Source organism: Salvelinus namaycush, chromosome 30, assembly GCF_016432855.1.
Source record: "Salvelinus namaycush isolate Seneca chromosome 30, SaNama_1.0, whole genome shotgun sequence".
Taxonomy (NCBI): domain Eukaryota; kingdom Metazoa; phylum Chordata; class Actinopteri; order Salmoniformes; family Salmonidae; genus Salvelinus; species Salvelinus namaycush.
In genome coordinates, this window is record NC_052336.1 from 437,601 (window position 1) to 508,601 (window position 71,001).

At 44.3% G+C, this 71,001-nt stretch overlaps 6 protein-coding genes and 1 long non-coding RNA gene across 7 annotated transcripts; 3 read left to right on the forward strand and 4 right to left on the reverse strand.

Moving 5' to 3' along the window:
• Positions 1-5,827: 5,827 nt before the first annotated feature.
• LOC120025324 (uncharacterized protein KIAA0895-like) lies at positions 5,828-17,317 on the reverse strand. The gene is made up of 6 exons (XM_038969846.1): positions 16,247-17,317; positions 15,014-15,157; positions 8,521-8,653; positions 7,372-7,677; positions 6,998-7,095; positions 5,828-6,745 (listed from the first exon to the last, which is right to left on the reverse strand). The coding sequence occupies exons 1-6, from the start codon at positions 16,775-16,777 to the stop codon at positions 6,584-6,586; spliced, it is 1,374 nt and encodes a 457-aa protein (XP_038825774.1). The 5' UTR covers positions 16,778-17,317; the 3' UTR covers positions 5,828-6,583.
• Positions 17,318-26,559: 9,242 nt separating this feature from the next.
• Positions 26,560-28,509, reverse strand: LOC120024931 (C-C motif chemokine 7-like). Its single transcript, XM_038969302.1, has 3 exons — positions 28,364-28,509; positions 28,016-28,142; positions 26,560-26,701 (listed from the first exon to the last, which is right to left on the reverse strand). The coding sequence occupies exons 1-3, from the start codon at positions 28,425-28,427 to the stop codon at positions 26,590-26,592; spliced, it is 303 nt and encodes a 100-aa protein (XP_038825230.1). The 5' UTR covers positions 28,428-28,509; the 3' UTR covers positions 26,560-26,589.
• Positions 28,510-36,263: 7,754 nt separating this feature from the next.
• On the reverse strand, positions 36,264-36,998 carry LOC120024744 (S-antigen protein-like). The gene has a single exon (XM_038969024.1). The coding sequence runs from the start codon at positions 36,996-36,998 to the stop codon at positions 36,264-36,266; it is 735 nt and encodes a 244-aa protein (XP_038824952.1).
• A 789-nt stretch (positions 36,999-37,787) lies between these two features.
• LOC120025018 (C-C motif chemokine 13-like) lies at positions 37,788-39,041 on the forward strand. The gene is made up of 3 exons (XM_038969447.1): positions 37,788-37,981; positions 38,181-38,298; positions 38,542-39,041. The coding sequence occupies exons 1-3, from the start codon at positions 37,918-37,920 to the stop codon at positions 38,675-38,677; spliced, it is 318 nt and encodes a 105-aa protein (XP_038825375.1). The 5' UTR covers positions 37,788-37,917; the 3' UTR covers positions 38,678-39,041.
• Positions 39,042-43,420: 4,379 nt separating this feature from the next.
• On the reverse strand, positions 43,421-44,283 carry LOC120025020. The gene is made up of 2 exons (XR_005472963.1): positions 44,163-44,283; positions 43,421-43,900 (listed from the first exon to the last, which is right to left on the reverse strand). It is a non-coding gene; the product is annotated as an uncharacterized LOC120025020 (long non-coding RNA).
• Positions 44,284-50,038: 5,755 nt separating this feature from the next.
• LOC120024745 (C-C motif chemokine 13-like) lies at positions 50,039-50,887 on the forward strand. The gene is made up of 3 exons (XM_038969025.1): positions 50,039-50,169; positions 50,391-50,508; positions 50,752-50,887. The coding sequence occupies exons 1-3, from the start codon at positions 50,106-50,108 to the stop codon at positions 50,885-50,887; spliced, it is 318 nt and encodes a 105-aa protein (XP_038824953.1). The 5' UTR covers positions 50,039-50,105.
• Positions 50,888-66,938: 16,051 nt separating this feature from the next.
• On the forward strand, positions 66,939-68,009 carry LOC120025019 (C-C motif chemokine 13-like). Its single transcript, XM_038969449.1, has 3 exons — positions 66,939-67,110; positions 67,310-67,427; positions 67,671-68,009. The coding sequence occupies exons 1-3, from the start codon at positions 67,047-67,049 to the stop codon at positions 67,762-67,764; spliced, it is 276 nt and encodes a 91-aa protein (XP_038825377.1). The 5' UTR covers positions 66,939-67,046; the 3' UTR covers positions 67,765-68,009.
• The last annotated feature ends 2,992 nt before the right edge of the window (positions 68,010-71,001 follow it).

Consider the following 71,001-nt stretch of genomic DNA (forward strand, 5'->3'; position numbering starts at 1 on the left):
GATGCTGCCACCACCATGCTTCACCGTAGGGATGGTGCCTGGTTTTTTCCCCAATGTGACGCCTGGCATTCAGGCAAAAGAGTTCAATCTTGGTTTCATCAGACCTTGTATCCCATGGTCTGACAGTCTTTAGGGACCTTTTGGCAAACTCCAAGTGCACTGTCGTGTGCCTTTTACTGAAGTCTGGCCACTATCATAAAGGACTGATTGGTGGAGTGCTGCAGAGATGGGAGAACCTTCCAGAAGGACAACCATCTCCACAGATGGTCTGTCAGAGTGACCATTGGGTTCTTGGTCACCTCCCTGACCAAGGCCCTTCTCCCCCGATTGCTCAGTTTGGCAGGGCGGCCATCTCTAGGAAGAGTCTTGGTGGTTCCAAACTTCTTCCATTTAAGAATGATGGAGGCCACTGTGTTCTTGGGGAACTTCAATGCTGCATACATTTTTTTGGTACCTTTCCCCAGATCTGTGCCTCGATACAATCCTGTCTCTGAGCTTTATGGACAATTCCTTTGACCTCATGGCTTGGTTTTTGCTCTGACATGCACTGTCAACTGTGGGACCTTTTTATATAGACAGGTGTGTGCCTTTCATGTCCAATCAATTGAATTTACCACAGGTGGACTCCAAGTTGTAGAAACATCTCAAGGATGATCATGAGCTCAATTTTGAGTCTCATTGCAAAGAGTCTGAATACTTGGGTAAATAAGGTAATTCTGTTTTTATTTTAAATAAATTAATGAAAATGTCACTGTTTTTGTTGTTATTGTCTGTATATTGAGGATTTTATTTATTTATTTAATCAGTTTTAGAATAAGGCTAACGTAATAAAATGTGGGGGGAAATCAAGGGGTCTGAATACTTTCTGAATGCACTCTACCTCAGTCAAAATATGAACACTTCTCAGATCAGTATCTAATACATTCCAAAATGTAAATTATAGAAAGTTATAGACGACGTCAGTTTTAATGTGTTGTTTTAATAAATAATCTGTGAATCCCAGATTATTTCCAGAACATAAAATGTGCAACATTCATGCAATACAAATGACAAAAGAGTGATGATTAAAATGCAGTCTACAGAAGTCTAACTTCAGCAGGGCTGCGTTCAGCAGGTTGTAATACACTGAACACTGCAGATAGAAATGCTATGAATAGAGCTGACACAATTCTACAACGTAGTGCCCTACTGAACGCAGCCCAGGTGAGTTCTAATCGAAACCCATCTAAGGCACGCCCACAACACCACCTTTCTCCTCTACAGCCAATCACGCATATGCCTTGTCAAACCCAGGAAATTAGGAAGCTGCTGTGATTGGTCAGTTTTGGCTGCCTGACAGTATGAATTAAGGTTGCCATGGTAGCGTATCTCAGTGGCCTGTCGTTTTATTTAAGGGTGTGTTCCTCTGGCCAGATGTTGCTGATCTTATAACGCCTGGGTAGGTGTTTAACCGATCAGCCAACCACATCATGTTATAGCAGTCTGGTGCCCGACGGCACAGTCAATGAAGTGGCACGCAACCATTGGTTGAGTCAAGTAACGTCTGAGCAGGGGAACCTGGAATAGAAGGCAAAGGATCCCACGTGAGGCGGAGGCAAGGGAAGCTCAGGCCTTCAGCTCAGTCACATCACATTAATACAGTAGCGCTGATACCAAGGGAGGTTGAAGCCCACCAAGGGAGTTTGAAGCCCACCAAGGGAGCTCTCTCTCAACACAACAAAATAACAATCATAACTGGGTCTGATTTAACCACACAATAAGATACATGTGTTGTAAAATAGTGGTAAAAACTAATCCCAGGGAAGATTTATTTTAACAGTGAACATCCAGACCAGTCAGAATGAGTCTATTGGCAGTCAATAGTTTTAGTCTTCTTTACCTGGTTTCTGGAAAATAATTCCTTGGTGTTCTTTACCTGGGTTCTGGAATAGAACTGAGTGCTCCTTGGTGTTCTTTACCCGGGTTCTGGAATAGAACAGTGCTCCTTGGTGTTCTTTACCTGGGTTCTGGAATAGAACTGAGTGCTCCTTGGTGTTCTTTACCTGGGTTCTGGAATAGAACTGAGTGCTCCTTGGTGATCTTTTTAGCAAAGCTAAAGGATTAAAACAATCAGCTCCACAAAAAGGAGATACAAAACTAATACCATAGACATTCATTGTTTTTGTCCTGAAAATAAAAACAGACAAATGAAATAACTTACAAATCCATGACATGACCCTGTGGTTGTTTCCAGAGGTATAAGAAGCAGAAGCACAGTCTTCCAGACATGGGCTGCGGTGGTATAATGTAGGCTGCAGTGGTATAATGTAGGCTATGTACGTGAGAAGAATGTTCCCACTGGGCACAGACGTCAGTTCAACGTCAAGTTTTGATTTACATTTGGTTGAGTTGTCAACTAACATGAATCCAATGTGAAATTAACTAAAAAATGTCACGATGACATTGGATTTAGGTTAAAAGATGGGTGTAAAATAGACCAAATTCCCATACGTTGATAACTTTCTAATCCAATCAGTTTTCCCACATTGATTCAATTTCATCACAGATAAAAAAAAAAATGGTTGAAATGATGTAACAATGTTGATTCAAGCAGTTTTTGGCCAGTGGGTATTTATATGATACAGCCAGACAGGGTTGGGCTCAATTCCATTTCAATTCCAGTCAATAGAGGAAGTAAACCAAAATTCCAAATGTTACTTATTGAAGAGAATTGGAATTTCAGTGTACTTCCTGAATTGAAATGGAACTGAGCTCAACCTTGTAGCCAGGTTAGCTAGTGGTTAAGGCAGGGAACATCCACTAGATACAGCCACAGGACCATGTTTATATTCTTCAGCAGATGTTCAGGGGTTTGGAAACATAATTAGAAATGATTTATAGACTGCAAATTTGACCACAAGAAGCCACAACAGATATATTTGACTAAAACATAAAATAATTTCAAACCTTACATTTGTATACGATCACATATATATCTCTGTTATGTGTGGGAATACTTTGGAACAGATTTCCAAAATTAAAATCACTTGCAGCTGATTTGCTGGTGGGTTTACAGTATATTATGTCCAACAATATGTTAAAAAAAATTGCAGGCCCCTGGGTTCCAATATTGAGGTAACTTGAATATGAGTAAAGGCAAAGGGATGGGAACTGCAGCAGCAGTAACCTAATGGGCAGGTGAAAATGCCTCAAAGACATGCATTGGATATATGTGACGTTCACTGGAAATGTAGTTCTGTGACGTACAGTATATGGTCCATACAGACGGACATATGATCCAGAGGGTTGAATATGAACCCAAGGTAGACATCATCCAGGGGGTTGAATATGAACCCAAGGTAGACATCATCCAGGGGGTTGAATATGAACCCAAGGTAGACATCATCCAGGGGGTTGAATCATCCAGGGGGTTGAATATGAACCCAAGGTAGACATCATCCAGGGGGTTGAATATGAACCCAAGGTAGACATCATCCAGGGGGTTGAATATGAACCCAAGGTAAACATCATCCAGGGGGTTGAATCATCCAGGGGGTTGAATATGAACCCCAAGGTAGACATCATCCAGGGGGTTGAATATGAACCCAAGGTAGACATCATCCAGGGGGTTGAATATGAACCCAAGGTAGACATCATCCAGGGGTTTGAATATGAACCCCAAGGTAGACATCATCCAGGGGTTTGAATATGAACCCAAGGTAGACATCATCCAGGGGGTTGAATATGAACCCAAGGTAGACATCATCCAGGGGGTTGAATATGAACCCCAAGGTAGACATCATCCAGGGGTTTGAATATGAACCCAAGGGAGACATCATCCAGGGGGTTGAATATGAACCCAAGGTAGACATCATCCAGGGGGTTGAATATGAACCCAAGGGAGACATCATCCAGGGGGTTGAATATGAACCCAAGGTAGACATCATCCAGGGGGTTGAATATGAACCCAAGGTAGACATCATCCAGGGGGTTGAATATGAACACAATGTAGACATCATCCAGGGGGTTGAATATGAACCCAAGGGAGACATCATCCAGGGGGTTGAATATGAACCCAAGGTAGACATCATCCAGGGGGTTGAATATGAACCCAAGGGAGACATCATCCAGGGGGTTGAATATGAACCCCAAGGTAGACATCATCCAGGGGGTTGAATATGAACCCAAGGGAGACATCATCCAGGGGTTTGAATATGAACCCAAGGTAGACATTCCAGGGGGTTGACTATGAACCCCAAGGTAGACATCATCCAGGGGTTTGAATATGAACCCAAGGTAGACATCATCCAGGGGTTTGAATATGAACCCAAGGTAGACATCATCCAGGGGGTTGAATATGAACCCAAGGGAGACATCATCCAGGGGTTTGAATATGAACCCAAGGTAGACATCATCCAGGGGTTTGAATATGAACCCAAGGTAGACATTCCAGGGGGTTGAATATGAACCCAAGGGAGACATCATCCAGGGAGTTGAATATGAACCCAAGGTAAACATCATCCAGGGGTTTGAATATGAACCCAAGGTAAACATCATCCAGGGGTTTGAATATGAACCCCAAGGTAGACATCATCCAGGGGGTTGAATATGAACCCAAGGTAGACATCATCCAGGGGGTTGAATATGAACCCAAGGTAGACATCATCCAGGGGTTTGAATATGAACCCAAGGTAGACATCATCCAGGGGTTTGAATATGAACCCAAGGTAGACATCATCCAGGGGTTTGAATATGAACCCAAGGGAGACATCATCCAGGGGGTTGAATATGAACCCAAGGTAGACATCATCCAGGGGGTTGAATATGAACCCAAGGTAGACATCATCCAGGGGGTTGAATATGAACCCAAGGTAGACATCATCCAGGGGGTTGAATATGAACCCAAGGTAGACATCATCCAGGGGGTTGAATATGAACACAAGGGAGACATCATCCAAGTATCAGAAGAAGCGTTCTGTTTCCCTGCAGGACTGCTGTCATCACAACAACCCACTGACCTGTTGGACTGTTTGACCATGATATAGTATGTATCCCACATGGCAGCCTGTTCCCTTTATAGTGCACTACTTTTGACCTGGGTCCATAGGGTAGTGCACTACTTTTGACCTGGGTCCATAGGGTAGTGCACTACTTTTGACCTGGGTCCATAGGGTAGTGCACTACTTTTGACCTGGGTCCATAGGGTAGTGCACTACTTTTGACCAGGGTCCATAGAGTAGTGCACTACTTTTGACCAGGGTCCATAGGGTAGTGCACTACTTTTGACCAGGGTCCATAGGGTAGTGCACTACTTTTGACCTGGGTCCATAGGGTAGTGCACTACTTTTGACCAGGGTCCATACGGTAGTGCACTACTTTTGACCTGGGTCCATACGGTAGTGCACTACCTTTGACCTGGGTCCATAGGGTAGTGCACTACTTTTGACCAGGGTCCATAGGGTAGTGCACTACTTTTGACCAGGGTCCATAGGGTAGTGCACTACTTTTGACCTGGATCCATAGGGTAGTGCACTACTTTTGACCAGGGTCCATAGGGTAGTGCACTACTTTTGACCTGGGTCCATAGGGTAGTGCACTACTTTTGACCAGGGTCCATAGGGTAGTGCACTACTTTTGACCTGGGTCCATAGGGTAGTGCACTACTTTTGACCAGGGTCCATAGGGTAGTGCACTACTTTTGACCTGGGTCCATAGGGTAGTGCACTACTGTTGACCTGGTTCCATAGGGTAGTGCACTACTTTTGACCAGGGTCCATAGGGTAGTGCACTACTGTTGACCTGGTTCCATAGGGTAGTGCACTACTTTTGACCTGGGTCCATAGGGCTCTATATAGAGAATAGGGTGCCGTTTAGGACTCAGACAGAGTGAATATGATCCAAGCGTAGTAGATATGATCTGAATGTTGATCTGTTCGTTCCACACACTCTGTCTGTCGGACACTAGCCTTCATTTCCAGGGCTTTCCAACAGCAGAGTGATGAATGACACTTGGGAGGATTAGGGTTAGTCTAGACGAGAGGCAGTCAGTCAAGGATGGGAAGCCCAGTCTAGACCAGAGGGAGTCAGTCAGTCAAAGATGGGATGGCCAGTCTAGACCAGAGGGAGTCAGTCAGTCAAGGATGGGATGGCCAGTCTAGACCAGAGGGAGTCAGTCAAGGATGGGATGGCCAGTCTAGACCAGAGGGAGTCAGTCAAGGATGGGATGGCCAGTCTAGACCAGAGAGTCAGTCAGTCAAGGATGGGATGGCCAGTCGAGACCAGAGGGAGTCAGTCAAGGATGGGATGGCCAGTCTAGACCAGAGAGTCAGTCAGTCAAGGATGGGATGGCCAGTCTAGACGAGAGGGAGTCAGTCAGTCAAGGATGGGATGGCCAGTCTAGACCAGAGAGTCAGTCAAGGGAAAAACAGACCACGCTGACCAGAGGTAATTAGCAGCAGGTGACCATTCTTAACGCCTCTGACCACCGAACATCATCCGCCATTTTCTATTCATTTCCCGACCATTCTACATGTTGAATCGCCACCTTTGTTGACGCCCAGCAGGTGATCTAGCGCGCTCAGCTGAAGGTCGGTCGGTCGGTCGGTCAGGGAAGGAGTTCTCTAAGCTGAGCGTCGCTCAGTTCGTTGACCGTGACGATGTGGTCCAGATGCTGAAGGTATTTCTCCTGGTCCTGCATGAAGTGAGGGATTCTGGTCCGGCGGAGGACAGCGATGTGCCGTAGCCTTTCCACGTCCTCAAACGACACCTGGAGGGCCAGAAGAAGGATGGGTTAACGTCATCATCACATCGGTGGCAAATTTACAGACTCTTTCCAACTCTTTCCAATCCGATCTGATATTACAACAGCCCTGTCTGTGCTCTACTTATGAGGTATGTATAAACTACAATTCAGCTTTTGTACTGAAAATGTGTCCACCATGAAAGAACCAAACTATATGTCATCACCGTGGGGGGAAATAAACATGAAGCGATCCTGTACGGGAGGTTGACGACTGACCTTGCCTAGCGAGGTCAGCATCTTGAAGTCGATGTTCCTCCGATGTCGTAGAATCCTGAGGATTCCGTCCAGGTACACTTGGTCTTTACTGAAACAGCCTGATTCACAACCACACAAACAATCAAGTCAACATAGAGACCACCAATCCTTAAAAAAAAATATTAAATGTCATATTTTTGGGGTGCATAGATCTATCACTGGTACATGTACAATGGTTAGTGTATTCACACACACACACACACACACACACACACACACACACACACACACACACACACACACACACACACACACACACACACACACACACACACACACACACACACACACACACACACACACACACACACACACACACACACACACACACTCACCAGGCTGCGAGGTGTCCGTCTGTCCCCTCTTGGCTCTGAGGCAGTACTCCCAGCGCACCACCGGATCCTGGACGAACTGAGCGATGTGGCTGAAGAGCTGGCTGAAGCCCATCCTGGTGGCGTGATACACCGTATAGTAGAGCAGAGCGGCACGCCACAGGTAGGGCTGTTTCCGTAGCAACACACTGTGCAGGCTGGCCAGGCCTTCCTCCGTGGGATTGGCCGGTTTGAGGCCATACTGCTTCCTGCCTGCGGAAGTAGACCAGGGCTGGAGGCTGTTGTTTACACCTCGAAGGTAGTGGGTTCCTGGGAGGGACAGAGATGGAATAACATGGGGATGTGTTGAGGCACTGTGTACCTGGTAGAACACGCAAATTATAACTCACAACTCATGTATGATGCTGTGTGGATGAAAAACACATCACACATCCCCCATCCCACATCACACACCCCACATCCCACAACCCCCATCCCACATCCCCCATCCCCCATCACAGATCCCCCATCCCCCATCACAGATCCCCACACAGTGAAAACATGCTGTATGGTGCACTCATGCCCTCCAGCCAGTGTTGTCAGTCAGCGTACTGTACCTATCTCATGCCCTCCAGCCAGTGTTGTCAGTCAGCGTACTGTACCTATCTCATGCCCTCCAGCCAGTGTTGTCAGTCAGCGTACTGTACCTATCTCATGCCCTCCAGCCAGTGTTGCCAGTCAGCGTACTGTACCTATCTCATGCCCTCCAGCCAGTGTTGTCAGTCAGCGTACTGTACCTATCTCATGCCCTCCAGCCAGTGTTGTCAGTCAGCGTACTGTACCTATCTCATGCCCTCCAGCCAGTGTTGTCAGTCAGCGTACTGTACCTATCTCATGCCCTCCAGCCAGTGTTGTCAGTCAGCGTACTGTACCTATCTCATGCCCTCCAGCCAGTGTTGTCAGTCAGCGTACTGTACCTATCTCATGCCCTCCAGCCAGTGTTGTCAGTCAGCGTACTGTACCTATCTCATGCCCTCCAGCCCTCTAGCCAGTGTTGTCAGTCAGCGTACTGTACCTATCTCATGCCCTCCAGCCCTCCAGCCAGTGTTGTCAGTCAGCGTACTGTACCTATCTCATGCCCTCCAGCCAGTGTTGTCAGTCAGCGTACTGTACCTATCTCATGTCTGAGCATGCCCTCCAGCCAGTGTTGTCGTGCTCCAGACAGGTTGATAGTCAGAGTGGGACGACAACTCTCCACCATCATCACCGCCTGGGACAGCAGCTCCTCAGACAGACACACCACCACCTAGACAAAGTTAACACCCTACTCTTCATCATCAGACACAGACATCAGACATCAGACACAGGGTCTAGTAGAGGTCGACCGATTAATCGGAATGGCCGATTTCAATCGGTAATCGGCATTTTTGGACACCGATCATGGCCGATTACATTGCACTCCACGAGGAGACTGCGTGGCAGGCTGACTACCTGTTATGCGAGTGCAGCAAGGAGCCAAAGTAAGTTGCTAGCTAGCATTAAACGTATCTTATAAAAAACAATCAATCTTAACATAATCACTAGTTAACTACACATGGTTGATGATATTACTAGTTTATCTAGCGTGTCCTGCGTTGCATATAATCAACGCGGTGCCTGTTAATTTATCATTGAATCACAGCCTACTTCGCCAAACGGGTGATGATTTAACAAAAGCGCATTCGCGAAAAAAGCACTGTTGCACCAATGTACCTAACCATAAACATCAACGCCTTTCTTTAAAATCAATACACAAGTATACATTTTTAAACCTGTATATTTAGATAATATTGCCTGCTAACATGAATTTATTTTAACTAGGGAAACTGTGTCACTTCTCCTGCGTTCTGTGCAAGCAGAGTCAGGGTATATGCAGCAGTTTGGGCCGCCTGGCTCGTTGCGAACTGTGTGAAGACCATTTCTTCCTAACAAAGACCGTAATTAATTTGCCAGAATTGTACATAATTACGACATAACATTGAAGGTTGTACAATGTAACAGCAATATTTAGACTTAGGGATGCCACCCGTTAGATAAAATACGGAACGGTTCCGTATTTCACTGAAAGAATAAACGCTGTTTTCAAAATGATAGTTGTAACGGCAGCCTTCCCTCTCTTCACTATAAGAGAGGGTGAAACAGGGATCGGACCAACACGCAGCGTAGCCAGTGCTCAACATGTTTAATTAAACAAAAACAGTGAACACTTACAACGAACAAAATAACAAAATGTAGCAAACCGAAACAGTCCTATCTGGTGCAGAATACAAACACAGAGACAGGAAACAATCACCCACAAACAAACAGTGAGAACAGCCTACCTTAATATGGTTCTCAATCAGAGGAAACGTCAAACACCTGCCTCTAATTGAGAACCATATCAGGCAACACATTTAACCCAACATAGAAACACATAACATAGAATGCCCACCCCAACTCACGCCCTGACCAACTAAACACATACAAAAACAACAGAAAACAGGTCAGGAACGTGACAGAACCCCCCCCTCAAGGTGCGAACTCCGGGCGCACCCCTAAAACTCAAGGGGAGGGTCTGGGTGGGCATCTGTCCGCGGTGGCGGCTCCGGCGCAGGACGAGGACACCACTCCACCATTGTCTTTGTCCCCCTCCTTAGCGTCCCTTGAGTGGCGACCCTCGCCCCCGACCCTGGTCCAGGAACCTTCACCAAGGCCCCTCCTAAATAGAGGAGACAACTCAGAACAGAGAGGTAGCTCAGCACAGAGAGGTAGCTCAGGACAGAGAGGTAGCTCAGGACAGAGAGGTAGCTCAGGACAGAGGGGTAGCTCAGGACAGAGGGGCAGCTCAGGACAGAGGGGCAGCTCAGGACTGAAGGGCAGCTCCGGACAGAGAGGCAGCTCTGGACTGAATGGTTGCTTCGGACTAGATGCAGCTCCGGACTATATGGTAGCTCATGACTGGAGGGCAGCTCATGACTGGAGGGCAGCTCATGACTGGAAGGCAGCTCATGACTGGCAGGCAGCTCATGACTGGAAGGCAGCTCATGACTGGAGGGCAGCTCATGACTGGAGGGCAGCTCATGACTGGAAGGCAGCTCATGACTGGAGGGCAGCTCATGACTGGAAGGCAGCTCATGACTGGCAGGCAGCTCATGACTGGAGGGCAGCTCATGACTGGAGGGCAGCTCATGACTGGAGGGCAGCTCATGACTGGAAGGCAGCTCATGACTGGCGGGCAGCTCATGACTGGAGGGCAGCTCATGACTGGAGGGCAGCTCATGACTGGAGGGCAGCTCATGACTGGAAGGCAGCTCATGACTGGAGGGCAGCTCATGACTGAAGGGCAGCTCATGACTGAAGGGCAGCTCATGACTGGAGGGCAGCTCATGACTGAAGGGCAGCTCATGACTGCAGGGCAGCTCATGACTGGAGGGCGGCTCTGGCAGCTCCTGACTGGCTGGCGGCTCCTGACTGGCTGGCGGCTCTGGCGGCTCCTGACTGGCTGGCGGCTCTGGCAGCTCCTGACTGACGGACGGCTCTAGCGGCTCCTGACTGACGAACGGCTCTGACGGCTCGGGACAGACGGGCGGCTCTAATGGCTCGGGACAGACGAATGGCTCAGACGGCGCTGGGCAGGCAGATGGCTCAGATGGCGCTGGGCAGACGGATGGCTCAGATGGCGCTGGGCAGACGGATGGCTCAGATGGCGCTGGGCAGACGGATGGCTCAGATGGCGCTGGGCAGACGGATGGCTCAGATGGCGCTGGGCAGACGGATGGCTCAGATGGCGCTGGACAGACGGATGGCTCAGACGGCGCTGGACAGACGAGCAGTGCAGGCGGCGTTGAGCAGACGAGCAGTGCAGGCGGCGTTGGGCAGACGAGCAGTGCAGGCGGCGTTGAGCAGACGGCCGACTCTGACCTGCTGAGGCGCACAGTAGGCCTGGTGCGTGGTGCCGGAACTGGTGGTACCGGACTGGAGACACGCACCTCAAGGCTAGTGCGGGGAGCAGGAACAGGGCACACTGGTTTCTCAAAGCGCACTATAGGCCTGGTGCGTGGTGCCGGAACTGGTGGTACCGGACTGAGGGCACGCACCTTAGGGCGAGTGCGGGGAGAAGGAACAGTGCGCACAGGGCTCTGGAGACGCACAGGAGGCTTGGTGCGTGGTGTCGGCACTGATGGTACTGGACTGGAGACACGCACCTCAAGGCTAGTGTGTGGAGGAGGAACAGGGCTCTGGAGACGTACTGGAGGTCTTGAGAGCAGGGCTGGCACCATCCGCCCTGGCTGGATCTTCACCCTAGCCCGGCAGATGTGGGGAGCTGAGATGGTGCGCACCGGGCTAAGCACACGCACCGGGGACACCGTGCGCTCCACCGCATAACACGGTGCCTGCCCGGGACGACGCCCTCTCTCTCCACTGGAAGCATGGCTGGGAGAGCTGTAGCGGCGAGCTGGCAGAGGACGTGCAGGGCTAGGAAGGCGCACAGGAGGCCTGGTGCGTGAGGCTGGCACAGTCTTAACCAGACAGCTAGCACGCACCTCAGGACGAGTATGGAGAGCTGTTCCCGGTGACATCAACTCCCCGACACGTTCAGTCGGGCGGATGTCGTGCCTCATGCACCAAACCAGCACCTCCCTCATAACTCTCTCCTCCAATTTCCCCATTAACTCCTTCACTGTCTCTGCGTCGCTCACCTCCAATTCCGCCCTGACCGGCTCCTTACGGTAAGCAAGGGGAGTTGGCTCAAGTCTCCTACTTGACCCAGCTACACTCCCTTTTAGCCACCCCCGAAGAATTTTTTGGGTGAGCCTCTCGGGCTTCCAGCCGCTCAGCCTTGCTAGCGCCTCATAATGCCGCCTCTCCGCTTTCGCTGCCTCCAGCTCCGCTTTGGGGCGGCGACACTCCTCTGGCTCTGCCCAGGGTCCTTCTCCGTCTAGGATTTCCTCCCATGTCCATTCCTCCTTGTACCGCTGCTGCTGTCGCTGCTGCCCGTTACCCCGCTGCTTGATCCTTTGTTGGTGGGTGATTCTGTAACGGCAGCCTTCCCTCTCTTCACTATAAGAGAGGGTGAAACAGGGATCGGACCAACACGCAGCGTAGCCAGTGCTCAACATGTTTAATTAAACAAAAACAGTGAACACTTACAACGAACAAAATAACAAAATGTAGCAAACCGAAACAGTCCTATCTGGTGCAGAATACAAACACAGAGACAGGAAACAATCACCCACAAACAAACAGTGAGAACAGCCTACCTTAATATGGTTCTCAATCAGAGGAAACGTCAAACACCTGCCTCTAATTGAGAACCATATCAGGCAACACATTTAACCCAACATAGAAACACATAACATAGAATGCCCACCCCAACTCACGCCCTGACCAACTAAACACATACAAAAACAACAGAAAACAGGTCAGGAACGTGACAATAGTTTCCGGATTTGACCATATTAATGACCTAAGGCCTGTATTTCTGTGTGTTATTATATTATAATTAAGTCTATGATTTGATAGAGCAGTCTGACTGAGCGGTGGTAGGCAGCAGCAGGCTCGTAAGCATTCATTCAAACAGCACTTTCGTGCGTTTGCCAGCAGCTCTTCGCTGTGCTTCAAGCATTGCGCTGTTTATGACTTCAAGCCTATCACCTCCCAAGAATAGGCTGGCAATACTAAAGTACCTATTAGAACATCCAATAGTCAAAGGTATATGAAATACAAATGGTATAGAGAGAAATAGTCCTATAATAACTACAACCTAAAACTTCTTACCTGGGAATATTGAAGACTCATGTTAAAAGGAACCACCAGCTTTCATATGTTCTGAGCAATGAACTTAAACGTTTTTTACATGGCACATATTGCACTTTTACTTTCTTCTCCAACACTTTGTTTTTGCATTATTTAAACCAAATTGAACATGTTTCATTATTTATTTGAGACTAAAAATATTTTATTGATGTATTATATTAAGTTAAAACCTCTTAGCGGGATCATTTTCGTCAACATCCGCTGAATTGCAGAGCGCCAAATTCAAATTAAATTACAAAAAATATTTAATTTCATGAAATCACAAGTGCAATAAACCAAAACACAGCTTAGCTTGTTGTTAATCCACCTGTCGTGTCAGATTTTGAAAAGATCCTTTACAGCGAAAGCAAACGAAGCGTTTGTGTGAGGACATCGATCAGTAGACAAAACATTACAAACAGTTAGCAGCAAAGTAGCTTGGTCACAAAAGTCAGAAAAGCAATCAAATGAATCGCTTACCTTTGATGATCTTTGGATGTTTGCACTCACGAGACTCCCAGTTACACAATAAATGTTTGTTTTGTTCAATAAAGATTATTTTTATATCCAAAAACCTCCATTTGGTTGGCGCGTTTTGTTGAGTAATCCACAGGCAGGTCATGACGGGCAGACGAAAATTCCAAATAGTATCCGTAAAGTTCGTAGAAACATGTCAAACGTTTTTTATAATCAATCCTCAGGTTATTTTTATATAATATTTCAACCGGACGGTAAACTATTCAATACAAGAGAGAAAGAAAATGTCGAGCTACCATTTTCGCGCGCATGAACTAATTGAAGGACATCTGGCAGTCCACAGACGCGATTTGATAAATCTCGCTCCTTTTTCAGAATAAAAGCTTGAAACTATGTCTAAAGACTGTTCACACCCCGTGGAAGCCATAAGAAAAGGAATCTGGTTGATATCCCTTTAAATGGAGGATAGGCAGGCAATGGAACAGGGATTTTTGAAAATAAGAGGCACTTCCGGGTTGGATTTCCTCAGGTCTCACCTGCAAAATCAGTTCTGTTATACTCACAGACAATATTTTGACAGTTTTGGAAACTTTAGAGTGTTTTCTATCCTAATCTGCCAATTATATGCATATTCTAGCATCTGGGCCTGAGAAATAGGCAGGTTACTTTGGGAACGTTATTTTCCCAAACATAGAAATACTGCCCCCTAGCTTCAAGAGGTTCATTCAGTATTGTTGTAATTGTCATTATTACAAATATATATATAAAAATTGCCTGATTAATCGGTATCGTTTCTTTTGGTCGGTATCGGTATCGGCGTTTAAAAATCATAATCGGTCGACCTCTACCCCCTAGACAAGGTTATCATCATTACCTTCATCATCATCATTACCTTCATCATCATCATTAGACACACCACCACCTAGACAAGGTTATCATCATTACCTTCATCATCATCATTACCTTCATCATCATCATTACCTTCATCATCATCATTACCTTCATCATCATCATTACCTTCATCATCATCATCATTGCACAAAGACATCTTGTTAACACACCAACCCTTAAACACACTACACGTAACACACCAACCCTTAAACACACTACACGTAACATACCAACCCTCAAACACACTACCCATAACACACCAACCCTCAAACATACTACCCGTAACACACCAACCCTCAAACACACTACCCGTAACACACCAACCCTCAAACACACTACCCATAACACACCAACCCTCCAACACACTACCCGTAACACACCAACCCTCCAACACACTACCCGTAACACACCAACCCTCAAACACACTACCCATAACACACCAACCCTCCAACACACCACACGTAACATGTGAAACCTCACTCACCTCTCCTACACAGTTCTCCTTCTGCAGGTACTTGCGTGCAGCAGCCCAGACTCGACTCTTTGGTAAAATACTTCCTCCCGTCACTTCCTCAAAGTTCTCATAGTTACCAAACTTCCTCAGAATACACTCCATAATCCCAACAGCCTGTAGAGAGAGAGAGAGGAGAGAGAGAGGTGAGAGAGAGAGAGAGAGAGAAACACCCAGAGAGAGAGAAACACCCAGAGAGAGAGAGAGAGAGAGAGAGAGAGAGAGAGAGAGAGACACCCAGAGAGAGAGAGAGAGAGAGAGAGAGAGTTTTGTTCACAAACAGACCCCACAGAGCCCCAGGACAGCAATACAATTAGACCCAATCAAATCATGAGAAAACAAAAAGATAATTACTTGACACAACCCATATTTATTTTCCCTTTTGTACTTTAACTATTTGCACATCATTACAACACTGTATATAGACATAATATGACATTTGAAATGTCTTTATTCTTTTGGAACTTCTGTGAGTGTAATGTTTACTGTTAATTTTTATTGTTTATTTCACTTTTGTATATTAAATACAACCCATATTTATGCTTATTTATATTCCCTTCTGTACTTCAACCATTTGTACATCGTTACAACACTGTATATAGACATAATATGACATTTGAAATGTCTTTATTATTTTGGAACTTCTGTAAGTGTAATGTTTACTGTGGCATTTGCTTTGGCAATGTAAACATATGTTTCCCATGCCAATAAATTAAAATTGAGAGACAGAGAGAGAAACACCCAGAGAGAGAGAGAGAGAGAGAGAGAGAGAGAGAGAGAGAGAGAGAGAGAGAGAGAGAGAGAGAGAGAGAGAGAGAGAGACAGAGACAGAGAGAGAGAGAGAGAGAGAGAGAGAGAGAGAGAGACAGAGAGAGAGAGAGAGAGAGAGACAGAGAGACAGAGAGAGACAGAGAGAGAGAGAGAGACAGAGACAGAGAGAGAGAGAGAGAGAGAGAGAGAGAGAGAGAGAGAGAGAGAGAGAGAGAGAGAGAGAGACAGAGAGACAGAGAGAGAGAGAGAGAGACAGAGAGAGAGAGAGAGAGGGAAACATCCAGAGAGAGAGAGTTTATTAAGATACAATATGTCAGGAGGAAGACATTTCAAGTTAATTTGCCACAAAACAAACATAATAACTAAAAATGCAGAAATCCCCAGAGTGGGTAATCTTCCTATCATCTAATATCTTTGCCAGACAGAGAGGCCTACCTGTGCGAGGAAGAGGTCAGATCCATCTCTGTATTTCTCCAGCACAGTGCTGGGCTCCGGGGTCGAGTACTCAAACTGGGGGTCGTATTTATAGTCAGACTGGAAGAAGGCCTGCCTCTCCTGGTCTAGGTTAATGGGTCTTAGGGCCACAAGGAGACAGGGGCCTCGCGGTGTGGAGGGCAAGGGCAGCGGGGAGGCCCCTCCAAACCCCCGGGCAATGTGGGGAAGGGAGGTGGCTGGACGCATACGCCCCCTGGTGGCCCGGAGGCCCATTGAGGAGTTGTTGACGGTACAGGTGCTCTCGCTGCGGCGCATCCAGCCTCCGGGGCCCAGGCTGGGGCTGGTGAGGGAGCGTGCTGGGGGCGAGGGGGCAGTGGAGGGACCACCAGCGCTGCGCCAAGGGGGCTGTAGGACCCTGCGGTCCAGCGCTGGCTCGGAGCCACGGAGGCGCAGGGGCGTCACATCCAGGCTGAGGGGCCGGCGGAGAGTGGGTCTGGTCGCCGCCTTATTCCGAGACGAGGCCGTTGCCATGGTGACGTCCCGCCTCAGAGAGACTACCGGTCCATCGTATGGCAAGACTGAGTGAGAGGAGTTGGTAGAGGAGCCAACACTGGCCCCAGGGCTGGGGGTAAGGCTGACATCTGCCACCAACGACTGATGTTGAGGCTGGGGTCCATTGTAAGAGTTGGATACCCGCTCCCTCTTGGTGACACTGCTTGTCCTGGCGTGGAGCCTAGTGTTGGTGGTGGTGGGAGGGTCCGCTGTTGGTTCCTCTGTTCTTTTGGTGGTTTTGGTAGTGTCAGGTCTGGTCTCTTCTGTTCTAGTGGTGGGGCTGTTGGTGGTGGTTTTGGGAGGCTCTGGGCTGGTGTCTTCTAGTCTGGTGCTGTTGGTGGTGGTTTTGGGAGGCTCTGGGCTGGTGTTTTCTAGTCTGGTGCTGTTGCTGTTGGTTTTGGGAGGCTCTGGGCTGGTGTCTTCTAGTCTGGTGCTGTTGGTGGTGGTTTTGGGAGGCTCTGGGCTGGTGTCTTCTAGTCTGGTGCTGTTGCTGTTGGTTTTGGGAGGCTCTGGGCTGGTGTTTTCTAGTCTGGTGCTGTTGGTGGTGGTTTTGGGAGGCTCTGGGCTGGTGTTTTCTAGTCTGGTGCTGTTGGTGGTGGTTTTGGGAGGCTCTGGGCTGGTGTTTTCTAGTCTGCTGTTGGTGGTGGTTTTGGGAGGCTTTGGGCTGGTGTTTTCTAGTCTGGTGCTGTCGGTTGTGGTTGTTTTGCGAGGGTCCGGTCTTGGTTCTGGACCCGTCAGGTCTGTGGTGCTGCTGCTCCCTCCGACCCCGTCGACGTCTGTCCGATCCATACAGTCCTCACCCGGGTCCAAAACCATCTCCGCTGGAACAGCTTCGCTGCCGCTGGTCCAACCACACCACACTGCAAACACAAGATGGGCAGCTTTATGGTCACAAATTACCCATTGATTGGTATGACCTTTTAATGCAGTCAGTGCTTGTGTCAGGAACAGGTGATAACAAGTTCAAAAACATGTGTGCCACTACTTTAACTGGATTACATGAATCCATGAATGGCCTCGGAGCCATCTGGAGCCTACCTCCGATTTGAATCCGCCTGCCTGCAACATAGACAGGGCTCGGTCAGGGGCGGGGTTTCTGTGCTGCTGAATACGAAACTAGGTGGTCGGGACGGCGGGACGGGCTCTAGTCATCCCATATATGGGACTAGTAATGACTTCAAACAAAAACAAAAGATCCGAATCATATCGATGTTTAGCCTACTACACATGTAGCCTATATTTACACAAGGCGATCGCGACTTCTGCTGTGTATTGTATTGAGGTTTCATATCCATTTGGACCACCAAAGTGTATTGCATACAAATTTGCAGGATATCTCTCCGTTATTGTGACATTGTCGTAATGTAATGGAACAAATAGTCTGTTGTAGAGTACAGCAAACCGTTTTTATGACACCGTATTATTATTATAGTCATGCCAATAGCCATAATTGTCACTATATTGTATTCAGTGACAGTAAAGGATGAATCGACAAATAACGGTTTTCTATCAACATGTGTAGTTTTCTTCTGATCTGATCTCCAGAATCAGATAATAAATCGAGGATGAATGAAACAAGACAATAACCAGAATTCCAATAATCGTATTCATAAATGTTTTTACCTTGCAGCGGGGTTTGGTGATCAGATTTGTAAATGCAGGCTTTTCTTTAATTCATGACGCCCAGCTCTGCTTGTGCTCTCCACAATGAGCCGCGGGAAGGTTTCCGGTGGCGCCCGGTGAAAAATGCTCATTGGATACGAGCAGCTATAGTGGATGGGCCGCCCGGAGAGGCATGCGAGGAAGTTCGGACTGTGTTGGAAGATATGACGCGGTGGCACAGCTGATGAACTAGAAGGTGCCATGCGCAGTGCGTGCAGCTATCCTGCGTCCTTACGCACGTGGCATATCTCGGAGGCAACCGAGCAGTGAGGAGCACGTAGGCTACGTTCCCCGAGGTTCACATAAACCCCATATAATTATAACGGTTAGAGTCCTTATAGTGAAATCCATATATTGAGATATACAGTGCCTTCGGAAAGTATTCAGACCCCATTACTTTTTCCAGATTTTTTTATGTTACAGCCGTATTATAAAATGGATTAAATGACAACAACAAAAAATCTCAGCAATCTACGTACACACGATACCCCATGACAAATCAAAAACCGTTTAAAAAAAATCTTTGCAAATTTATCAAAAAACAGAAATACCTTATTTACATAAGTATTCAGACCCTTTGTTATGAGACTTGAACTTGAGCTCAGGTGCATCCTGTTTCCATTGATCATCCTTGAGATGTTTCTACAACTTGATTGGATACCACCTGTGGTAAAGTCAATTGATTGGACATGATTTGGAAAGGCCCACACCTGTCTATAAAGATCCCACAGTTGACAGTGCAAGTCAGAGCAAAAACCAAGCCATGAGGTTGAAGGAATTGTGCGTAGAGCTCCGAGACAGGATTTTGTCGAGACACAGATCTGGGGAAGGGTACCAAAACTATCTGCAGCATTGAAGGTCCCCAAGAACACAGTGGCCTCCTTCATTCTTAAATGGAAGAAGTTTGGAACCACCAAAACTCTTCCTAGAGCTGACCGCCCGGCCCAACTGAGCAATCGGGGGAGAAGGTTGTAGCGTCATACCCAAGAAGACTCAACGCTGTAATCGCAGCATAAGGTTCTTCACCAAAGTACTGAGTAAAGGGTCTGAATACTTATGTAAATGTGATATTTCAGTTTTTCTTTTTTTATTAATGAGAAAAAAAATTCTAAACCTGTTTTTACTTTGTCATTATGGGGTATTGTGATGTCATTATGGGGTATTGTGATGTCATTATGGGGTATTGTGTGTAGATTGATGAGGGGGAAAAAACAATTTAGTCAATTTTACAATATGGCTGTAACGTAACAAAATGTGGAAAAAGTCAAGGGGTCTGAATACTTTCCGAAATCACTGTAAGGCTCTGGGTATTTCTATCTATCAGTCAATAGGCCTCTGGTTAAACTGTCCTCAGAAGCCTTCCCATCCAAACGTCTTCAATAAAGCCCCCATGCAGTCTTTTAAATTAAATGTTTAAATAACTTTGTCTAATATATCATTGTGTGTTTATTTCATATATTTTTTAATTTATCATTTATTTTCCTGAGACTCCTTTTGCCATTGAAATGCTCAATCTGATTGTGTGGCTCTGCCAATACACATTTTAATATACTGGAGAATAGGATCCTCTAGACTCTAGTCTAGAGCCTACCATGCTTACCCCTTCAAACTAGGAGGATATATATGGAATTAAAAGATGACTGGTCATTGGTCATAATAATAAGATTGTGATGTCATGCTGTGAGCCAATAACTCCATCCCCGCTGAACAGAATGAAATTCAAGGCAATTTTTTTTTTCTCTCCAAAAAGCTTACGCTAAAAAATACATTATCGTAATGTTCTCAATTTCAGAGTGTTATTTCGACCTCATAGTGTGGAAATATCTTCTTCTTTTTTTAAAAATAGGACAATCACGTTTTTTCACTGTACTGCCCCTTTAACAGCATAATACTTGAATCAACAAAATGTAAGCTATGGAACTTACTACAATCACTCTGCATAGAATAGAAAGATCCTTAAAATGAGTTTTATTTCAGAGTTAAGTTTATAAAATAACATTGGTTCGTGTATGATTTCACATTTTGGTTAATTTAATTTCATGTAGCGATTAATCAATATAAGTAGGCTAGTATAGATTAGTAGAATATTTTATACTGTTCATCACTCACTGCTTATTTCCTCAGTCGGCCTAGACCAGGCTGCATGTAACTGGTTTAAACAATTACTTGACAGATAGAGCTCAATGTGTATCTACTGATGATGCTAAATCAGGTTTCCTTGATATTAAGAAAGGTGTCCCGCAGGGGTCGATTCTGGGTCCTGTACATTTTACTGTTTGTATCAAAAATATCGACTTGTCTGTAAAACAAACTGTAACCTACACTTGTATGCCGTTGATACTGTTGTGTCTGATACTGTTGTGTCTGCTGTTGACCCCAACGTTGACCAGACTCTATCTGAACTACAGTCTGTCTTCATTGTATTATGATACTGTTGTGTCTGCTATTACCCCCAACGTTGACCAGACTCTATCTGAACTACAGTCTGTCTTCATTGTATTATGATACTGTTGTGTCTGCTATTACCACCAACGTTGACCAGGCTCTATCTGAACTACAGTCTGTCTTCATTGTATTATGATACTGTTGTGTCTGCTATTAGACCCCAACGTTGACCAGACTCTATCTGAACTACAGTCTGTCTTCATTGTATTATGATACTGTTGTGTCTGCTATTAGACCCCAACGTTGACCAGACTCTATCTGAACTACAGTCTGTCTTCATTGTATTATGATACTGTTGTGTCTGCTATTACCCCCAACGTTGACCAGGCTCTATCTGAACTACAGTCTGTCTTCATTGTATTATGATACTGTTGTGTCTGCTATTAGACCCCAACGTTGACCAGGCTCTATCTGAACTACAGTCTGTCTTCATTGTATTATGATACTGTTGTGTCTGCTATTACCACCAACGTTGACCAGACTCTATCTGAACTACAGTCTGTCTTCATTATATTATGATACTGTTGTGTCTGCTATTAGACCCCAACGTTGACCAGGCTCTATCTGAACTACAGTCTGTCTTCATTGTATTATGATACTGTTGTGTCTGCTATTAGACCCCAACGTTGACCAGGCTCTATCTGAACTACAGTCTGTCTTCATTGTATTATGATACTGTTGTGTCTGCTATTACCACCAACGTTGACCAGACTCTATCTGAACTACAGTCTGTCTTCATTGTATTATGATACTGTTGTGTCTGCTGTTACCCCCAACGTTGACCAGACTCTATCTGAACTACAGTCTGTCTTCATTGTATTATGATACTGTTGTGTCTGCTATTAGACCCCAACGTTGACCAGACTCTATCTGAACTACAGTCTGTCTTCATTGTATTATGATACTGTTGTGTCTGCTATTAGACCCCAACGTTGACCAGACTCTATCTGAACTACAGTCTGTCTTCATTGTATTATGATACTGTTGTGTCTGCTATTAGACCCCAACGTTGACCAGACTCTATCTGAACTACAGTCTGTCTTCATTGTATTATGATACTGTTGTGTCTGCTATTACCCCCAACGTTGACCAGACTCTATCTGAACTACAGTCTGCCTTCATTGTATTATGATACTGTTGTGTCTGCTATTAGACACCAACGTTGACCAGGCTCTATCTGAACTACAGTCTGTCTTCATTGTATTACAGAAAAACTTAATTGACCTGAAATGAGTATTGAATGCAGGTAAAACTAAGTACATGTTGTTCTCCAGAGCTCATAAAAACAACTACGATGATTTCAGCATAATGTACTTTGGATGGTTCTTCATATTGATGGTGTACCTGCTTACAAATATTTGGGCATCTGGATAGATGAAAAGCTGTCTTTTATAAAGCATATTGATGAGTTAGCTGAGAATTAAAATGGGCTTCTTCTATAGAAACGGGTCCTGCCTCTCGCTAAATAGTCGAAAGCAGATCATTCAGTGGACGTTCCTATATCGGTCCGAAACTATGGCGACATCATCTATACTAACGCAGCTGCCACCTCATTGAAGCCTTTAGATGCAGTTTATCATAGCGCGCCGCGCTTTATTACGCGGGTCGACTAGTTTTAGTGCTCATCACCACATTCTCTACCGTAAAGTTGGTTGGTCGTCTCTTGATATCAGGTAGGTTGACACGTTGCTGTGTTTTCATTCATAAAGCCTTTTACAAACAACTCCCACTGTTCCTACCATCATTACTACATTTAGACATGAGTTACCACACCCAGTCTCAGGGATGGATAACTCTGGAAATTCCTTTGGTTTCTACAGAGTTTGATAAATCAGCTTTAAGTTTTCCTGCACCTTATTTGTGGAACAATCTTCAACGTATTCTATAAATGTGATATTTTGGTGTCTCTGGGTCAATTCAGAAAGCTGCCCATCTTGTTGTGTTGAGTATATAGTCCAGGTACATTGTATGCTACTTACAGCAGAGATATACGAGGGCAGCTGCTGGGAGTAGTTATGACAGAAACCACCAGAGAGAGACATGCTTCCTGGTGGTGTAGGACTTTAAACAGCAGAAACCACCAGAGAGAGAGGCTTCCTGGTGGTGTAGGACTTTAAACAGCAGAAACCACCAGAGAGAGACAGGCTTCCTGGTGGTGTAGGACTTTAAACAGCAGAAACCACCAGAGAGACAGGCATCCTGGTGGTGTAGGACTTTAAACAGCAGAAACCCCCAGAGAGACAGGCTTCCAGGTGGTGTAGGACTTTAAACAGCAGAAACCACCAGAGAGAGAGGCATCCTGGTGGTGTAGGACTTTAAACAGCAGAAACCACCAGAGAGACAGGCATCCTGGTGGTGTAGGACTTTAAACAGCAGAAACCACCAGAGAGAGAGGCATCCTGGTGGTGTAGGACTTTAAACAGCAGAAACCCCCAGAGAGACAGGCTTCCTGGTGGTGTAGGACTTTAAACAGCAGAAACCACCAGAGAGAGAGGCATCCTGGTGGTGTAGGACTTTAAACAGCAGAACCCCCCAGAGAGACAGGCTTCCTGGTGGTGTAGGACTTTAAACAGCAGAAACCACCAGAGAGAGAGGCATCCTGGTGGTGTAGGACTTTAAACAGCAGAAACCACCAGAGAGAGAGGCATCCTGGTGGTGTAGGACTTTAAACAGCAGAAACCACCAGAGAGAGAGGCATCCTGGTGGTGTAGGACTTTAAACAGCAGAAACCACCAGAGAGAGAGGCATCCTGGTGGTGTAGGACTTTAAACAGCAGAAACCACCAGAGAGACAGGCTTCCTGGTGGTGTAGGACGTTAAACAGCAGAAACCACAAGAGAGAGAGGCATCCTGGTGGTGTAGGACTTTAAACAGCAGAAACCACCAGAGAGAGAGAGGCATCCGGGTGGTGTAGGACTTTAAACAGCAGAAACCACCAGAGAGAGAGAGGCATCCTGGTGGTGTAGGACTTTAAACAGCAGAAACCACCAGAGAGACAGGCATCCTGGTGGTGTAGGACTTTAAACAGCAGAAACCACCAGAGAGAGAGGCATCCTGGTGGTGTAGGACTGAATTGACACTCTTCCCTGGTCAAAAGTAGGACTCACTTCTGCACTGCTGACAATAACAACTTGTGTAGAATTGCTTGCTCAGCGTTCATTTGAACATCATGCATGAGTTCTAACATTCTTGCACAATAGGTTGTCAAAATAAGTTGTTGGCTAAAGTTCACAGAGTTATAGACCTGTTAGGTTGTTGGATAAAGTTCACAGAGTTATAGACCTGTTAGGTTGTTGGATAAAGTTCACAGAGTTATAGACCTGTTAGGTTGTTGGCTAAAGTTCACAGAGTTATAGACCTGTTAGGTTGTTGGATAAAGATCACAGAGTTATAGACCTGTTAGGTTGTTGGATACTGTTCACAGAGTTATAGACCTGGTAGGTTGTTGGATAAAGTTCACAGAGTTATAGACCTGTTAGGTTGTTGGATAAAGATCACAGAGTTATAGACCTGTTAGGTTGTTGGCTAAAGTTCACAGAGTTATAGACCTGTTAGGTTGTTGGATAAAGATCACAGAGTTATAGACCTGTTAGGTTGTTGGATAAAGTTCACAGAGTTATAGACCTGTTAGGTTGTTGGATAAAGTTCACAGAGTTATAGACCTGGTAGGTTGTTGGCTAAAGATCACAGAGTTATAGACCTGTTAGGTTGTTGGATAAAGTTCACAGAGTTATAGACCTGGTAGGTTGTTGGATAAAGTTCACAGAGTTATAGACCTGGTAGGTTGTTGGATACTGTTCACAGAGTTATAGACCTGTTAGGTTGTTGGCTAAAGATCACAGAGTTATAGACCTGTTAGGTTGTTGGATAAAGTTCACAGAGTTATAGACCTGTTAGGTTGTTGGCTAAAGATCACAGAGTTATAGACCTGGTAGGTTGTTGGATAAAGTTCACAGAGTTATAGACCTGGTAGGTTGTTGGATAAAGATCACAGAGTTATAGACCTGTTAGGTTGTTGGCTAAAGTTCACAGAGTTATAGACCTGGTAGGTTGTTGGATAAAGTTCACAGAGTTATAGACCTGTTAGGTTGTTGGATAAAGATCACAGAGTTATAGACCTGTTAGGTTGTTGGCTAAAGTTCACAGAGTTATAGACCTGTTAGGTTGTTGGCTAAAGTTCACAGAGTTATAGACCTGTTAGGTTGTTGGATAAAGATCACAGAGTTATAGACCTGTTAGGTTGTTGGATACTGTTCACAGAGTTATAGACCTGTTAGGTTGTTGGATAAAGTTCACAGAGTTATAGACCTGTTAGGTTGTTGGATAAAGTTCAGAGTTATAGACCTGTTAGGTTGTTGGATAAAGATCACAGAGTTATAGACCTGGTAGGTTGTTGGATAAAGTTCACAGAGTTATAGACCTGTTAGGTTGTTGGATAAAGTTCACAATTATAGGCCTGTTAGGTTGTTGGATACTGTTCACAGAGTTATAGACCTGTTAGGTTGTTGGATAAAGTTCACAGAGTTATAGACCTGTTAGGTTGTTGGATAAAGTTCACAATTATAGGCCTGTTAGGTTGTTGGATAAAGTTCACAATTATAGGCCTGTTAGGTTGTTGGATAAAGTTCACAGAGTTATAGACCTATTAGGTTGTTGGATAAAGTTCACAGAGTTATAGACCTGTTAGGTTGTTGGATAAAGTTCACAACTTGGAAATGAGGAAGGGAAAGTGAAAGACAACACATTTCACCAATCCGGAGTATGTGACAATTAAACATATAGTCTAAGAGTTTTGTTGGAGTTGAGTTGAACAGTTTATTCTGTTTCTGTGTGGCTGACTGTTGACCTCTGTTGTCTTGGAAACAGAGTTCTCTGTAGTTCCGTGAGTTCTAACACATGAACTGTTTCCTGAAAGAAGAAGCAACCAACATGCTGAATCTGCTGGTTGACAGTTTATGGAGATAGTTGATATGTGTCACGGACGTCGTTCAAGGAAGACCAAGGTGCAGCGTGGTGAGCGTACATTTTATTTTATTTGAGTAAATGTCGCCAAGAAAACAAAGAGAAGCTAAACAGGGCTATAGTGCCGCTAACAAAGTTAACTACCCGCAATCACAGGTGGGAAAAATGGCTGCCTAAGTATGATTCCCAATCAGAGACAACGATAGACAGCTGTCCCTGATTGAGAACCACACCCGGCCAAAACATAGAAATAAAGGACATAGAATGCCCACCCAAATCACACCCTGACCAAACCAAAAAGAGACATATAAAAGGCTCTCTAAGGTCAGGGTGTGACAACATGTGTCCATGTAACTGGCAGCACGCCTCAACATGTGTCCATGTAACTGGCAGCACGCCTCAACATGTGTCCATGTAACTGGCAGCACGCCTCAAGTAGTTGTGAAGAACTCGCCCTCACAAAATGTGAAGCTTTAGTAATCAAAGCATGAATACCACAATAAGAATACAATTAACTTAGTTATTAAAATGTTGAAATTATTTCGCTTTATTGCTGAAAAAAACAAACATTTGTTGACAAAACAAATCATCTCAAAATACAAAGTAACTTCACAGTATGGTAAATAAATAAGAATGAAATAATATTACTGTATGTACAACAAATAATATTCTATTTTCTTGACAGATCTGACAGTTAGTTTGTGGTGGCGGGGGTTGATGACATCATCGTTGTCCTGGCAGAGACAACGATCTGCTCTCAATCTTGGTCACATGACTCTGGACCCAGGCCTGAGACAGGTCGACACAAAATCGAATCTCTTTCTTTGTTGTAAACCTGCAACCAGTAAACAACACACATATATTTAGGGGTAACTAAACAAAGCACACACCAAACTCACACGTGGAAGACTACTGTATGGATGTTCGAACATGATTCTGTGTGTATAGCCTCCCGGGTGGCGCAGTGGTCTAGGGCACTGCATCGCAGTGCTAGCTGCGCCACCAGAGTCTCTGGGTTCGAGCCCAGGCTGGGCTGGGTTCGCGCCCAGGCTCTGTCGCAGCCGGCCGCAACCGGGAGGTCCGTGGGGCGACGCACAATTGGCATAGCGTCGTCCGGGTTAGGGAGGGTTTGGCCGGTAGGGATATCCTTGTCTCAGTATGTAAAAATGTAATAAAATGTATGCACTCTACTGTAAGTCGCTCTGGATAAGAGCGTCTGCTAAATGACTAAAATGTAAAATGTATTGTGCATGTACCTACAGTCCTACTGGTTGAGTATGGAGGAAGAGAAGTATCGGACCGTTCAATTACATTCAGAATCACTGTGTCATTATTAGGACTGTCAAACCATTACAACATTCTGTCCAGAATATTTGAAATGTATTACAGTTAATCTCTCTCTATATATATTAATATAGAACCTCTATGAGGTTGTAACCATGCAGCCCTCATAACACAGAGGTTGTAACCATGCAGGCTTAGCAACACAGAGGTTGTAACCATGCAGGCTTAGCAATACAGAGGTTGTAACCATGCAGCCCGCGCAACACAGAGGTTGTAACCATGCAGGCTTAGCAACACAGAGGTTGTAACCATGCAGCCCTCATAACACAGAGGTTGTAACCATGCAGGCTTAGCAACACAGAGGTTGTAACCATGCAGGCTTAGCAACACAGAGGTTGTAACCATGCAGGCTTAGCAACACAGATGTTGTAACCATGCAGGCTTAGCAACACAGATGTTGTAACCATGCAGCCCTCATAACACAGAGGTTGTAACCATGCAGCCCTCATAACACAGAGGTTGTAACCATACAGGCTTAGCAACACAGAGGTTGTAACCATGCATCCCTAGCAACACAGAGGTTGTAACCATGCAGCCCTCGCAACACAGAGGTTGTAACATGCAGGCTTAGCAACACAGAGGTTGTAACCATGCAGGCTTAGCAACACAGAGGTTGTAACCATGCATCCCTAGCAACACAGAGGTTGTAACCATGCATCCCTGGCAACACAGAGGTTGTAACCATGCAGCCCTAGCAACACATTTGGACCCGCCCACCAAGGATGTAGAACATGTTATGTTCCGTAGAAATCTGTGTGTGTGTGTGCGTGCGTGCGTGTGTGTGTGTGTGTGGTGGTTAACTTACACCAGTGCGTGGAGAGGGCAGCTACTAGGGGTTCTAGAAACTGAAACCACTCTAGCAAGAGGGATCACGCTCTGGTAGAACTTCACACAGCAGTCTGTGGCAGTCATTGCTGAAATCCCCAAGACAGCTGGAAACAAAGAACGATCACACTCACTGGTCAACGAAGGCATCTCATGTGGTGCTTCTTCCTATGCACTCATATGCATACTGTACACACACACTGTACACACACTGTACACACACTGTACACACTGTACACACTGTACACACACACACACACACACACACACACACACACACACACACACACACACACACACACACACACACACACACACACACACACACCTGCAGACGTCGTATGGAGGGAGCAGAGCAGTCCCAGGAGGAGTAGAGCAGTCAGGGTCTTCATGGTTCAGAGATGGTTGAGATGCTGAAGATTGTATTGTCTGAGATGGTCTCTGATGCTCTGGTCTCTGATGCTCTGGTCTCTGATGCTCTGGACTCTGATGCTCTAGTCTCTGATACTATAGTCTCTGATGACCTGGTCTCTGATGCTCTGGTCTCTGATGCTCTGGTCTCTGATGCTCTAGTCTCTGATGTTCTAGTCTCTGATGCTCTGGTCTCTGATGCTCTGGTCTCTGATGCTCTGGTCTGGTTCTGTGTCAGAAGTCTAGCTGATGCTCTGGTCTCTGATGTTCTGGTCTCTGATGTTCTGGTCTCTGATGCTCTGGTCTCTGATGTTCTGGTCTCTGATTCTCTGGTCTCTGATGCTCTGGTCTCTGATGACCTGGTCTCTGATGCTCTGGTCTCTGATGCTCTGGTCTCTGATGCTCTGGTCTGGTTCTGTGTCAGAAGTCTAGCTGATGCTCTTGTTCTATGTCTGAGGTCTGATCTGACCTGTCTTTTATACAGAGAGCTGGTCCATCAGACCCATTGACAATTGACGAGGGAATCTCCCCTCTATTCCTTCATTCACTTTGAATATCTTTCTAAGAACCAACATTCTGCCCTTCAGGTTCCTCTTCTTCAATTCTCTGTAACTCTGTTTCCTCCAGGATGTTCAGCAGCGCTGCTATTTTCTGAAATACTCAGAATACATTTACTGGAGAATTGCATATCAAAGGAAGGCTATTAAAGTAGACTATATACTATGATACATTACATCAAATACAAGAAAAATTCAGATGAAATTAAGTTCTCTAGATCATAACCAACTAGTTTGTAAGTAATACCTGAAATCAACTGTGTATCTTTCAACTTTTAAAAAGATTTTAGGATGTGTGCATATTGATTTAAAACCTGTAGAATACTGTTAACCTTTACATCATAGTGAAATTAAATCATAGAATCTTTTTCTATCAATTAATCTCAGATTATTGTGGTTTGTGTCTTCCCTCCGTTAGGAAGGTTGGTGGTTTGATCCCTGATCGAGTCAGAACAAAATCATTCTGCAGTTGCTATGTCCAATATTGGACTAATAAATGAATGATATACACCCATTGATTCTTGAAGAATATAACTTATAAATGCTTCTTGAGTTTAGTTAAACTGTCATACCCCATCAGAACCCAGAATATAAACTTATTTTACTACAATGTTTAAACAAAGTAAATGTAAAACACCCTGTATATCCTGAGAACGTGGTTAAAACTATAATGTTGACATCATGGATGGTCAGTCCTTCCATCTGTAGCTCTGTCTATGAATTTGAGAGTGGTTACATTTGTCCAGACCCATCCCTAGCTTTTCACAGAAACAAGGACAGGATGAATTTTGTCATTGTTTCAACTGCTGATAGTCTGTTTAAGGAGACGGGGTAAGGTAAGGAGACGGGGTAAGGTAAGGAGATGGGGTAAGGTAAGGAGACGGGGTAAGGTAAGGAGACGGGGTAAGGTAAGGAGACGGGGTAAGGTAAGGAGACGGGGTAAGGTCCTGCAATAGACTAGCGTTCTGTTCAGGGGGTGTACTTGTATCCTACATCAACCTGCCTCATGCTACAGAAACAGGTTAACACACACTATGGGCAGTTGTGGACCGGACAAGACTACAGTATTCTCTGTATCTCTCCCCACACTCACACCAACTTCACTAGACTGTACTCTGAAACTCTCCTCACACTCACACCAACTTCACTAGACTACTGTACTGTCTGTATCTCTCCCCACACTCACACCAACTTCACTAGACTACTGTACTCTGAAACTCTCCTCACACTCACACCAACTTCACTAGACTACTGTACTCTGAAACTCTCCTCACACTCACACCAACTTCACTAGACTACTGTACTGTCTGTATCTCTCTCCACACTCACACCAACTTCACTAGACTACAGTACTCTCTGTATCTCTCCCCACACTCACACCAACTTCACTAGACTACAGTACTCTCTGTATCTCTCTCCACACTCACACCAACTTCACTAGACTACTGTACTCTCTGTATCTCTCCCCACACTCACACCAACTTCACTAGACTACTGTACTCTCTGTATCTCTCTCCACACTCACACCAACTTCACTAGACTACAGTACTCTCTATATCTCTCCCCACACTCACACCAACTTCACTAGACTACTGTACTCTCTGTATCTCTCTCCACACTCACACCAACTTCACTAGACTACAGTACTCTCTATATCTCTCCCCACACTCACACCAACTTCACTAGACTACTGTACTCTCTGTATCTCTCTCCACACTCACACCAACTTCACTAGACTACAGTACTCTCTATATCTCTCCCCACACTCACACCAACTTCACTAGACTACTGTACTCTCTGTATCTCTCTCCACACTCACACCAACTTCACTAGACTACAGTACTCTCTATATCTCTCCCCACACTCACACCAACTTCACTAGACTACTGTACTCTCTGGAGCTCTCCTCACACTCACACCAACTTCACTAGACTACTGTACTCTCTGTATCTCTCCTCACACTCACACCAACTTCACTAGACTACAGTACTCTCTGTATCTCTCCCCACACTCACACCAACTTCACTAGACTACAGTACTCTCTGTATCTCTCCCCACACTCACACCTACTTCACTAGACTACAGTACTCTCTGTATCTCTCCCCACACTCACACCAACTTCACTAGACTACAGTATTCTCTGTATCTCTCCCCACACTCACACCTACTTCACTAGACTACAGTACTCTCTGTATCTCTCTCCACACTCACACCTACTTCACTAGACTACAGTACTCTCTGTATCTCTCCCCACACTCACACCTACTTCACTAGACTACAGTACTCTCTGTATCTCTCCCCACACTCACACCTACTTCACTAGACTACAGTACTCTCTGTATCTCTCCCCACACTCACACCTACTTCACTAGACTACAGTATTCTCTGTATCTCTACTCACACCTACTTCACTAGACTACAGTATTCTCTGTATCTCTCTCCACACTCACACCACCTTCACAAGACTACAGTACTCTCTGTATCTCTACTCACACCAACTTCACTAGACTACAGTATTCTCTGTATCTCTCCCCACACTCACACCAACTTCACTAGACTACAGTACTCTCTGTATCTCTCCTCACACTCACACCTACTTCACTAGACTACAGTACTCTCTGTATCTCTCTCCACACTCACACCAACTTCACTAGACTACTGTACTCTCTGTATCTCTCCCCACACTCACACCAACTTCACTAGACTACTGTACTCTCTGTATCTCTACTCACACCAACTTCACTAGACTACAGTACTCTCTGTATCTCTCCCCACACTCACACCAACTTCACTAGACTACAGTACTCTCTGTATCTCTCCTCACACCAACTTCACTAGACTACTGTACTCTCTGTATCTCTCCTCACACTCACACCAACTTCACTAGACTACTGTACTCTCTGTATCTCTCCCCACACTCACACCAACTTCACTAGACTACTGTAGTCTCTGTATCTCTCTCCACACTCACACCAACTTCACTAGACTACTGTACTCTCTGTATCTCTCCTCACACTCACACCAACTTCACTAGACTACTGTATTCTCTGTATCTCTCCCCACACTCACACCAACTTCACTAGACTACAGTATTCTCTGTATCTCTCTCCACACTCACACCAACTTCACTAGACTACAGTACTCTCTGTATCTCTCCTCACACTCACACCAACTTCACTAGACTACTGTACTCTCTGTATCTCTCCTCACACTCACACCAACTTCACTAGACTACAGTACTCTCTGTATCTCTCCCCACACTCACACCAACTTCACTAGACTACAGTACTCTCTGTATCTCTACTCACACCAACTTCACTAGACTACAGTATTCTCTGTATCTCTCCCCACACTCACACCTACTTCACTAGACTACAGTACTCTCTGTATCTCTCCCCACACTCACACCTACTTCACTAGACTACAGTATTCTCTGTATCTCTCTCCACACTCACACCACCTTCACTAGACTACAGTATTCTCTGTATCTCTACTCACACCTACTTCACTAGACTACAGTATTCTCTGTATCTCTCTCCACACTCACACCACCTTCACAAGACTACAGTACTCTCTGTATCTCTACTCACACCAACTTCACTAGACTACAGTACTCTCTGTATCTCTACTCACACCAACTTCACTAGACTACAGTATTCTCTGTATCTCTCCCCACACTCACACCAACTTCACTAGACTACAGTACTCTCTGACTGACCCATCTGTCTATACAATCATACTGACTGACCCATCTGGTTATACAATCATACTGACTGACCCATCTGTTATACAATCATACTGACTGACCCATCTGGTTATACAATCATACTGACTGACCCATCTGGTTATACAATCATACTGACTGACCCATCTGTTATACAATCATACTGACTGACCCATCTGGTTATACAATCATACTGACTGACCCATCTGGTTATACAATCATACTGACTGACCCATCTGTTATACAATCATACTGACTGACCCATCTGGTTATACAATCATACTGACTGACCCATCTGGTTATACAATCATACTGACTCACCCATCTGTTATACAATCATACTGACTGACCCATCTGGTTATACAATCATACTGACTGACCCATCTGGTTATACAATCATACTGACTGACCCATCTGGTTATACAATCATACTGACTGACCCATCTGGTTATACAATCATACTGACTGACCCATCTGGTTATACAATCATACTGACTGACCCATCTGTTATACAATCATACTGACTGACCCATCTGGTTATACAATCATACTGACTGACCCATCTGGTTATACTATCACACTGACTGACCCATCTGGTTATACAATCATACTGACTGACCCATCTGTTATACAATCATACTGACTGACCCATCTGTTATACAATCATACTGACTGACCCATCTGGTTATACTATCACACTGACTGACCCATCTGGTTATACAATCATACTGACTGACCCATCTGTTATACAATCATACTGACTGACCCATCTGTCTATACAATCATACTGACTGACCCATCTGTCTATACAATCATACTGACTGACCCATCATGTTGTACAATCATACTGACTGACCCATCTGGTTATACAATCATACTGACTGACCCATCTGGTTATACTATCACACTGACTGACCCATCTGGTTATACAATCATACTGACTGACCCATCTGTTATACAATCATACTGACTGACCCATCTGTCTATACAATCATACTGACTGACCCATCTGTCTATACAATCATACTGACTGACCCATCATGTTGTACAATCATACTGACTGACCCATCTGGTTATACAATCATACTGACTGACCCATCTGGTTATACAATCATACTGACTGACCCCTCTGGTTATACAATCATACTGACTGACCCATCTGGTTATACAATCATACTGACTGACCCATCTGGTTATACAATCATACTGACTGACCCATCTGGTTATACAATCATACTGACTGACCCATCTGGTTATACAATCATACTGACTGACCCATCTGGTTATACAATCATACTGACTGACCCGTCTGGTTATACAATCATACTGACTGACCCATCTGGTTATACAATCATACTGACTAACCCATCTGGTTATACAATCATACTGACTGACCCATCTGGTTATACAATCATACTGACTGACCCATCTGGTTATACAATCATACTGACTGACCCATCTGTCTATACAATCATACTGACTGACCCATCTGTCTATACAATCATGCTGACTGACCCATCTGGTTATACAATCATACTGACTGACCCATCTGGTTATACAATCATACTGACTGACCCATCTGTCTATACAATCATACTGACTGACCCATCTGTCTATACAATCATGCTGACTGACCCGTCTGGTTATACAATCATACTGACTGACCCATCTGGTTATACAATCATACTGACTAACCCATCTGGTTATACAATCATACTGACTGACCCATCTGGTTATACAATCATACTGACTGACCCATCTGGTTATACAATCATACTGACTGACCCATCTGTCTATACAATCATGCTGACTGACCCGTCTGGTTATACAATCATACTGACTGACCCATGTCTCTCTATCTATATCATTTAATTATCAGGGCTCAAGGTAAGAACCAGATGCAGACCGTGTCAAAGTAACAATGTTTATAGCAGCAAAAGAGGCAATAGTACAGGACGGCAGGCCTGCTCAGGGTCAGGGGTCAGGCAGAGTGGTCAGACGGGCAGGTACAGGGTCAGGACAGGCGAGGGTCAAAAACCAGGAGGACAAGAGAAGAGAGACTGGGGAAAAGCTGACACAAAAACGCTGGTTGGCTTGACAAACAAGACGAACTGGCAACAGACAAACAGAGAACACAGGTATAAATACATACGGGATAGTGGGGAAGATGGGCGACACCTGGAGGGGGGGTGGAGACAATCACAAAGACAGGTGAAACAGATCAGGGTGTGACATAAATAAGGTTTAATTGAAGATGCATATTTAGCTGACACATTCACTGAACCAAGAATCCTGTTTCAGTTCAGATCAGAAAGATTCAAGTAAAGAGAGACGTCTATTTTTAATTAACTCTCACTTCCCCATTCTGTCATGAGAACTTCGTATGATGCAAATTACTGCAGGTTTTCTAAGAACAGACATTGGCAGCACTCTTCTCTCATTGTCATTCTCAAAATGTTTGTAATAACTTGAAGCCAGAGTTCACAGTACTGCACAGAGTTACTGGTGGACACAGGGAGGGACTGACAGTAACTGCACAGGCAAGCAAATGTCAAAAAGTCTTTTAAAATCTCTTCTCAGAGAAGTGAATGAATGAATGAATGAATATATTAACAAATGAATGAATTTATGAATCAATTAATTGAAACAAACTACAGTTATCACCCAGCAAACATGACCCCATTGGCCCCATGTGGGCACGGGCTAGTCCACACCAAGCCCACACCAGCCCAATGGGCTAGTCCACACCAAGCCCACACCATCCCAATGGGCTAGTCCACACCAAGCCCACACCAGCCCAACGGGCTAGTCCACACCAAGCCCACACCATCCCAATGGGCTAGTCCATACCAAGCCCACACCATCCCAATGGGCTAGTCCACACCAAGCCCACACCATCCCAATGGGCTAGTCCACACCAAGCCCACACCATCCCAATGGGCTAGTCCACACCAAGCCCACACCATCCCAATGGGCTAGTCCACACCAAGCCCACACCATCCCAATGGGCTAGTCCACACCAAGCCCACACCATCCCAATGGGCTAGTCCACACCAAGCCCACACCATCCCAATGGGCTAGTCCACACCAAGCCCACACCATCCCAATGGGCTAGTCCACACCAAGCCCACACCAGCCCAATGGGCTAGTCCATACAATGCCCACACCATCCCAATGGGCTAGTCCACACCAAGCCCACACCATCCCAATGGGCTAGTCCACACCAAGCCCACACCATCCCAATGGGCTAGTCCACACCAAGCCCACACCAAGCCCACACCATCCCAATGGGCTAGTCCACATCAAGCCCCCACCAAGCCCACACCATCCCAATGGGCTAGTCCACACCAAGCCCACACCATCCCAAGGGCTAGTCCACATCAAGCCCACACCATCCCAATGGGCTAGTCCACACAATGCCCACACCATCCCAAGGGCTAGTCCACATCAAGTCCACACCAAGCCCACACCATCCCAATGGGCTAGTTCACACCAAGCCCACATCAGCCCAATGGGCTAGTCCACATCAAGCCCAGCTACTTCATAGTGTTGAGGCGGGGGCTCATTAGAATATTTTGGGACATGGTTTGCACACAGTTCTTCTTCTCACCGGTCTTGGGGCCACCTGCCTTGGGGCCACCTGCCTTGGGGCCACCTGCCTTGGGGCCACCTGTCTTGGGGCCACCTGCCTTGGGGCCACCTGCCTTGGGGCCACCTGCCTTGGGGCCACTTGTCTTGAGGCCACCTGCCTTGAGGCCACCTGCCTTGGGGCCACCTGCTTTGGGGCCACCTGCCTTGGGGCCACTTGTCTTGAGGCCACCTGCCTTGGGGCCACCTGTCTTGGGGCCACCTGCCTTGGGGCCACCTGCCTTGGGGCCACCTGCCTTGGGGCCACTTGTCTTGTGGCCACCTGCCTTGGGGCCACCTGCCTTGGGGCCACCTGCCTTGGGGCCACCTGCCTTGGGGCCACCTGTCTTGGGGCCACCTGCCTTGGGGCCACTTGTCTTGAGGCCACCTACCTTGGGGCCACCTGCCTTGGGGCCACCTGCCTTGGGGCCACCTGTCTTGGGGCCACCTGCCTTGGGGCCACTTGTCTTGAGGCCACCTACCTTGGGGCCACCTGCCTTGGGGCCACCTGTCTTAGGGCCACCTGCCTTGGGGCCACTTGTCTTGGGGCCACCTGCCTTGGGGCCACCTGCCTTGGGGCCACCTGTCTTGGGGCCACCTGTCTTGGGGCCACCTGCCTTGGGGCCACTTGTCTTGAGGACCATCGTGGAGCCGATGAGCAAATTGCTTGTTTGCCGAATGTGGGCAGCCTACAGGGACCAATATTGTAGTCCTCATTATTTATAATTCTTCTAAATAAAAATTACTTTTAATATCTGAATTAATTGGAAAAAATACACACTGTCTGTGTATGGATTTAATAAGCAGTAATATGTTTGAAGGATTTCGCTGCAAACACTGAGGCATTAAAGCACAGGAAAGGGAAGATGATGAGAAGAGATCTGGGTAGGCAGGATCTTAGAAAGACTACAGAGTGACTACAGCAATACAGGTTGTTTTTATCAATATGGACACAGCCTAATATCTGCATTTAAAAGTTGAAAGATACATAGTTGAATTAAAGGATCACTTATATACTAGTTGCTTATGATGTAGATAATTTAATTCAGTCTGAATAGTTGTTGTATTTGATGTAATGTATCATAGTATATAGTCCCCTTTAATAGTCTTCCTTTGATATGCTATTCTCTAGTAAATGTATTCTGAGTATTTCAGAAAATAGCAGCGCTACTGAACATCCTGGAGGAAACAGAGTTACAGAGAATTGAAGAAGAGGAACCTGAAGGCAGAATGTTGGTTCTTAGAAAGATATTCAAAGTGAATGAAGGAATAGAGGGGAGATTCCCTCGTCAATTGTTAATGGGTCTGATGGACCAGCTCTCTGTATAAAAGACAGGTCAGATCAGACCTCAGACATAGAACAAGAGCATCAGCTAGACTTCTGACACAGAACCAGACCAGAGCATCAGAGACCAGAGCATCAGAGACCAGAGCATCAGAGACCAGAGCATCAGAGACCAGAGCATCAGAGACCAGAGCATCAGAGACCAGAGCATCAGAGACCAGAGCATCAGAGACCATCTCAGCCAATACAATCTTCAGCATCTCAACCATCTCTGAACCATGAAGACCCTGACTGCTCTACTCCTCCTGGGACTGCTCTGCTCCCTCCATACGACTTCTGCAGGTGTGTGTGTGTGTGTGTGTGTGTGTGTGTGTGTGTGTGTGTGTGTGTGTGTGTGTGTGTGTGTGTGTGTGTGTGTGTGTGTGTGTGTGTGTGTGTGTGTGTGTGTGTGTGTGTGGAGTAGCCATGTTGTGTAATACGCAGTTGGAGACACACCTGGAGATCTTTATGTTAACTGTGGTTTATGATCATTTGTTTACAGGTGTCATCGCGTTGGAAACAGCACCTGAATGCTGTATGAAATTCAGCGCGAGGATCCCTCTTCAACAAGTGGTTTCTCTCAGAACAACCTCCAGTAGCTGCCCTCGCAAAGCACTGATGTAAGTAAACATAGTCTACTGTAAACTGGAAACATCTAGGCTAGCCTGGTCCCAGATCTGTTTGTGCCTTCACGTCAACTCCTTGTCATGCCAAACATGACCAGGAGTAACAAGGAGTTGGTATGATAGCACAAACACATCTGGAACCAGGCTACATCCAGGATACACTGTACAAGACAAGATGGAGCATTCATATTATAGACTGGATGTTCTGAGAGACAATGTGTTGTGTATCTGTTGCAGTTTCACCACAAAGAAAGGGAAGACATTTTGTGTTGACCCTTCTGAAGCCTGGGTCCAGAGTCATGTGACCAAGATTGAGAGCAGATCGACTGCTGCCAAGACGACGACGATGTCATCAACCACCATCACCCCCTAACACCCTAACCCTTGGTGGTGCACTATAAAGGGAATAGGTTGCCATTAGTGGTGCAGACCTTGTCAGGCATGTTGATACCCTGTCTGAAATTGGTATAGCGGAGGATCAATGTAATGTACTAGGTTCATCTGAGATTGGTACGGAGGAGGTTAAATGTAATGTACTAGGTTAATACCCTATCTGAGATTGGTATAGAGGAGGATCAATGTAATGTACTAGGTTAATACCCTATCTGAGATTGGTATAGAGGAGGTTCAATGTAATGTACTATGTCCAGGATATACAAATTGTTTGTTTTTCTAAAACTGTAAACATATTTGACATGTATCTATTCAGTAACCTATTTAATATTTTATATTTTATAAAGCTGTTGAAGATTTCAAACATCCTGTGAAAGAGTGGTTCATATTATTCAATTAATATATTGATGGGTTGTAACTAGGTCTATTCTACTGATATAGATATTGATGGGTTGTAACTAGGTCTATTCTACTGATATAGATATTGATGGGTTGTAATTAGGTCTATTCTACTGATATAGATATTGATGGGTTGTAACTAGGTCTATTCTACTGATATAGATATTGATGGTTGTAACTAGGTCTATTCTACTGATATAGATATTGATGGGTTGTAACTAGGTCTATTCTACTGATATAGATATTGATGGTTGTAACTAGGTCTATTCTACTGATATAGATATTAATGGGTTGTAACTAGGTCTATTCTACTGATATAGATATTAATGGTTGTAACTAGGTCTATTCTACTGATATAGATATTTATTGGTTGTAACTAGGTCTATTCTACTCATATAGATATTGATGGTTGTAACTAGGTCTATTCTACTGATATAGATATTGATGGTTGTAACTAGGTCTATTCTACTGATATAGATATTAATGGGTTGTAACTAGGTCTATTCTACTGATATAGATATTGATGGTTGTAACTAGGTCTATTCTACTGATATAGATATTGATGGGTTGTAACTAGGAATATTCTAATACACTGATATAGATATTGATGGGTTGTAACTAGGTCTATTCCACTGATATAGATATTTATTGGTTGTAACTAGGTCTATTCTACTGATATAGATATTGATGGTTGTAACTAGGTCTATTCTACTGATATAGATATTTATTGGTTGTAACTAGGTCTATTCTACTCATATAGATATTGATGGTTGTAACTAGGTCTATTCTACTGATATAGATATTGATGGTTGTAACTAGGTCTGTTCTGCTGATATAGATTTTAATGGGTTGTAACTAGGTCTATTCTACTGATATAGATATTGATGGGTTGTAACTAGGTCTATTCTACTATAGATATTGATGGGTTGTAACTAGGTATATTCTACGGATATAGATATTAATGGGTTGTAACTAGGTCTATTCTATTGATATAGATATTGATGGGTTGTAACTAGGTCTATTCTACTGATATAGATATTGATGGTTGTAACTAGGTCTATTCTACTGATATAGATATTGATGGGTTGTAACTAGGTCTATTCTACTGATATATATATTGATGGGTTGTAACTAGGTCTATTCTACTGATATAGATATTGATGGGTTGTAACTAGGTCTATTCTACTGATATAGATATTGATGGTTGTAACTAGGTCTATTCTACTGATATAGATATTGATGGGTTGTAACTAGGTCTATTCTACTGATATATATATTGATGGGTTGTAACTAGGTCTATTCTACTGATATAGATATTGATGGTTGTAACTAGGTCTATTCTACTGATATAGATATTGATGGGTTGTAACTAGGTCTATTCTACTGATATAGATATTGATGGTTGTAACTAGGTCTATTCTACTGATATAGATTTTAATGGGTTGTAACTAGGTCTATTCTACTGATATAGATATTGATGGGTTGTAACTAGGTCTATTCTACTATAGATATTGATGGGTTGTAACTAGGTCTATTCTACTGATATAGATATTAATGGGTTGTAACTAGGTCTATTCTATTGATATAGATATTGATGGGTTGTAACTAGGTCTATTCTACTGATATGGATATTGATGGGTTGTAACTAGGTCTATTCTACTGATATAGATATTGATGGGTTGTAACTAGGTCTATTCTACTGATATATATATTGATGGGTTGTAACTAGGTCTATTCTACTGATATAGATATTGATGGGTTGTAACTAGGAATATTCTAATACACTGATATAGATATTGATGGGTTGTAACTAGGCCTATTCTACTGATATAGATATTAATGGGTTGTAACTAGGCCTATTCTACTGATATAGATATTAATGGGTTGTAACTAGGTCTATTCTACTGATATAGATATTGATGGGTTGTAACTAGGTTTATTCTACTGATATAGATATTGATGGGTTGTAACTAGGTCTATTCTACTGATATAGATATTGATGGGTTGTAACTAGGTCTATTCTACTGATATAGATATTGATGATTGTAACTAGGTCTATTCTACTGATATAGATATTAATGGGTTGTAACTAGGTCTATTCTACTGATATAGATATTGATGGGTTGTAACTAGGTCTATTCTACTATACTGATATATATGTTAATGGGTTGTAAACTAGGTCTATTCTACTGATATAGGTATTAATGGGTTGTTACTAGGTCTATTCTACTGATATAGATATTAATGGGTTGTAACTAGGTCTATTCCACTAACACAGATATTGTATTTTTCTACTATACTTTCAATCGTTGTGCTTCTGTTATTTTTTAAATAAATGAAGTCTTCTGAAGAATTCTCTGATATTTATTTTAGCATCAGATTTAAGTGCCTCTAAACGGTTGTAGGTGCCAAGCGCACCGGTTTGAGTGTGTCAAGAACTGCCACTCTGCTGGATTTTCCTCGCTCAACAGTTTCCAGGGTGTATCATGAATGGTCCACTACACAAGGACATCCAGCCAACTTGACACAACTGTGGGAAGCATTGGACTCAACATGTGGAGGCGTTGTGGTGCCTTCTTCTCGACTGTGTTGGTGGGTTTGGACCGTGACAGGTCCTTAGCGATGTGGACAGCGAGGGATTTCAACCTCTTGACGCGCTCCACTACAGCCCCTTCCATGTAAAATGGGGGCGTGTTCGGCACTCTGTTTCCTGTAGTCCACAATCCGCTCCAACACTGCTGGGTTTATCACGCTCAACAGTTTCCCGTGTGTATCAATAATGGTCCACCACCCAAATGACACAACTGGGGGAAGCATTGGAGTCAACATGGACCAGTATCCCTGTGGAACGCTATCGACACCTTGTTGAGTTCTTGCCCTGTCAAATTATAAAGGCTGTTCTGAAGGAAGTACAATATTAGAAAGGTGTTCTTAATGTTTTGTACACTCAGTTGATTGTTTTAAGCCTTAGATTTTTCAACTTTGCCAAAAGAACACCAAGGAGCACTCAGTTCTATTCCAGAACCCAGGTAAAGAACACCAAGGAGCACTCAGTTCTATTCCAGAACCCAGGTAAAGATCACCAAGGAGCACTCAGTTCTATTCCAGAACCCAGGTAAAGAACACCAAGGAGCACTCAGTTCTATTCCAGAACTCAGGTAAAGAACACCAAGGAGCACTCAGTTCTATTCCAGAACCCAGGTAAAGATCACCAAGGAATTATTTTCCAGAAACCAGGTAAAGAAGACTAAAACTATCGAGTGCAAATAGACTCATTCTTACTGGTCTGGATGTTCACTATTAAAATAAATCTTCCCTGGGATTAGTTTTTACCACTATTTTACAACACATGTATCTTATTGTGTGGTTAAATCAGACCCAGTTATGATTGTTATTTTGTTGTGTTGAGCGAGAGCTCCCTTGGTGGGCTTCAAGCTCCCTTGGTGGGCTTCAACCTCCCTTGGTATCAGCGCTACTGTATTAATGTGATGTGACTGAGCTGAAGGCCTGAGCTTCCCTTGCCTCCGCCTCACGTGGGATCCTTTGCCTTCTATTCCAGGTTCATGGACGTTATAGGCCACGTTCCCCTGCTCAGACGTTACTTGACTCAACCAATGGTTGCGTGCCACTTCATTGACTGTGCCGTCGGGCACCAGACTGCTATAACATGATGTGGTTGGCTGATCGGTTAAACACCTACCCAGGCGTTGTAAGATCAGCAACATCTGGCCAGAGGAACACACCCTTAAATAAAACGACAGGCCACTGAGATACGCTACCATGGCAACCTTAATTCATACTGTCAGGCAGCCAAAACTGACCAATCACAGCAGCTTCCTCCTTTCCTACAAGGCATATGTGTGATTGGCTGTAGAGGAGAAAGGTGGTGTTGTGGGCGTGCCTTAGATGGGTTTCGATTAGAACTCACCTGGGCTGCGTTCAGTAGGGCACTACGTTGTGGAATTGTGTCAGCTCTATTCATAGCATTTCTATCTGCAGTGTTCAGTGTATTACAACCTGCTGAACGCAGCCCTGCTGAAGTTAGACTTCTGTAGACTGCATTTTAATCATCACTCTTTTGTCATTTGTATTGCATGAATGTTGCACATTTTATGTTCTGGAAATAATCTGGGATTCACAGATTATTTATTAAAACAACACATTAAAACTGACGTCGTCTATAACTTTCTATAATTTACATTATGGAATCTATTAGATACTGATCTGAGAATTGTTCATATTTTGATATTTAGGTATTTAGATTTCTACTGATCAATCAATCAGAAATCAATACATCAACGACAAACAGGCACAAAAACATTTCAATAAAAATGGTTTATTCTCTTTAATATAGTATTTGTTCTATCCATAGCAGAAAAGAGCCTCCATGCCACTCAGTGCTATTATAGCTCTGACCCCAGGCCAGTGCAGCTCCATACTGACCAACACACATCTCACAGCACAACACCAGTGCCAAACTGACCTGGAGTCAGTCTCTGTATCACATCTGACATCAGCTTATTTGAAAACAGGGGAGTTGAGGTGGGCGGGGTGGGGAGCGGGCAGGGATTTCGGGGGGGGGGGGCAGTTCTAGGAGGCAATATCACACTGCATAGCTTGGATCCGATACGTTGTGTGTGACTGGGGCCAAGCAACGCTAGTACCCACGTTGTGACAGATTTAGGTTTTATCCAAGAGTGTTGTGTGTGTTGCAAGTTGGCGTCTTGCTCCAGTATGGCTGTAGACTTGGAGGCAGATCGTTTCTACCACGAAAGGGTCACAAGTTGAGGTAACAAAGGTTTTCCTGGACGGCAAGAAGGAACAGAGACACGATCAAAAGAATGGAAGACTGGGCTTGTTACAATCTGGGTGTTACAGGTGTGAGAATGTGTACATGTCAGGGTTCTCCCCAGGATTAGTTAACAAGGTGGTGCTGCTGAGCATTTCCTGACATTTCCTGTAATCTACTCAGAAATATTAAAGATTTTGTTTACATAATGGCGCTGCCAGTCCACCAGGTGGTGCCGCTCTAACATTCTTTGGGGAAAACTCTGTGTGTGTGTTACCTCCTCTCTGTCCATCATGTTGCATTGGATCCACTTATTGCCTTGGTGTGTGTGTTGGAGATGGTCTGTTCATTCAGCACTGGATCTGAGGGACACAGAACGTGGTAGTCAGGAGACCATCTCTTTCCAATTCACTCTTCATCAGAACAGATCAAAGTTTAAAGGGATGGTGAGAGATTCACTCTTCATCAGTACAGAGTAAAGTTTAAAGGGATGGTGAGAGATTCACTCTTCATCAGTACAGATCAAAGTTTAAAGGGATGGTGAGAGATTCACTCTTCATCAGTACAGATCAAAGTTTAAATGGATGGTGAGAGATTCACTCTTCATCAGTGAGAGATTTCTGCAATAAAGTTCTCTGTTACACAGTCAGATGAAAAAGGGCTTAAAGGGATACTTCGGGATTTTTGCAATGATGCCCTTTATCTACTGCAGGCATGCTAGCAGATACCCATAGACTTCCAGTCATTGTGCTAACGCTAGTTAGCATTGGCTCGCGAAACTGCCTCTAACTTCATTCATACTGGACACAGAAACATAAAAACAGTATCTACAAGCTCAATTGACTATAGGAAAGTACATACACTGCTCAAAAAAATAAAGGGAACACTTAAACAACACAATGTAACTCCAAGTCAATCACACTTCTGTGAAATCAAACTGTCCACTTAGGAAGCAACACTGATTGACAATAAATTTCACATGCTGTTGTGCAAATGGAATAGACAAAAGGTGGAAATTATAGGCAATTAGCAAGACACCCCCAATAAAGGAGTGGTTCTGCAGGTGGTGCCCACAGACCACTTCTCAGTTCCTATGCTTCCTGGCTGATGTTTTGGTCACTTTTGAATGCTGGCGGTGCTTTCACTCTAGTGGTAGCATGAGACGGAGTCTACAACCCACACAAGTGGCTCAGGTAGTGCAGCTCATCCAGGATGGCACATCAATGCGAGCTGTGGCAAGAAGGTTTGCTGTGTCTGTCAGCGTAGTGTCCAGAGCATGGAGGCGCTACCAGGAGACAGGCCAGTACATCAGGAGACGTGGAGGAGGCCGTAGGAGGGCAACAACCCAGCAGCAGGACCGCTACCTCCGCCTTTGTGCAAGGAAGAGCACTGCCAGAGCCCTGCAAAATGACCTCCAGCAGGCCACAAATGTGCCTGTCTCACACTGCCCACAAAATGAGGTGAAAACTGAGCTGAACTTCTGAACCTCCTGCCAAATGTATGACCATATTAGAGACACATATTTCCCTCAGATTACACAGACCAACAAAGTATTCGAAAAGAAATCCAAATTTGATAAACTCAGAGAGAGAGAGACAGAGACAGAGACAGAGACAGAGACAGAGACAGAGACAGAGACAGAGACAGAGAGAGACAGACAGAGAGAGAGATAGAGAGAGAGGGAGAGAGAGTTAGACAGATACATTTTATCAGAAAGTCAAGCAAGTTGTTACTATCGTACGTATATTTTTTACAAGAGAAATGGTTACGTTAATACTTATGTACATTTAAAACCAAATACTTGTCACGCTCGTAGTATGAAGGAGACCAAGGCGCAGCGTGGTATGCATACATTCTCTTTATTAAAAGAATGAACACCGAACTAACTAACAAAAGAACCGTGACGCTACTAATGTGCACAAAGGCAACTATACGTAGACAAGATCCCACAACACAAACCAGGAAAATGGCTACCTAAATATGAACCCCAATCAGAGACAATGATAAACAGCTGTCTCTGATTGGGAACCATATCAGGCCAACATAGACATACAATACACCTAGATGACAACACCCCTAGACATTCAAAAACCCTAGACATACAAAACCCTAGACATACAAAACCCTAGACATACAAAAACCCTAGACATACAAAAACCCTAGACATACAAAAACCCTAGACATACAAAACCCGAGACATACAAAACCCTAGACATACAAAAACCCTAGACATACAAGACTAGCGTACCCATCCTAGTCACACCCTGACCTAACCAAAATATATAGAAAAACAGAGATATCTAAGGTCAGGGCGTGACAATACTTTCACTTTTACTTTTACAAATTTTCTATTAAAGTATCTTTACTTTTACTCAAGTATGACATTTGAGTCCCTTTTCCACCTCTGTTAGAAAGTCAACCAAGTTGTTACTATCATACATATATATTATTTTACAATAGAATATTTTACAATAGTTATGTTTCTCACATGTCACATGCACTCATTTAAAGACTTCACACTGGCAGTGTACAAGATAAAACCATTATGACATCATACTGGCAGTGTACAAGATAAAACCATTATGACATCATACTGGCAGTGTACAAGATAAAACCATTATGACATCATACTGGCAGTGTACAAGATAAAACCATTATGACATCATACTGGCAGTGTACAAGATAAAACCATTATGACATCACACTGGCAGTGTACAAGATAAAACCATTATGACATCACACTGGCAGTGTACAAGATAAAACCATTATGACATCACACTGGCAGTGTACAAGATAAAATCATTATGACATCACACTGGCAGTGTACAAGATAAAACCATTATGACATCACACTGGCAGTGTACAAGATAAAACCATTATGACATCATACTGGCAGTGTACAAGATAAAACCATTATGACATCATACTGGCAGTGTACAAGATAAAACCATTATGACATCATACTGGCAGTGTACAAGATAAAACCATTATGACATCATACTGGCAGTGTACAAGATAAAACCATTATGACATCATACTGGCAGTGTACAAGATAAAACCATTATGACATCATACTGGCAGTGTACAAGATAAAACCATTATGACATCACACAACAGAACACTACAACTGGAACGACTCGCTCAGAAACGGTTGCACACAAAGAAACGTACAAACCACATTTTTTAAATTCTTCTGTATTTGAATGAAAATGTTTGTTATTTGCTTGCCTGTGCAGTTACTGTCAGTCCCTCCCTGTGTCCACCAGTAACTCTGTGCAGTACTGTGAACTCTGGCTTCAAGTTATTACAAATATTTTGAGAATGACAAAGAGAGAAAAGTGCTGCAAATGTTTGTACTTAGAAAAACCGCAGTAATCTGCATCATACGAAGTTCTAATGACAGAATGGGGAAGTGAGAGTTAATTAAAAAGAGACGTCTCTCTTTACTTGAAACTTTCTGATCTGAAATGAAACAGGATACTTGGTTCAGTGAATGTGTCAGCTAAATATGTATCTTCTACTGAACCCTATTAAACTATATAGATGGAGAGACATGGGTCAGTCAGTATGATTGTATAACCAGATGGGTCAGTCAGTATGATTGTATAACCAGACGGGTCAGTCAGTATGATTGTATAACCAGATGGGTCAGTCAGTATGATTGTATAACCAGATGGGTCAGTCAGTATGATTGTATAACCAGATGGGTCAGTCAGTATGATTGTATAACCAGATGGGTCAGTCAGTATGATTGTATAACAGATGGGTCAGTCAGTATGATTGTATAACCAGATGGGACAGTCAGTATGATTGTATAACCAGATGGGTCAGTCAGTATGATTGTATAACCAGATGTGTCAGTCAGTATGATTGTATAACCAGATGGGTCAGTCAGTATGATTGTATAACCAGATGGGTCAGTCAGTATGATTGTATAACAGGCCTTCTGTCATTTTGAATACAGAACATAATAGAATCATTTTTCTAGAATTTCTTGAAAATATATTTTACAGTTAAAGTTAAAGGCTGTTTCTGCTGAGTGTGAAGTTGGTGTGAGTTCTGGGAGAGATACAGAGAGTACAGTAGTCTAGTGAAGTTGGTGTGAGTAGAGATACAGAGAGTACAGTAGTCTAGTGAAGTTGGTGTGAGTGTGGGGAGAGATACAGAGAGTACGGTAGTCTAGTGAAGTTGGTGTGAGTGTGGGGAGAGATACAGAGAGTACAGTAGTCTAGTGAAGTTGGTGTGAGTAGAGATACAGAGAGTACAGTAGTCTAGTGAAGTTGGTGTGAGTGTGGAGAGAGATACAGAGAGTACAGTAGTCTAGTGAAGTTGGTGTGAGTAGAGATACAGAGAGTACAGTAGTCTAGTGAAGTTGGTGTGAGTGTGGGGAGAGATACAGAGAGTACTGTAGTCGTGTGAAGTTGGTGTGAGTGTGGGGAGAGATACAGAGAGTACAGTAGTCTAGTGAAGTTGGTGTGAGTGTGGGGAGAGATACAGAGAGTACAGTAGTCTAGTGAAGTTGGTGTGAGTGTGGAGAGAGATAAAGAGAGTACAGTAGTCTAGTGAAGGTGGTGTGAGTGTGGGGAGAGATACAGAGAATACTGTAGTCTAGTGAAGTTGGTGTGAGTGTGGGGAGAGATACAGAGAGTACAGTAGTCTAGTGAAGTTGGTGTGAGTGTGGGGAGAGATACAGAGAGTACTGTAGGCTAGTGAAGTCGGTGTGAGTGTGGGGAGAGATACAGAGAATACTGTAGTCTTGTCCGGTCCATAACTGCCCATAGTGTGTGTTAACCTGTTTCTGTAGCATGAGGCAGGTTGATGTAGGATACAAGTACACCCCCTGAACAGAACGCTAGTCTATTGCAGGACCTTACCCCGTCTCCTTACCTTACCCCGTCTCCTTACCTTACCCCGTCTCCTTACCTTACCCCGTCTCCTTACCTTACCCCGTCTCCTTAAACAGACTATCAGCAGTTGAAAGAATGCCAAAACATTTCCTGTCCTTGTTTAGTTGAAAAGCTAGGGATGGGTCTGGACAAATGTAACCACTCTCAAATTCATAGACAGAGCTACAGATGGAAGGACTGACCATCCATGATGTCAACATTATAGTTTTAACCACGTTCTCAGGATATACAGGGTGTTTTACATTTACTTTGTTTAAACATTGTAGTAAAATACGTTTATATTCTGGGTTCTGATGGGGTATGACAGCTCAACTAAACTCAAGAAGCATTTATAAGTTATAGTCTTCAAGAATCAATGGGTGTATATCATTCATGTATTACTCCAATAATGGACATAGCAACTGCAGAATGATTTTGTTCTGACTCGATCAGGGATCAAACCACCAACCTTCCTAACGGAGGGAAGACACAAACCACAATAATCTGAGATTAATTGATAGAAAAAGATTCTATGATTTAATTTGACTATGATGTAAAGGTTAACAGTATTCTACAGGTTTTAAATCAATATGCACACATCCTAAAATCTTTTTAAAAGTTGAAAGATTTAAAAGTTGAAAGATACACAGTTGATTTCAGGTATTACTTACAGACTAGTTGGTTATGATCTAGAGAATTTAATTTCATCTTATTTTTTCTTGTATTTGATGTAATGTATCATAGTATATAGTCCACTTTAATAGCCTTCCTTTGATATGCAATTCTCCGGTAAGTGTATTCTGAGTATTTCAGAAAATAGCAGCGCTGCTGAACATCCTGGAGGAAACAGAGTTACAGAGAATTGAAGAAGAGGAACCTGAAGGGCAGAATGTTGGTTCTTAGAAAGATATTCAGAGTGAATGAAGGAATAGAGGGGAGTTTCCCTCGTCAATTGTCAATGGGTCTGATGGACCAGCTCTCTGTATAAAAGATAGGTCAAATCAGACCTCAGACATAGAACCAGAGCATCAGCTAGACTTCTGACACAGAACCAGACCAGAGCATCAGAGACCAGAGCATCAGAGACCAGAGCATCAGAGACTAGAACATCAGAGACCAGAGCATCAGAGACCAGAGCATCAGAGACCAGAGCATCAGAGACCAGAGCATCAGAGACCAGAGCATCAGAGACCAGAGCATCAGAGACCAGTGACCAGAACATCAGAGACCAGAACATCAGAGACCAGGTCACCAGAGACCAGGTCACCAGAGACCAGAGCATCAGAGACCATCTCAGACAATACAATCTTCAGCATCTCAACCATCTCTGAACCATGAAGACCCTGACTGCTCTACTCCTCCTGGGACTGCTCTGCTCCCTCCATACGACGTCTGCAGGTGTGTGTGTGTGTGTGTGTGTGTGTGTGTGTGTGTGTGTGTGTGTGTGTGTGTGTGTGTGTGTGTGTGTGTGTGTGTGTGTGTGTGTGTGTGTGTGTGTGTGTGTGTGTGTGTGTGTGTGTGTGTGTGTGTGTGTGGAGTAGCCATGTTGTGTAATACGCTGTTGGAGACCCACCTGGAGATCTTTATGTTAACTGTGGTTTATGATCATTTGTTTACAGGTGTCTTTGCGTTGGACACTGCAACTGAATGCTGTATGAAATTCAGCCCGAGGATCCCTCTTAAACAAGTGGTTTCTCTCAGAACAACTTCCAGTAGCTGCCCTCACAAAGCACTGATGTAAGTAAACATAACCTACTGTAAACTGGAACCATCTAGGCTAGCCTGGTCCCAGATCTGTTTGTGCCTTCACGTCAACTCCTTGTCATGCCAAACATGACCAGGAGTGACAAGGAGTTGGTATGATAGCACAAACACATCTGGAACCAGGCTACATCCAGGCTACACTGTACAAGACAAGATGGAGCATTCATATTATAGACTGGATGTTCTGAGAGACAATGTGTTGTGTATCTGTTGCAGTTTCACCACAAAGAAAGGGAAGACATTTTGTGTTGACCCTTCTGAAGCCTGGGTCCAGAGTCATGTGACCAAGATTGAGAGCAGATCGACTGCTGCCAAGACGACGACGATGTCATCAACCACCATCACCCCCTAACACCCTAACCCTTGGTGGTGCACTATAAAGGGAATAGGTTGCCATTAGTGACGCAAACCTTGTCAGGCATGTTAATACCCTATCTGAGATTGGCATAGAGGAGGATCAATGTAATGTACTAGGTTAATACCCTATCTGAGATTGGTATAGAGGAGGATCAATGTAATGTACTAGGTTAATACCCTATCTGAGATTGGTATAGAGGAGGATCAATGTAATGTACTAGGTTAATACCCTATCTGAGATAGGTATAGAGGAGGCTCAATGTAATGCACTAGGTTAATACCCTATCTGAGATTGGTACAGAGGTTCATTGTAATGTACTATGTCCAGGATATACAAATTGTTTGTTTTTCTAAAACTGTAAACATATTTGACATGTAACTATTCAGTAACCTATTTAATATTTAATATTTTATAAAGCTGTTGAAGATTTCAAACATCCTGTGAAAGAGTGGTTCATATTATTCAATTAATATATTGATGGGTTGTAACTAGGTCTATTCTACTGATATAGATATTGATGGGTTGTAACTAGGTCTATTCTACTGATATAGATATTAATGGGTTGTAACTAGGTCTATTCTACTGATATAGATATTGATGGGTTGTAACTAGGTCTATTCTACTGATATAGATATTGATGGTTGTAACTAGGTCTATTCTACTGATATAGATATTAGTGGGTTGTAACTAGGTCTATTCTACTGATATAGATATTGATGGTTGTAACTAGGTCTATTCTACTGATATAGATATTGATGGGTTGTACCTAGGTCTATTCTATTGATATAGATATTGATATGGTGTCACTAGGTCTATTCTACTGATATAGATATTGATGGGTTGTAACTAGGTCTATTCTACTGATATAGATATTAGTGGGTTGTAACTAGGTCTATTCTACTGATATAGATATTAATGGGTTGTAACTAGGTCTATTCTACTGATATAGATATTGATGGGTTGTAACTAGGTCTATTCTACTGATATAGGTATTGATGGGTTGTAACTAGGTCTATTCTACTGATATAGATATTGATGGTTGTAACTAGGTCTATTCTACTGATATAGATATTGATGGGTTGTAACTAGGTCTATTCTACTGATATAGTTATTGATATGGTGTAACTAGGTCTATTCTACTGATATAGTTATTGATATGGTGTAACTAGGTCTATTCTACTGATATAGATATTGATGGGTTGTAACTAGGTCTATTCTACTGATATAGATATTGATGGGTTGTAACTAGGTCTATTCTACTGATATAGATATTAGTGGGTTGTAACTAGGTCTATTCTACTGATATAGATATTGATGGTTGTAACTAGGTCTATTCTACTGATATAGATATTGATGGGTTGTACCTAGGTCTATTCTACTGATATAGATATTGATATGGTGTCACTAGGTCTATTCTACTGATATAGATATTGATGGGTTGTAACTAGGTCTATTCTACTGATATAGATATTAGTGGGTTGTAACTAGGTCTATTCTACTGATATAGATATTAATGGGTTGTAACTAGGTCTATTCTACTGATATAGATATTGATGGGTTGTAACTAGGTCTATTCTACTGATATAGATGTATTGATGGGTTGTAACTATGTCTATTCTACTGATATAGATATTGATGGTTGTAACTAGGTCTATTCTACTGATATAGATATTGATGGGTTGTAACTAGGTCTATTCTACTGATATAGTTATTGATATGGTGTAACTAGGTCTATTCTACTGATATAGTTATTGATATGGTGTAACTAGGTCTATTCTACTGATATAGATATTGATGGGTTGTAACTAGGTCTATTCTACTGATATAGATATTGATGGGTTGTAACTAGGTCTATTCTACTGATATAGATATTAGTGGGTTGTAACTAGGTCTATTCTACTGATATAGATATTGATGGTTGTAACTAGGTCTATTCTACTGATATAGGTATTGATGGGTTGTAACTAGGTCTATTCTACTGATATATATATTTATGGGTTGTAACTAGGTCTATTCTACTGATATAGGTATTGATGGGTTGTAACTAGGTCTATTCTACTGATATATATATTTATGGGTTGTAACTAGGTCTATTCTACTGATATATATATTGATGGGTTGTAACTAGGTCTATTCTACTGATATATATATATTTATGGGTTGTAACTAGGTCTATTCTACTGATATAGATATTGATGGGTTGTAACTAGGTCTATTCTACTGATATAAATATGAATGGGTTGTAACTAGGTCTATTCTACTGATATAGATATTGATGGGTTGTAACTAGGTCTATTCTACTGATATATATATTGATATGGTGTCACTAGGTCTATTCTACTGATATATATATATATTGATGGGTTGTAACTAGGTCTATTCTACTGATATAGATATTGATGGGTTGTAACTAGGTCTATTCTACTGATATAGATATTAGTGGGTTGTAACTAGGTCTATTCTACTGATATAGATATTGATGGTTGTAACTAGGTCTATTCTACTGATATAGATATTAATGGGTTGTAACTAGGTCTATTCTACTGATATAGATATTAATGGGTTGTAACTAGGTCTATTCTACTGATGAAGATATTGATGGGTTGTAACTAGGTCTATTCTACTGATATAGATATTGATGGGTTGTAACTAGGTCTATTCTACTGATATAGATATTGATGGGTTGTAACTAGGTCTATTCTACTGATATAGGTATTGATATGGTGTCACTAGGTCTATTCTACTGATACAGATATTGATGGGTTGTAACTAGGTCTATTCTACTGATATAGGTATTGATATGGTGTCACTAGGTCTATTCTACTGATATAGATATTGATGGGTTGTAACTAGGTCTATTCTACTGATATAGGTATTGATATGGTGTCACTAGGTCTATTCTACTGATACAGATATTGTATTTTTCTACTACACTTTCAACCGTTGTTTATCTCTTGTTTTTTAAATAAATGAAGTCTCCTGGAGAATTCTCTGATATTCATTTTAGCGTTCTCAATGTGTAGAGAATATAATTTGAGTGCACAAAACATTAGGAACACCTTCATAGTGTTGAGTATTACCCCCTTCGCCCCCCTCAGAACAGCCTCAGTTCATCAAGGCATGGACTCTACAAGGTGTTGAAAGCGTTCCACATGTTGACTCCAGTTCTTCCCACAGTTGTGTCAAGTCGGCTGGATGTCCTTTGGATGGATGACCAATGTTGATACACACGGAAAACTGTTGAGCATGAAAAACCCAGCAGCATTGGAGCTTATTTTGGAGCAGATTGTGGACTACAGGAAATGGAAGGCCAAACATGCCCCCATTTACATCGAAGCGGCTGTAGTGGAGCGCGTCAAGAGGTTCAAAGACACATATTTGATTTCAAGTATTACTTACAAACTAGTTGTGTTGTTGAAATTGTATTTATGTTATGTGGGTATTGTTACGCGCCATACTTTTGTCTATTGTTCCGTGTTTGGGCACATTTATGTACTTTTGTGCTTTCGTTGGACCGGAATAAAAAGTGTGCCTGTTCACTACACTCTGCTCTCCTGCACCTGACTTCGCATCCAGTACACACCCTTAACACTGGGGTCATCCTTATGACGTTGTGTGCTGCCATCCTGCCCTGATTGTCATACGGTGACAAGAACCATCTTATGTTGCTGTTCTTTGACAAAAATGTCTCGGTTTCAGCTTGTGGGATATCTTTTTCATCTGAAGATGATGCATCGTGCTCTGGGTTGTTGACGTCTGAAAAGATCTGATCTATGACCTGTTGGGCACTGAAACGTACACTCATGGCTTCAGCGAAGAGAGAACTGGGGGGACAGTCATCTGCAGCACCTTTATAGCCTCTGACTGCATTCCCCATTAGTAAACAATGCTTTCAATACATTTTTATTTTGTCTGAAATTGTTTTTATTTTGTCTGATTTTTTAAAATTTTTGTCTGTGAGTCACGTGTGGGGTCGTGGAGGGGTTGTGGAGGGGACGTGGAGGGGTTGTGGAGGGGTCGTAGAGGGGTCGTGGAGGGGAGATGCTGCACATTCACAAGAAAGTTTTAGTTTTGTCTGAGTTCAATCAGTAGCACACATCATCTCAATTTCTCATTGTGTGTGTGTGTATGTGTGTGTGTGTGTCTGTGGTTTTTTGTGTTGTGTAAACGATTTTATAACTGCCGGGTCAAAAACGACCCAAACACCTTGCCCATACCGGCTGCGCGCGTGCGCTATCGTGCATACATTTATTTTGCCCCCCCACACCAAACGCGATCACGACACGCAGGTTAAAATATCGAAACAAACTCTGAACCAATGACATTAATTTGGGGGCAGGTCGAAAAGCATTAAACATGTATGGTAATTTAGCTAGTTAGCTTGCCATTGCTAGCTAACGTTAATTTGTCCTAATGAGCTAGCTTGCTGTTGCTAGCTAATTTGTCCTGGGATATAAACATTGAGTTGTTATTTTACCTGAAATGCACAAGGATCTCTACTCCGACAATTAATCCACATATAAAACGGCCAACCGAATCGTTTCTAGTCATCTCTCCTCCTTCCAGGCTTTTTCATCGTTTAAATTATATGGTGATCGCATCTAAACTTTCATTGTATTACCACGACTACCGGCAAAACAGTTTGTCTTTCTATCACCCACGTGGGTATAACCAATGAGGAGATGGCACGTGGGTACCTGCTTCTATAAACCAATGAGGAGATGGGAGAGGCAGTACTTGCAGCGCGATCTGCGTCACAAATAGAACTGACTTCTATTTTAGCCCTTGGCATCGCAGACTCTCGTTGGCGCGCGCGAGCAGTGTGGGTGCAATAATTGATAACATGGATTTCTAAATTTATTTTGCGACGCTCGCGCACGCGACGTGTCCGGTCTGGTCAGCATGTTAGACAATCTTTGTACCCAGGTGGTGTACAGGTTTCATGGAAATATGAACAAAGGTTATGTTAAACTTTTTCTAATGTTGGAGTCACTAGGAAAAGTCATCAAATTTCAAGTTGAAAAAATATCATTTAGGGGTTTTTCTCTGCTGTTAGACATAGTGGTGGGTCATTTTTTACCCTGAAGACAACACAAGGGGTTAAGTACTTTACACCACTGGATCTGACCTGTCTTTTATACAGAGAGCTGGCCCATCAGACCCATTGACAATTGATGGGGGAAACTCCCCTCTATACCCTCATTCACTCTGAATAGATTTTTGTAATATCCTTAGAGGCTTCTTAGATTGATGACTCATGACACGTAAGTACGGTTTAGTATTTAATTGTAACTTAGAATTACATTCTCTAATGTACCTGGCTTTAAGCTACCTGGAACTTTCTTCAATCCCGGTTATATAGGCAGACATATCAGGTTGTAGCTAGAGCGTCTGGAGGTATCAGGTTGCAACTAGAGCGTCTGGAGGTATCAGGTTGTAGCTAGAGCGTCTGGAGGTATCAGGTTGTAGCTAGAGCGTCTGGAGGTATCAGGTTGTAGCTAGAGCGTCTGGAGGTATCAGGTTGTAGCTAGAGCGTCTGGAGGTATCAGGTTGTAGCTAGAGGGTCTGGAGGTATCAGCATGTAGCTAGAGCGTCTGGAGGTATCAGGATGTAGCTAGAGCGTCTGGAGGTATCAGGTTGTAGCTAGAGCGTCTGGAGGTATCAGGTTGTAGCTAGAGCGTCTGGAGGTATCAGGTTGTAGCTAGAGCGTCTGGAGGTATCAGGTTGTAGCTAGAGCGTCTGGAGGTATCAGGTTGTAGCTAGAGCGTCTGGAGGTATCAGGTTGTAGCTAGAGCGTCTGGAGGTATCAGGTTGTAGCTAGAGCGTCTCTAGGTATCAGGTTGTAGCTAGAGCGTCTGGAGGTATAAGGTTGTAGCTAGAGCGTCTGGAGGTATCAGGTTGTAGCTAGAGCGTCTGGAGGTATCATGATGTAGCTAGAGCGTCTGGAGGTATCAGGATGTAGCTAGAGCGTCTGGAGGTATCAGGTTGTAGCGAGAGCGTCTGGAGGTATCAGGATGTAGCTAGAGCGTCTGGAGGTATCAGGATGTAGCTAGAGCGTCTGGAGGTATCAGGTTGTAGCTAGAGCGTCTGGAGGTATCAGGTTGTAGCTAGAGCGTCTGGAGGTATCAGGTTGTAGCTAGAGCATCTGGAGGTATCAGGTTGTAGCTAGAGCGTCTGGAGGTATCATGATGTAGCTAGAGCGTCTGGAGGTATCAGGTTGTAGCTAGAGCGTCTGGAGGTATCAGGATGTAGCTAGAGCGTCTGGAGGTATCAGGATGTAGCTAGAGCGTCTGGAGGTATCAGGTTGTAACTAGAGAGTCTGGAGGTATCAGGTTGTAGCTAGAGCGTCTGGAGGTATCAGGATGTAGCTAGAGCGTCTGGAGGTATCAGGATGTAGCTAGAGCGTCTGGAGGTATCAGGATGTAGCTAGAGCGTCTGGAGGTATCAGGATGTAGCTAGAGCGTCTGGAGGTATCAGGATGTAGCTAGAGCGTCTGGAGGTATCAGGTTGTAGCTAGAGCGTCTGGAGGTATCAGGATGTAGCTAGAGCGTCTGGAGGTATCAGGATGTAGCTAGAGCGTCTGGAGGTATCAGGTTGTAGCGGTATCATGATGTAGCTAGATCGTCTGGAGGTATCAGGTTGTAGCTAGAGCGCCTGGAGGTATCAGGTTGTAGCTAGAGCGTCTGGAGATATCAGGTTGTAGCTAGAGCGTCTGGAGGTATCAGGTTGTAGCTAGAGCATCTGGAGGTATCAGGTTGTAGCTAGAGCGTCTGGAGGTATCAGGTTGTAGCTAGAGCGTCTCTAGGTATCAGGTTGTAGCTAGAGGGTCTGGAGGTATCAGCATGTAACTAGAGCGTCTGGAGGTATCAGGTTGTAGCTAGAGCATCTGGAGGTATCAGGTTGTAGCTAGAGCGTCTGGAGGTATCAGGTTGTAGCTAGAGAATCTGGAGATATCAGGTTGTAGCTAGAGCGTCTGGAGGTATCAGGTTGTAGCTAGAGCGTCTGGAGGTATCAGGTTGTAGCTAGAGCGTCTGGAGGTATCAGGTTGTAGCTAGAGCGTCTGGAGGTATCAGGATGTAGCTAGAGCGTCTGGAGGTATCAGGTTGTAGCTAGAGCGTCTGGAGGTATCAGGTTGTAGCTAGAGCGTCTCTAGGTATCAGGTTGTAGCTAGAGCGTCTGGAGGTATCAGGTTGTAGCTAGAGCGTCTGGAGGTATCAGGATGTAGCTAGAGCGTCTGGAGGTATCAGGTTGTAGCTAGAGCGTCTCTAGGTATCAGGTTGTAGCTAGAGCGTCTGGAGGTATCAGGTTGTAGCTAGAGCGTCTGGAGGTATCAGGTTGTAGCTAGAGGGTCTGGAGGTATCAGGTTGTAGCTAGTGCGTCTGGAGGTATCAGGTTGTAGCTAGAGCGTCTGGAGGTATCAGGATGTAGCTAGAGCGTCTGGAGGTATCAGGATGTAGCTAGAGCGTCTGGAGGTATCAGGTTGTAGCGGTATCATGATGTAGCTAGATCGTCTGGAGGTATCAGGTTGTAGCTAGAGCGCCTGGAGGTATCAGGTTGTAGCTAGAGCGTCTGGAGATATCAGGTTGTAGCTAGAGCGTCTGGAGGTATCAGGTTGTAGCTAGAGCATCTGGAGGTATCAGGTTGTAGCTAGAGCGTCTGGAGGTATCAGGTTGTAGCTAGAGCGTCTGGAGGTATCAGGTTGTAGCTAGAGCGTCTCTAGGTATCAGGTTGTAGCTAGAGCGTCTGGAGGTATAAGGTTGTAGCTAGAGCGTCTGGAGGTATCAGGTTGTAGCTAGAGCGTCTGGAGGTATCATGATGTAGCTAGAGCGTCTGGAGGTATCAGGATGTAGCTAGAGCGTCTGGAGGTATCAGGTTGTAGCGAGAGCGTCTGGAGGTATCAGGATGTAGCTAGAGCGTCTGGAGGTATCAGGATGTAGCTAGAGCGTCTGGAGGTATCAGGTTGTAGCTAGAGCGTCTGGAGGTATCAGGTTGTAGCTAGAGCGTCTGGAGGTATCAGGTTGTAGCTAGAGCATCTGGAGGTATCAGGTTGTAGCTAGAGCGTCTGGAGGTATCATGATGTAGCTAGAGCGTCTGGAGGTATCAGGTTGTAGCTAGAGCGTCTGGAGGTATCAGGATGTAGCTAGAGCGTCTGGAGGTATCAGGATGTAGCTAGAGCGTCTGGAGGTATCAGGTTGTAACTAGAGCGTCTGGAGGTATCAGGTTGTAGCTAGAGCGTCTGGAGGTATCAGGATGTAGCTAGAGCGTCTGGAGGTATCAGGATGTAGCTAGAGCGTCTGGAGGTATCAGGATGTAGCTAGAGCGTCTGGAGGTATCAGGATGTAGCTAGAGCGTCTGGAGGTATCAGGATGTAGCTAGAGCGTCTGGAGGTATCAGGTTGTAGCTAGAGCGTCTGGAGGTATCAGGATGTAGCTAGAGCGTCTGGAGGTATCAGGTTGTAGCTAGAGCGTCTCTAGGTATCAGGTTGTAGCTAGAGCGTCTGGAGGTATCAGGTTGTAGCTAGAGCGTCTGGAGGTATCAGGATGTAGCTAGAGCGTCTGGAGGTATCAGGATGTAGTTAGAGCGTCTGGAGGTATCAGGATGTAGCTAGAGCGTCTGGAGGTATCAGGTTGTAGCGGTATCATGATGTAGCTAGATCGTCTGGAGGTATCAGGTTGTAGCTAGAGCGCCTGGAGGTATCAGGTTGTAGCTAGAGCGTCTGGAGATATCAGGTTGTAGCTAGAGCGTCTGGAGGTATCAGGTTGTAGCTAGAGCATCTGGAGGTATCAGGTTGTAGCTAGAGCGTCTGGAGGTATCAGGTTGTAGCTAGAGCGTCTGGAGGTATCAGGTTGTAGCTAGAGCGTCTGGAGGTATCAGGTTGTAGCTAGAGTGTCTCTAGGTATCAGGTTGTAGCTAGAGCGTCTGGAGGTATAAGGTTGTAGCTAGAGCGTCTGGAGGTATCAGGTTGTAGCTAGAGCGTCTGGAGGTATCATGATGTAGCTAGAGCGTCTGGAGGTATCAGGATGTAGCTAGAGCGTCTGGAGGTATCAGGTTGTAGCGAGAGCGTCTGGAGGTATCAGGATGTAGCTAGAGCGTCTGGAGGTATCAGGATGTAGCTAGAGCGTCTGGAGGTATCAGGTTGTAGCTAGAGCGTCTGGAGGTATCAGGTTGTAGCTAGAGCGTCTGGAGGTATCAGGTTGTAGCTAGAGCATCTGGAGGTATCAGGTTGTAGCTAGAGCGTCTGGAGGTATCATGATGTAGCTAGAGCGTCTGGAGGTATCAGGTTGTAGCTAGAGCGTCTGGAGGTATCAGGATGTAGCTAGAGCGTCTGGAGGTATCAGGATGTAGCTAGAGCGTCTGGAGGTATCAGGTTGTAACTAGAGCGTCTGGAGGTATCAGGTTGTAGCTAGAGCGTCTGGAGGTATCAGGATGTAGCTAGAGCGTCTGGAGGTATCAGGATGTAGCTAGAGCGTCTGGAGGTATCAGGATGTAGCTAGAGCGTCTGGAGGTATCAGGATGTAGCTAGAGCGTCTGGAGGTATCAGGATGTAGCTAGAGCGTCTGGAGGTATCAGGTTGTAGCTAGAGCGTCTGGAGGTATCAGGATGTAGCAAGAGCGTCTGGAGGTATCAGGATGTAGCTAGAGCGTCTGGAGGTATCAGGTTGTAGCGGTATCATGATGTAGCTAGATCGTCTGGAGGTATCAGGTTGTAGCTAGAGCGCCTGGAGGTATCAGGTTGTAGCTAGAGCGTCTGGAGATATCAGGTTGTAGCTAGAGCGTCTGGAGGTATCAGGTTGTAGCTAGAGCATCTGGAGGTATCAGGTTGTAGCTAGAGCGTCTGGAGGTATCAGGTTGTAGCTAGAGCGTCTCTAGGTATCAGGTTGTAGCTAGAGGGTCTGGAGGTATCAGCATGTAACTAGAGCGTCTGGAGGTATCAGGTTGTAGCTAGAGCATCTGGAGGTATCAGGTTGTAGCTAGAGCGTCTGGAGGTATCAGGTTGTAGCTAGAGAATCTGGAGATATCAGGTTGTAGCTAGAGCGTCTGGAGGTATCAGGTTGTAGCTAGAGCGTCTGGAGGTATCAGGTTGTAGCTAGAGCGTCTGGAGGTATCAGGTTGTAGCTAGAGCGTCTGGAGGTATCAGGATGTAGCTAGAGCGTCTGGAGGTATCAGGTTGTAGCTAGAGCGTCTGGAGGTATCAGGTTGTAGCTAGAGCGTCTCTAGGTATCAGGTTGTAGCTAGAGCGTCTGGAGGTATCAGGTTGTAGCTAGAGCGTCTGGAGGTATCAGGATGTAGCTAGAGCGTCTGGAGGTATCAGGTTGTAGCTAGAGCGTCTCTAGGTATCAGGTTGTAGCTAGAGCGTCTGGAGGTATCAGGTTGTAGCTAGAGCGTCTGGAGGTATCAGGATGTAGCTAGAGCGTCTGGAGGTATCAGGATGTAGCTAGAGCGTCTGGAGGTATCAGGATGTAGCTAGAGCGTCTGGAGGTATCAGGATGTAGCTAGAGCGTCTGGAGGTATCAGGATGTAGCTAGAGCGTCTGGAGGTATCATGATGTAGCTAGAGCGTCTGGAGGTATCAGGTTGTAGCTAGAGCGTCTGGGGGTATCATGATGTAGCTAGATCGTCTGGAGGTATCAGGTTGTAGCTAGAGCGCCTGGAGGTATCAGGTTGTAGCTAGAGCGTCTGGAGGCATCAGGTTGTAGCTAGAGCGTCTCTAGGTATCAGGTTGTAGCTAGAGGGTCTGGAGGTATCAGCATGTAGCTAGAGCGTCTGGAGGTATCAGGTTGTAGCTAGAGCATCTGGAGGTATCAAGATGTAGCTAGAGCGTCTGGAGGTATCAGGTTGTAGCTAGAGCGTCTGGAGGTATCAGGTTGTAGCTAGAGCGTCTCTAGGTATCAGGTTGTAGCTAGAGCGTCTGGAGGTATCAGGTTGTAGCTAGAGCGTCTGGAGGTATCAGGTTGTAGCTAGAGCGTCTGGAGGTATCAGGTTGTAGCTAGAGCGTCTGGAGGTATCAGGTTGTAGCTAGAGAATCTGGAGATATCAGGTTGTAGCTAGAGCGTCTGGAGGTATCAGGATGTAGCTAGAGCGTCTGGAGGTATCAGGATGTAGCTAGAGCGTCTGGAGATATCAGGTTGTAGCTAGAGCATCTGGAGGTATCAGGTTGTAGCTAGAGCGTCTGGAGGTATCATGATGTAGCTAGAGCGTCTGGAGGTATCAGGTTGTAGCTAGAGCGTCTGGAGATATCAGGTTGTAGCTAGAGCGTCTGGAGGTATCAGGTTGTAGCTAGAGCGTCTGGAGGTATCAGGATGTAGCTAGAGCGTCTGGAGGTATCAGGTTGTAGCAAGAGCATCTGGAGGTATCAGGTTGTAGCTAGAGCGTCTGGAGGTATCATGATGTAGCTAGAGCGTCTGGAGGTATCATGATGTAGCTAGAGCGTCTGGAGGTATCAGGTTGTAGCCTGAGCGTCTGGAGGTACCAGGTTGTAGCTAGAGAATCTGGAGATATCAGGTTGTAGCTAGAGCGTCTGGAGGTATCAGGATGTAGCTAGAGCGTCTGGAGATATCAGGTTGTAGCTAGAGCGTCTGGAGGTATCAGGTTGTAGCTAGAGCGTCTGGAGATATCAGGTTGTAGCTAGAGCGTCTGGAGGTATCAGGTTGTAGCTAGAGCGTCTGGAGGTATCATGATGTAGCTAGAGCGTCTGGAGGTATCAGGTTGTAGCTAGAGCGTCTGGAGATATCAGGTTGTAGCTAGAGCGTCTGGAGGTATCAGGTTGTAGCTCGAGCGTCTGGAGGTATCAGGTTGTAGCTAGAGCGTCTGGAGGTATCATGATGTAGCTAGAGCATCTGGAGGTATCAGGTTGTAGCTAGAGCGTCTGGAGGTATCATGATGTAGCTAGAGCGTCTGGAGGTATCAGGTTGTAGCTAGAGCGTCTGGAGGTATCAGGTTGTAGCTAGAGCGTCTGGAGGTATCAGGATGTTGCTAGAGCGTCTGGAGGTATCAGGTTGTAGCTAGAGCGTCTGGAGGTATCAGGATGTAGCTAGAGCGTCTGGAGGTATCAGGTTGTAGCTAGAGCGTCTGGAGGTATCAGGTTGTAGCTAGAGCGTCTGGAGGTATCAGGATGTAGCTAGAGCGTCTGGAGGTATCAGGTTGTAGCTAGAGCGTCTGGAGGTATCAGGTTGTAGCTAGAGCGTCTGGAGGTATCAGGTTGTAGCTAGAGAATCTGGAGATATCAGGTTGTAGCTAGAGCGTCTGGAGGTATCAGGATGTAGCTAGAGCGTCTGGAGGTATCAGGATGTAGCTAGAGCGTCTGGAGGTATCAGGATGTAGCTAGAGCGTCTGGAGGTATCAGGATGTAGCTAGAGCATCTGGAGGTATCAGGATGTAGCTAGAGCGTCTGGAGGTATCAGGTTGTAGCTAGAGCGTCTGGAGGTATCAGGTTGTAGCTAGAGCGTCTGGAGGTATCAGGATGTAGCTAGAGCATCTGGAGGTATCAGGATGTAGCTAGAGCATCTGGAGGTATCAGGATGTAGCTAGAGCGTCTGGAGGTATCAGGTTGTAGCTAGAGCGTCTGGAGGTATCAGGTTGTAGCTAGAGCGTCTGGAGGTATCAGGATGTAGCTAGAGCGTCTGGAGGTATCAGGATGTAGCTAGAGCGTCTGGAGGTATCAGGATGTAGCTAGAGCGTCTGGAGGTATCAGGTTGTAGCTAGAGCGTCTGGAGGTATCAGGATGTAGCTAGAGCATCTGGAGGTATCAGGTATTAGCTAGAGCATCTGGAGGTATCAGGTTGTAGCTAGAGCGTCTCTAGGTATCAGGTTGTAGCTAGAGCGTCTGGAGGTATCAGGTTGTAGCTAGAGCTTCTGGAGGTATAAGGTTGTAGCTAGAGCGTCTGGAGGTATCAGGTTGTAGCTAGAGCGTCTGGAGGTATCAGGTTGTAGCTAGAGCGTCTGGAGGTATCAGGATGTAGCTAGAGCGTCTGGAGGTATCAGGTTGTAGCTAGAGCGTCTGGAGGTATCAGGTTGTAGCTAGAGCGTCTGGAGATATCAGGTTGTAGCTAGTGCGTCTGGAGGTATCAAGATGTAGCTAGAGGGTCTGGAGGTTTCAGGTTGTAGCTAGAGCGTCTGGAGGTATCAGGTTGTAGCTAGAGGGTCTGGAGGTATCAGGTTGTAGCTAGTGCGTCTGGAGGTATCAGGTTGTAGCTAGAGCGTCTGGAGGTATCAGGATGTTGCTAGAGCGTCTGGAGGTATCAGGTTTTCTGTCCTTTCTCTTTTCTGCAGCCGGTGGCTTTTTCTTATTGCGGTACGCCCTCGCAATGTGGCCTATTATCCCACATGCATAACACATTTCATGTTTGAATTCACAGTCAAACGCTGCGTGTTTGTCTTTGCAACGATAACAGTCTCTATTGGCTGCTGCCCCACGACTTCCCGTTCTTTGAAATTCAACGCGCTCAGAGCTGCTCTCTTTTACTGTACGACACACAGTTGCGCCCCTTGCCGGCAAATCCAGTGCATTTCTATTTGCGGACTCCATGGCCTGGGCCAGTTTGAGTGCATTCTCAAATGTGAGATTAGGCTCTGATAACAAGAGTATTTGTATCCTGTCATCATTAATTCCACACACCAGCCGATTGCGTAGCATTTGCGATAATGTGTTCCCATAGTTACAGTCCAATGCTAGTTTTCTCAACTCAGCCACATGATTCGGTAGGTTTCCTCACGCGTGAATCAAACTTGAATCGCTGTACTATCTCAATGGGTTTGGGGTTGAAGTGATTTTTTAATAGATCGACTAGATCTATGAATGAATTTTTTCCTGGTTTACCTGTACGTCTGTGCACCGACAACGCTTATGAGTATGGATTTCTGTATAGCGGCATCAGTTATTTCATGAGCAGCAAAGAAATGTTCCATTATTTCACAGTAATCCTCCCATTCCTGATTTTTAGGATCAAATGGTGGTAGCTTCCAAGACAACAGAGGTCAACAGTCAGCCACACAGAAACAGAATAAACTGTTCAACTCAACTCCAACAAAACTCTTAGATATATGTTTTATTGTCACATACTCCGGATTGGTGAAATGTGTTGTCTTTCACTTTCCCTTCCTCATTTCCAAGTTGTGAACTATAAATCACAACCTAAATCAAATCAAATTCCATTGGTCACATGCTCCGAATATAACAGCTGTAGACCTTAGAGTAAAATGCTTACATACAAGCCCTTAACCAACAATGCAGTTTTAATAAAAAAATATGTGTTAAGTAAAAAATAGATAAGTAAAAAATAAGAAATAAAAGTAACAAATCATTAAAGAGCAGCAGTAAAATAACAATAGGGAGGCTATATACATCGGGCACTGGTTAGTCAAAGTAATTGAGGCAATATGTAGGTAGAGTTAAGGTGACAATGCATACAGTAGATAATAAACAGAGAATAGCAGCATAAAAGACGGGTGTGAGTGTGGGGGGGGGGGGGGCAAATAGTATGGGTAGCTATTTGATTAGATGTTCAGGAGTCCTATGGCTTGGGGGTAGAAGCTGTTGAGAAGCCTTTTGGACCAAGAGTTGGCACTCCGGTACCTCTTGCCGTGCAGTAGCAGAGAGAACAGTCTATGACTAGGGTGGCTGGAGTCTTCAACCATTTTTAGGGCCTTCCTCTGACACCTAACAGACCTGTAGCTGTGATCTTTATCCAACAACCTAACAGGTCTATAACTCTGTGAACTTTATCCAACAACCTACCAGGTCTATAACTCTGTGATCTTTAGCCAACAACCTAACAGGTCTACAACTCTGTGATCTTTATCCAACAACCTAACAGGTCTATAACTCTGTGAACAGTATCCAACAACCTACCAGGTCTATAACTCTGTGAACAGTATCCAACAACCTAACAGGTCTATAACTCTGTGATCTTTAGCCCACAACCTAACAGGTCTATAACTCTGTGAACTTTATCCAACAACCTAATAGGTCTATAACTCTGTGAACTTTATCCAACAACCTACCAGGTCTATAACTCTGTGAACTTTATCCAACAACCTAACAGGTCTATAACTCTGTGATCTTTAGCCAACAACCTAACAGGTCTATAACTCTGTGATCTTTAGCCAACAACCTAACAGGTCTATAACTCTGTGATCTTTATCCAACAACCTAACAGGTCTATAACTCTGTGATCTTTATCCAACAACCTAACAGGTCTATAACTCTGTGATCTTTAGCCCACAACCTAACAGGTCTATAACTCTGTGATCTTTATCCAACAACCTAACAGGTCTATAACTCTGTGATCTTTAGCCAACAACCTAACAGGTCTATAACTCTGTGATCTTTAGCCAACAACCTAACAGGTCTATAACTCTGTGATCTTTAGCCCATAACCTAACAGGTCTATAACTCTGTGATCTTTAGCCAACAACCTAACAGGTCTATAACTCTGTGATCTTTAGCCAACAACCTAACAGGTCTACAACTCTGTGATCTTTAGCCAACAACCTAACAGGTCTATAACTCTGTGATCTTTAGCCCATAACCTAACAGGTCTATAACTCTGTGATCTTTAGCCAACAACCTAACAGGTCTATAACTCTGTGATCTTTAGCCCACAACCTAACAGGTCTACAACTCTGTGATCTTTAGCCAACAACTTATTTTGACAAACTATTTTGATATCTTGCAAGAATGTTAGAACTCATGCATAATGTACATATGAATGCTGAGCAAGCAATTCTACACAAGTTGTTATTGTCAGCAGTGCAGAAGTGAGACCTTTTTTTGAGCAGGGAAGAGGAACAGAAATTGAGGGAAGGGCTTTTCATGGTTGAGTTGTTATGTAATAGCTGTTTCTATATAATGAGAGATCAGAACAGAACTCAGACATAGAACCAGACCAGAGCATCAGAGACCAGATCATCAGAGACCAGATCATCAGAGACCAGAGCATCAGAGACCAGAGCATCAGAGACCAGAGCATCAGAGACCAGAGCATCAGAGACCAGATCATCAGAGACCAGAGCATCAGAGACCAGAGCATCAGAGACCAGAGCATCAGAGACCAGAGCATCAGAGACCAGAGCATCAGAGACCAGATCATTAGAGACCAGAGCATCAGAGACCATCTCAGCCAATACAATCTTCAGCATCTCAACCATCTCTGAACCATGAAGACCCTGACTGCTCTACTCCTCCTGGGACTGCTCTGCTCCCTCCATACGACTTCTGCAGGTGTGTGTGTGTGTGTGTGTGTGTGTGTGTGTGTGTGTGTGTGTGTGTGTGTGTGCGTGTGTGTGTGTGTGTGTGTGTGTGTGTGTGTGTGTGTGTGTGTGTGTGTGTGTGTGTGTGTGTGATGGGGAGTGGATGACTACCCATGTTGTGTAATACGCTGTTGGAGACACACCTGGAGATCTTGATAATTTGTTTACAGGTGTCATCGAGTTGGAAACGGTACCTGAATGCTGTATGAAATTCAGCTCGAGGATCCCTCTTCAACAAGTGGTTTCTCTCAGAACAACCTCCAGTAGCTGCCCTCACAAAGCACTGATGTAAGTAAACATAGTCTACTGTAAACTGTAAACATCTAGGCTAGCCTGGTCCCAGATCTGTTTGTGCCTTCATGTCAACTCCTTGTCATGCCAAACATGACCAGGAGTGACAAGGAGTTGGTATGATAGCACAAACACATCTGGAACCAGACTACATCCAGGCTACACTGTACAAGACAAGATGGAGCATTCATATTATAGACTGGATGTTCTGAGAGACAATGTGTTGTGTATCTGTTGCAGTTTCACCACAAAGAAAGGGAAGACATTTTGTGTTGACCCTTCTGAAGCCTGGGTCCAGAGTCATGTGACCAAGATTGAGAGCAGACAACGATGATGTCATCAACCACCATCACCCCCTAACCCTTGGTGGTGCACTATAAAGGGAATAGGCTGCCATTCGTGACGCAGACCTTTACTAATATAGATATTAGTGGGTTGTAACTAGGTCTATTCTACTGATATAGATATTAATGGGTTGTAACTAGGTCTATTCCACTAACACAGATATTGTATTTTTCTACTATACTTTCAATCGTTGTGCTTCTGTTATTTTTTAAATAAATGAAGTCTTCTGAAGAATTCTCTGATATTTATTTTAGCATCAGATTTAAGTGCCTTTATAGTAGTAGGTGCCAAGCGCACCGGTTTGAGTGTGTCAAGAACTGCCACTCTGCTGGGTTTTTCACGCTCAACAGTTTCCAGTGTGTATCATGAATGGTCCACTACACAAGGACATCCAGACAACTTGACACAACTGTGGGAAGCATTGGACTCAACATGTGGAGGTGTTGTGGTGCCTTCTTCTCGACTGTGTTGGTGGGTTTGGACCGTGACAGGACCTTAGCGATGTGGACAGCGAGGGATTTGAACCTCTTGACGTGCTCCACTACAGCCCCTTCCATGTAAATTGGGGGCGTGTTCGGTCCTCTGTTTCCTGTAGTCCACAATCCGTTCCACGATAAGCTCCAACACTGCTGGGTTTATCACGCTCAACAGTTTCCCGTGTGTATCAATAATGGTCCACCACCCAAATGACACAACTGGGGGAAGCATTGGAGTCAACATGGACCAGAATCCCTGTGGAACGCTATCGACACCTTGTTGAGTTCTTGCCCTGTCAAATTATAAAGGCTGTTCTGAAGGAAGTACAATATTAGAAAGATGTTCTTAATGTTTTGTACACTCAGTTGATTGTTTTAAGCCTTAGATTTTTCAACTTTGCCAAAAGAACACCAAGGAGCACTCAGTTCTATTCCAGAACCCAGGTAAAGAACACCAAGGAGCACTCAGTTCTATTCCAGAACCCAGGTAAAGAACACCAAGGAGCACTCAGTTCTATTCCAGAACCCAGGTAAAGAACACCAAGGAGCACTCAGTTCTATTCCAGAACCCAGGTAAAGAACACCAAGGAGCACTCAGTTCTATTCCAGAACCCAGGTAAAGATCACCAAGGAGCACTCAGTTCTATTCCAGACCCCAGGTAAAGAACACCAAGGAGCACTCAGTTCTATTCCAGAACCCAGAAAAGAACACCAAGGAGCACTCAGTTCTATTCCAGAACCCAGGTAAAGAACACCAAGGAGCACTCAGTTCTATTCCAGAACCCAGGTAAAGAACACCAAGGAGCACTCAGTTCTATTCCAGAACCCAGGTAAAGATCACCAAGGAGCACTCAGTTCTATTCCAGAACCCAGGTAAAGAACACCAAGGAGCACTCAGTTCTATTCCAGAACCCAGGTAAAGATCACCAAGGAGCACTCAGTTCTATTCCAGAACCCAGGTAAAGAACACCAAGGAGCACTCAGTTCTATTCCAGAACCCAGGTAAAGAACACCAAGGAGCACTCAGTTCTATTCCAGAACCCAGGTAAAGATCACCAAGGAGCACTCAGTTCTATTCCAGAACTCAGGTAAAGAACACCAAGGAGCACTCAGTTCTATTCCAGAACCCAGGTAAAGATCACCAAGGAATTATTTTCCAGAAACCAGGTAAAGAAGACTAAAACTATCGAGTGCAAATAGACTCATTCTGACTGGTCTGGATGTTCACTATTAAAATAAATCTTCCCTGGGATTAGTTTTTACCACTATTTTACAACACATGTATCTTATTGTGTGGTTAAATCAGACCCAGTTATGATTGTTATTTTGTTGTGTTGAGCGAGAGCTCCCTTGGTGGGCTTCAAGCTCCCTTGGTGGGCTTCAACCTCCCTTGGTATCAGCGCTACTGTATTAATGTGATGTGACTGAGCTGAAGGCCTGAGCTTCCCTTGCCTCCGCCTCACGTGGGATCCTTTGCCTTCTATTCCAGGTTCATGGACGTTATAGGCCACGTTCCCCTGCTCAGACGTTACTTGACTCAACCAATGGTTGCGTGCCACTTCATTGACTGTGCCGTCGGGCACCAGACTGCTATAACATGATGTGGTTGGCTGATCGGTTAAACACCTACCCAGGCATTGTAAGATCAGCAACATCTGGCCAGAGGAACACACCCTTAAATAAAACGACAGGCCACTGAGATACGCTACCATGGCAACCTTAATTCATACTGTCAGGCAGCCAAAACTGACCAATCACAGCAGCTTCCTCCTTTCCTATGTTTGACAAGGCATATGCGTGATTGGCTGTAGAGGAGAAAGGTGGAGTTGTGGGCGTGCCTTAGATGGGTTTCGATTAGAACTCACCTGGGCTGCGTTCAGTAGGGCACTACGTTGTAGAATTGTCAGCTCTATTCATAGCATTTCTATCTGCAGTGTTCAGTGTATTACAACCTGCTGAACGCAGCCCTGCTGAAGTTAGACTTCTGTAGACTGCATTTTAATCATCACTCTTTTGTCATTTGTATTGCATGAATGTTGCACATTTTATGTTCTGGAAATAATCTGGGATTCACAGATTATTTATTAAAACAACACATTAAAACTGACGTCGTCTATAACTTTCTATAATTTACATTATGGAATCTATTAGATACTGATCTGAGAATTGTTCATATTTTGATATTTAGGTATTTAGATTTCTACTGATCAATCAATCAGAAATCAATACATCAACAACAAACAGGCACAAAAACATTTCAATAAAAATGGTTTATTCTCTTTAATATAGTATTTGTTCTATCCATAGCAGAAAAGAGCCTCCATGCCATTCAGTGCTATTATAGCTCTGACCCCAGGCCAGTGCAGCTCCATACTGACCAACACACATCTCACAGCACAACACCAGTGCCAAACTGACCTGGAGTCAGTCTCTGTATCACATCTGACATCAGCTTATTTGAAAACAGGGGAGTTGAGGTGGGTGGGGTGGGGAGCGGGCAGGGATTTCGGGGGGGGGGGCAGTTCTAGGAGGCAATATCACACTGCATAGCTTGGATCCGATACGTTGTGTGTGACTGGGGCCAAGCAACGCTAGTACCCACGTTGTGACAGATTTAGGTTTTATCCAAGAGTGTTGTGTGTGTTGCAAGTTGGCGTCTTGCTCCAGTATGGCTGTAGACTTGGAGGCAGATCGTTTCTACCACGAAAGGGTCACAAGTTGAGGTAACAAAGGTTTTCCTGGACGGCAAG

What these genes read in the sequence shown, in the direction of transcription:
- LOC120025324 (XM_038969846.1), bottom strand. Translation starts at nt 16,777, where the DNA reads ATGGCAACGGCCTCGTCTCGGAATAAGGCGGCGACCAGACCCACTCTC. An exon ending in CTGACCTCTTCCTCGCACAG is followed by an intron (nt 15,158 to 16,246) that starts GTAGGCCTCTCT and finishes CTCTCTCTACAG; the next exon opens with GCTGTTGGGATTATGGAGTG. An exon ending in CATGCTCAGACATGAGATAG is followed by an intron (nt 7,678 to 8,520) that starts GTACAGTACGCT and finishes TGTCCCTCCCAG; the next exon opens with GAACCCACTACCTTCGAGGT.
- LOC120024931 (XM_038969302.1), bottom strand. Translation starts at nt 28,427, where the DNA reads ATGAAGACCCTGACTGCTCTACTCCTCCTGGGACTGCTCTGCTCCCTC. An exon ending in CCTCCATACGACGTCTGCAG is followed by an intron (nt 28,143 to 28,363) that starts GTGTGTGTGTGT and finishes CTTTGTTTCCAG; the next exon opens with CTGTCTTGGGGATTTCAGCA. An exon ending in TGCCCTCTCCACGCACTGGT is followed by an intron (nt 26,702 to 28,015) that starts GTAAGTTAACCA and finishes TACTGGTTGCAG; the next exon opens with GTTTACAACAAAGAAAGAGA.
- LOC120024744 (XM_038969024.1), bottom strand. Translation starts at nt 36,998, where the DNA reads ATGGTCCTCAAGACAAGTGGCCCCAAGGCAGGTGGCCCCAAGACAGGT.
- LOC120025018 (XM_038969447.1), top strand. Translation starts at nt 37,918, where the DNA reads ATGAAGACCCTGACTGCTCTACTCCTCCTGGGACTGCTCTGCTCCCTC. An exon ending in CCTCCATACGACTTCTGCAG is followed by an intron (nt 37,982 to 38,180) that starts GTGTGTGTGTGT and finishes ATTTGTTTACAG; the next exon opens with GTGTCATCGCGTTGGAAACA. An exon ending in TGCCCTCGCAAAGCACTGAT is followed by an intron (nt 38,299 to 38,541) that starts GTAAGTAAACAT and finishes TATCTGTTGCAG; the next exon opens with TTTCACCACAAAGAAAGGGA.
- LOC120024745 (XM_038969025.1), top strand. Translation starts at nt 50,106, where the DNA reads ATGAAGACCCTGACTGCTCTACTCCTCCTGGGACTGCTCTGCTCCCTC. An exon ending in CCTCCATACGACGTCTGCAG is followed by an intron (nt 50,170 to 50,390) that starts GTGTGTGTGTGT and finishes ATTTGTTTACAG; the next exon opens with GTGTCTTTGCGTTGGACACT. An exon ending in TGCCCTCACAAAGCACTGAT is followed by an intron (nt 50,509 to 50,751) that starts GTAAGTAAACAT and finishes TATCTGTTGCAG; the next exon opens with TTTCACCACAAAGAAAGGGA.
- LOC120025019 (XM_038969449.1), top strand. Translation starts at nt 67,047, where the DNA reads ATGAAGACCCTGACTGCTCTACTCCTCCTGGGACTGCTCTGCTCCCTC. An exon ending in CCTCCATACGACTTCTGCAG is followed by an intron (nt 67,111 to 67,309) that starts GTGTGTGTGTGT and finishes ATTTGTTTACAG; the next exon opens with GTGTCATCGAGTTGGAAACG. An exon ending in TGCCCTCACAAAGCACTGAT is followed by an intron (nt 67,428 to 67,670) that starts GTAAGTAAACAT and finishes TATCTGTTGCAG; the next exon opens with TTTCACCACAAAGAAAGGGA.